This window comes from Mustela nigripes, chromosome 7 (assembly GCF_022355385.1).
Source record: "Mustela nigripes isolate SB6536 chromosome 7, MUSNIG.SB6536, whole genome shotgun sequence".
NCBI lineage: Eukaryota > Metazoa > Chordata > Mammalia > Carnivora > Mustelidae > Mustela > Mustela nigripes.
This window is the reverse complement of record NC_081563.1, coordinates 2,188,777-2,260,865: the sequence shown is the minus strand read 5'-3', so window position 1 is coordinate 2,260,865 and position 72,089 is coordinate 2,188,777.

The following is a 72,089-nucleotide window of genomic DNA, read 5'->3' as shown; positions in this document are numbered from 1 at the left end:
TCTCAGGGTCCCGGGATCGAGCCCTGCATCGGGCTCTCTGCTCAGCAGGGAGCCTGCTTCCTCCTCTCTCTCTCTGCCTGCCTCTCTGCCTACTTGTGATCTCTCTCCCTCTGTCAAATAAATAAATAAATAAAAATCTTTTAAAATATATATAATATACAGAGAAAATATGACTTTGCTCTTACATTTATAAAATATCAGCATTTTCTGTATTTGGGAAGAAAATGAAGATACACAAGGTGTTACTTTCAAAGGATAGCACAGACTAGAGAAGTGATAAATCTTTGCTTTATATGTTGTTATACCTATTTTTTGTACTTTTTCTTTCCAGCTTTATCATGTTGATTTATATAAATTATATCAAATTTGGATAACCCTTGCAAATGCTAATCTAATCAGTCTTAATTCCTTTGATATGCAGAAGAACCTTTTTCATCATAGCAAGTTAACTTCTGTTACTTTAACTGTCTGAAGCCTTCTGTGGAGTTGACAATATACCCTGAATTAATTAACTACTGTTCCAAGGATTCAGCCAACTTTTTGTGCAGGTCATTACATTTAACATTTTAATATTTTACAGTAAATTATCCACCTCTTCAATATGCCAAACACACTTAATGAAATTGGAAATTTGAAGTTTATAAAACTTCACACAGTTTTTCCTGTTAATATTCAACAACCTAGAGCTTTTATTATGGATGGTACAGACTAGAGAAAATTTAAACCGAAATGTTCAAGAACAATATTCATCACAAACATGTCTTTAATTTAAAGTGAGGAGGAGATATGTACCGGGAATTTCTCTTTAAGCAACAGTTTTGCTCAACGTCTTCACTACAATCAAGTGATGATCTTGTGGGGCTCAATATGAATACGGAGAACCATGTTTACCCTTTAAATCATGCTTTGTTAGTTATGGCAGGACTAAATATAATGGAGAATGACACGGGTTTGGAGAGACCTTGAGGGATATATTTTAAATTGATAATTAATAATCATCACAGATTTATATTTTGCCAACCACTACATTACACATGCTTTATCATAGTTAACTCTCTCAGTAATCTTGTTATTATTGCTTGCTGTAGAAATGCAAAATTAAGCATGCCAAGGGCAAATCATCTGCCCAGAGTAAAGACCAATCTTCAGCAATATCAGAATTTTAAACACGTTTTTATCTAACACCACGACACCAGTTTGAACCTCTATTATAGACTGTCATGGAGAAATAAAAGGAGAATGTGGGACTTCAGATCAAGTGTTGGACTCATGCTCAAGCCAGGCATTTGGCTGGAATTCCTGGTACATGTTAACGCATCAAAGGAATCTACGTGCCTCAAATCTATTAGAGTTGCAAATAACCTCACCAAGTTATTTATTTTGCCATTTTTTAAATGGAATTCACTCACTGAAATTGAATTTGCTTTATAATCTTAAAAATCAAGGAGGAACTTTTCCAACCCACCATCTGCACTGGAGCCACTGCCAAGATACAAACTTCCCTAAAAACCCTTAGGGGAAGACCATTATTCTTGAGGTTGAAACATCTGATACAATTAAAAAAATATATAAAGGCCAAGATCCAGGATAAGGGAGGAGTTTCTCCTGATCAACCAAGAGTGATCTTTGCTGGAAGATGGCAGTACTTGGTCTGACTGTAGCGTTCAAAAGAAGTCCACCCTCACCTTGCTTTGAGACTGTGTGATGAAGCTAAGAAAAGGAAGCATCTTACATCACTCCCAAGAAGATAAACATCTGAGAAAGAAGGTTCAGCAGGCTGTCCTGAAATACTATATGGGGGGTGAGAATGGCAAAACTGGTCACCTTTGTTGGGAGGGGTCTTCAGCTGGAGTTTTTATGGCCAGCCACTAGACAGACATTCTTGTGGCAGACGTCTGACCTATTGCTTCAATAAACCAGAACATAAGTCACAGTGTATGACGCAATAAAAACATGAATGAAAAAGGGGGGGGGGACAAGATAAAAATCACAAAGGTCTGCCTTGTGTATTATGGAAGAGAGTCACTGTATGAGCATCAGGCTAGAACCTTCAAGAGAAGCAGTGAGAAAAGGACCTAAGAGCCCAAGCCAGTAGCAAGGAGTCTTTAGCTGAAGGTACATATATGGAGTCCCTGGCAAGTATGTCCCCATGAGGTAACTAGGACACTAAGGGACTCCTTAAAAGTAGGTTTCTGCTATAAAAGGCTCTTAGTCTCCCAAAGCAAACTGAGGGTTGCAGGCGGAAGGAAGGGTGTGGGGAGGGTGTCTGGGTGATGAACTTGGGGAGGGCATGTGCTATGGTGAGTTCTGTGAAGTGTGTAAGCCTGATGATACACAGACCTGTGCCCCTGGGGCTAATAAGACATTATATGTTAATATAAGTGGATTTCTGATGGATACTAGATCTCCAGTCTTACTAAGAATAGGAAGGAAGAGTAGTGGGTGCAAATGGAAACCAAGCCAGACATTGGAACTCATTAAACCACATCATTAAACTATAATGATGCCTTCTCGTGGTAGAGATGCAGGGCAGTACTCAATGTCTAAAGTTTGTCCTCTAATAACCTTGCCCTCAGAGAGTGACTGGAGCTCCACACTGACATTTTACATGGATCCTCACTTAAAATTATACCTCCTTTATCTTTAAACCACAGCCATATGATAGGTGTTATTTAACAAACCTCAGAATGCTGACACTGTTCAGTCAGTCCAATGTATGGATAATGGTTTTTGTTCTGTAAAATCAACTATTAGAGGGATGAATAAAGAAAAAATATTTCAAATAGATGCAGAAAAATTGAGAATTATTCCTGAGACTGAATCACTAAACTGTGTGTGAAATCAATAAAAGACCTCTAGTTGAAAATTTGAGAGTGTAAGCTCCACTCATCAGATCCTTTTATGAGCTACATCCCCAGTGACCTTTGAGGATTCCACAAACAGAGCTTTACAATCACTCTGCTCTTTTGAGTTCTAACTCAATATATTTTCTGTAACTCCACAACTGCCAGAGAGAGGTCTTGTCTAAATTGCAGTGAAAGAAGATTGAAATTTTCTTAGATAAGCAGCAAAGAGAAAAGCAGTAACTCTAGACTATAGAAAATTCATTATTACTCGTTCAGTATTTTCATTGAAATTACAAAGTGTTCCAGCACAAATGTCAAGGCTTTAGGGGAAACGTACCTTAATATAAGTCATATACAACAGTAAAAGACTAAAATTCAATATAGAAAGAACTCATGAAGGAGGTATGAGTGAATAGATAGATAGATAGATAGATGCATATATATATATATATATATATATATATATAATGAGATTCTAGTGTTTTTCAAATTAAAGGGTTGCATTTTGTGCAAATAAAATTGTTATATATACACAGTGTCATTAAATCTGATGATGGATTTATGTTATTTGTGTTTGAGAATTTACAAGGAAGCTACAGATAACACCAGAACGAGTTCAGACTGAGAAATAAAAATAGGTTGCGACATGGTACTTTATTTTAATCAAATTAGATTGATAAAGATTAAAACAATCATGCTGCTTGGTGAAACAAAAAAAATCCATTTTGATGAATCAGACTATGATGACTGGTACATTAAAATCATCAGCAGTACGTAAGGAATGAAAATTGTCCCAAGTTTAGATGGTGGTGATTAAGTCATTCAGTGAAACTTCTCTAGGAAGCAAGAATCTTCGGCTTCATGGTCTTTGTGAACAAGCAGAAGCGAGCAGTTAAGGTTCAAATCAACATTAGTACATTATTGTGGAGTAAAATCATATTATAAACCCACCCTCCCCCTTTCCCAGTAAGGAATCACAGGCTAACCCTACAATATTTTCATGACACAAGCTTTGATTATGGGTAAATAAACTCTAATTCAGCTACCAAATAAATCCTCTGTTGCTAAAGAGATAGAACACCCCAAGATTCGGACATTCTGGCACACACACACACAAAAAAATACCATGGACTCTAAATCCAGAAGATAAAAAATGGCTAAATGCAAGAGAAGTTGAAGTGATATGGTAAATCCAGACTGTCATTGAGATAATTCCTGGGGGGAAAAAATTCCAGCTGTCTCTCCTTTGGGACACATGACAGGGCTGGGCGTCCAGAACTACTGAATTTAAGTATGGACATGTTGCTTGTTTGGGCCAGTCAGCTATGAGCAGAAGCATTAGGAGCTGTTGTACATTTTGCTACATTTATCTTTACATTTGGCACAGCTGTTGACATTCTCAAGGTGGAGATTGTTCCTTTAGGCTGGTCCCTGAGTGCCCTTGCTAAGTTACAGCCCCCCTGCTCAACTACATGGACATGACACAGAAGTAGAAAGAAAACCTTTGTGTTTCTAAATCACACAGAGTTGAGGGCAGCTTGATCTCAAAACATAACCTAACCTATCTGATAAAGACACAGGGCAAAACTCTCTTCCAAGAATCAAGATGAAATAGAGTCATTTCCAGATAAATAAAAACTGATTGTATTTACTCTTCAACAGACCTCCCCTAAAAGATTTCTAAAGGATGTACATTAGGGAAAGTCTGAGATATGAAAAGAATTGTGGCCAAAGAAATGCTTGGAATAAAACATTAGCTATAATATATATGATATATGAGATTTTTAAATAGATTATTAACCTACCAATAACAAAATTAACATTAGTACAAAAGTCAGGAGAAAATTCTATTGTTTGCTAGCCTGTAAGTTAACATATTAATAAATTTTAGATTTCTTTTAATGTTTAGATTTCTTTTAATGTTACACGTGGCATATTTCAAGAAAGAAAAAAGTGTGACACTGAAACCACTAACACCCCAAAATGTAATAAGAAAAGTAAAAATAAAAAATACATATTAAATTTAAAATACAAAAATATTGATAAAAGAAAATGACAATAAAAAGTTTAAAATTAGAGCACAGAAAAATATCCAAATATATCAATAATTCCAATATATACAAATGCACTAAATTTCTCATTAAAGTTTAAGGATTTTAAAAGTAAATTTTAAAACATAATTGTAAAATATTTTTATTTAATATAAAATTTAAATTTAATAATAATATGAAGTTTAAATAAATTTTTAATTACAGGATATAGACATAAAATAAAAGGACAAAAAATTCTCTTCAGAGAGAACAAAAACACATGGTGGGAAGCGCATCATTTTCCGTTTGGCATTTCCTGAGGGCTAACAACAAACTGAGAAGTTTAGAGAAAACTGACCTGAGAGATGAATAGATTCACAGGGCTAAAGAGACAAAAACTGGATACAGAGTACGAAGGGAAAATGTTCCAGGAAAAAATTAAATAAGGAGACTTGAATGTGAAATCATATACTTGGTTTTTTCCCCCCTCAAGGCATTGGCTCAACCATTCTCAATGACTTAAGAACCAAAGCAACTCATGTATGCATGACATCCAATAGGCAAAGATACAGAGCAGAACACTTAGCTATTTTTTAAAGATTTATTTATTTACTTATTTGACAGAGAGATACAGAGAATGCACAAGTAGGCAGAACAGCAGGCAGAGGGAGAGGGAGAAGCAGGCTCTTCATGAACAGGGAGCCGGATGTGGGGCTCAATCCCAGGACCCCGAGATCATGACCTGAGCCAAAGGCAGCCACTAAACCGGCTGAGCCAGCCAGGCACCCCAACATTTAGCTATTTTATAGTTCTAGAGAGTCAAACATTGGAATTGTCTACCAAAGACCACGCACCATGATACACATTATCATCTTCCAGTTGAGACCAGATCTAATAAAATCTGAAATCTGGTCTATGGTAATTTTGGTTCCTGATCAGATATAGAATCTGCTTCTCCATTGATTTCCTGTCAGAGACAAAGTGAACCTACTTGGAAAATAGATAATATCATATCAGAGTCTAGTATTCAATCCCCAATTGCCAGCATGCCAAGATATAAGACAAAAAGGTCAATAAAAGACAGGCATGCAGAAGAACCAGATTCTGGAATTTGCAGATATGGCTTTAAAATAACTGATTAATGTGCTCAATAAAATAAATTATAAGAAGTAGAAATTATAGCATTAAAAATAAAATAGTTGAATTTAATTGGATTGAAATTATTTGGAAAGCTGGAAATATTGATGAGCGATAAAAATACACACACTCTCTGATACAATAATTCCACTCCCAGGTGTATACACCCAAGGTAAATATAGATATATATGCATATGAATCACAAGTCACCCAACAACATTGATAAAAGAATTACCTATAATAGCAACAAAACTGAAAATAAATCAAATATTTCATTAATGGTAGCATGGATATATCCTTTGTAGTGCAGTTAGATGGAATTCTATACAACATGAAAATGAATGACCCGTTGCCACCCACAGCAACACAGACCACATTGACACATGAAGAAGGAAGTGACAATCACTTGTTGAGCAAAGTTACCAGTATCTAGTAAATTTGAAAATGAGCATAGCCTTTGACTAAGATTATCCATTTCAACCACATTCCCTAGAGAAAAATCTCCTCACATGAACAAAGACATACACGAAAATCATTTAAAAAAGGATTATATGGTCTCAACAAATGTACCCATTATTAATTATACTATGTCCATATAATCATCACTCTGCTGCAGTTAAGTACTCCATAGCTACGTGTATAAACTTGAGGAATCTAAAAATTTGTTGAGCAAAAAAGAGTGCAGCACCAAAAAAGCTAGTGTGGTACCATTTATATAAAAAGTTAAACACAGAACAAGCTTATATATCATTTGCAAAGACAGACATTTGATGCTGAAATACACAAATGTGTGTTAAAACCTCCACTAAATTTCCATTTACTGTTTCAGGAAGGCCAGAAATAGCACAGAGGAGTCTTTTATTTGTATCTGTGTCATTCTAGTTCTCTGAAGCGTGATCTGAAGCAACATGCCTGTGTTAAACTTGCGTCCATTATATCACTCTGTGCTTCTGTACATCTACAACACTTTACATTAAAATTTACAGGATAGCAGATGTATAGTGGTATTTAGTCATCAATTATTTACTATGCCAGTGGGTGATCACTAGTATTTATTAAATGTTTATGATCGTGTCAGGGACTCTAAGTACTTTATCTAAGTAGATAATCTTATTTAATTCTCTCTTGATAAATCTGAGTTTGGAATTTAATGTTTCTCTTTGTATAAATGAGTAAAAATATTCTGAAAAAACTCACCCCACCAACCTAGCATGTGGATGAATAATTCACTCTTCAGAATGGCAAAGAAAGAAGCGGCATGGGTAGCCAAGAGATCCTCACTCAAAATCTGGTCACAGAGGACTCCAATAATCCAGATAAAGTGGGATGGCTCCAGGCAGAGGGTGGTCCCTGGTGGTCCTCAAGTGGGCTGCCCTGGACTGTCGCCAGGTCAGCTCAGGTTATGGGCAGCCTGCTGTTGTCACGGTGCTGTTTTCAGTGCAAGATCACCCGAGAGCAGAGGGACATTTCCTGTTGCTTCCTGGAGGAGAATCAGAAAGAGAAAATTACTTCAAATGGTGATGTTTTTGCCTTAGTCCATGAGGCGTCCTCCTTCCAGAGCCAAATTAGAAATCAAGGTGTCTGTGATCTCACACTGAAGCCTCTGAGTTCAGAGGAGGACCCCCTCCAACAAGGACAAAGGACTGAAATCCCACCTCAGCACTTACCAGGAAAAAGCAGCAATCAGTGAACTAAGGATGGTTAGCATAACACCTTTCTGATTTGATTTCTGCATGGTTCCCTCGCTTTCAAAAAGCTGTTTTTGTCTTTATAAGTTATTAACAGAAATACTTTGGTAATTTCCAGGGACTCATGAATTGGCACTATTATTTCCAAAATGGGATTTCAATCTAAAATAATTTGAATTAATTTTCCAAGAACACACCTCATCTGGGAAGCCTGTCCTACTCTCACATCCAGGTGAGCGATGGATAAAACTGTAACATCTGTTACCAGCTTTGTCTTTAAGTTGATGGAGACTGATCCCCCTGTTTAGATTGAGATCGCTCTCCATGTTGGCTCAAGGTCCTTACTCATGGGGTTAAAGTCATGGACTTTCCATGTCATTCCTGCAAGTAGTTTCCATCCTGTGGACAAGCTCATTTAAGTTGCTGACCAGGAAGGTAAGCATTTGTTTAAGACTGGGTTGTGTTTTTTCCCTGCCTTGAAAATTGTCACTTGCTCCCCTGGACTAACCTGCACAGAGTTTCAGTTCAGAACAAAATACGTGCATGCCCATCTGCCCCACCTGGCAGAGAACCCCAGCAGGAGTTCTTGGTCCATCCAATTGCCGAGACTGAAGGTTGGAAGGATCCGGGCTAAACCACCAGCAAGAAGGCAAGGTAGAGCTGGGATAAACAACCTCAAGACCAAAGGCCTTCACTCTGGATCTTTTCCAAACACAAGAGTAGGTCCACTGTGGTGGAACATGGTCAGTGAGGGGGAGCGGGATAAGACAACATCAGGGAAAGACTGAGGTTCTGGAGGATCTTATAGGCCATGAGAAGGACTTTAGGTTTTACTTTATTTTTATTTTTTCTTAGTGCCCAGGAAGCCTCTGGAAAAGCTTCAGTGGAAAGGTGAACCCATCATGGAAGTCCAAGGAAGTAGTTTCTCTGTCACAAAAGAAATGAAGGATAGGGCATGTATTTGGGATCAGACACCATGCAAGATGTGAACAACGACCACATCGTTGCTTCCAGGCTTCGTTCTCGGAAGGTTCTGAGCCCGGGACTATGCTGCCATATTTCTTTATCAAATCTCCTCACCTCTCTCGCTGGTGCAGGGATGGGTGGCATTGGCTCTAATTCAAGATAATTAGGTTACATAATTGTAACACATAATTAGAACATTTTCTAATAATCCTTCTACTTAAAAATATTCTGTGACTGAATGTTTGCTGAATAAATTGAGTTCATTAAAATACATGGCACCCAGAATTTTGGATGAAAAACTAGAAGGATGATTGATGGGACAATCTACTGACAGGAAAGACTTAGAGATGAAGTATGAGGTGGGAGCATCGGATGCTCTGACTTGAACATATTATTTGAGGCATCCCATTAGGGATCCCAATAGGGATCCCATTAGACATCCCTAGTAGATTCCAAGTGGAGAGGGCAAGCAATTACACATGAGAATCTAGAACTCAGGGAAGAGGTTTAGGTTAAAAATTTTGAAGTTTACAGCTTATAGATAATATATAGAACTCTCTGTGTTTTCTAAAGCAAAATAACTTCATAAGTGACATGTAAATACCAATCAGGAAAAAGTATTGCAGCTTAGTTTACAATGGTTGAAAGAGGGAAAAAATGAATATCATCTAAAAATAGAACAACTGAAAATAATGGCATGTCTATGTATTAGAATCAAATGTAACCATTTAAGATAATATTCATAAGCATCTGTAATATTTTAAAGGAAGTCGTAATGTTACAAAATTAAGTAAAAATCTCATGTTGTAAACAGTTGGAATTCAGTTATAAAATTTTAAAAGTCTGTAGAAAGCAGAGACTGGAAAGGGCTATCACAAAATAACAGAAATTATCTCATCATGATGGGAACATGGGTGAATAAAACTCAAGTTCTCCATATATTTTGAATTTTCAAGATATACAACACTGATTATTTATTAATTTTGTGTTATAAAATTGTTTTGAAAGAAGAAAAGGACAGCTTCTGGTTGCCTCTTATAAATAGCTAGAGATGAGTTCCTAATAGCCTGTCTTTGGCACTTGCCATGGGAAAGCAATAAGACAAATTGAGCACCTCATGAGAAAAATTTAATAAATAGAAGACTCTGCTGATGGATGGCATCGATTGTGTTTTATTGCAATGAGGTTTCCAGAGCCCCATTGACCAATGTGTAATCAGCTCCATCTTGACTTCAATGTTAATAAATATTTGACTTCCCCTCTCTGGACAGTGCTCCAGTGGTCTTACTGCATCGTTGACCTTGCTGGCAAACACGGAGACCCTTGACCTTTGCCATTGATTGCTTCTTGGGCTTATCAGCCAGATTCACACTAATGCCAGCCCCATTTCTTTTTGTTTAAAAAAAATGCACTCAATTTAAATCAATAACGCAAACGTGATCAGTTTGAAGAAATCTCATGGAAAGATTCATTGATTAAAGGAATTGTAGAGAATTGTTGCTGCTCTGATGTTTTAAACTCACATGTGTAGCAGGAGGAGTGCAGCAGACAACATGTGATCACATACAAAGGAATTAAATCACCATCTCTCCTTGGAAACCACCACTGTATCTGAGCGTATTGTGAATTTGGAGTTACAGTGTCTTGCTCATGTTTATTATGAGAACGTAATGACTTATATGGAAAAACACGGCACCCAGTCTACCTATAGGTATTCAGCAGATGATAGTTACATATTTTTTCAGATCCTCTTCCCCTCCTCTAGAAAGTTAAAAAAAATTTAAATAAATAACCAGCCCTTTTTATCCTTCCCTTTGAACTCCTTCCCCTCCCTGTCTGAATTTCTCATCTTAGCATGTTGATTCTAACAATTGCTCACATTGAGAACTCACTTTGTAGCCAACATATGAGCAAATATTTTTGGCTCTACCTTTCAAATCCATCCATAACCCAACTGTTCTTCCTTGGTTATTGGACCCTCCCCATATTCTGGTGCAAAACACCATCATCTCTCCTTGGAACACTGAAATGTCTAATTGTACCACTTCCTCCTGCCCTCGCTTCCCTTCTGTCCCCCACTTGGGAAAGCAGCTAGAGGAATCCTCACAAAGCACAAGTCCGATCACTTCCCTCCTGTTTCTGAAACGCTCCAGTGCTTTACCACCTCACACCACACAAATGCCAAAGCCCTTCCATTGCCTATAATACAGCCTTTGGACCTAAATGTATGCTTCATTTTGGGGCAGCCCATGAATTGTGGCCACTACCTCTTTCAACTCTGAAGCATTACAAGAAAACAGGAAGTCTACTCCAGAACAGGGAAGAAAAGAAGGTAACAAGAAAAACAACAAAGATGGGAAGAGAGCTTGAAATGACACACCCATTGCTGTTCTTGATGCACTCCCTCTTCTTCCCAGGCTGACACAAGCCTTGTACCACAGCCTCAAGATGGCCTGAAAAGTCTGGAGTGAGAGCAAGCTTCTACAGGCCCACATCTCAGGAGCCAAGCCAGTGAAGGAAGAACCACTGAGATCTGCCACTGGCTGACAAAAATTTGAAAGGCTTTCTTTCTAATATCCTCTGGTATAGATCAAACTGAAAGACCTGAAGAGTTGATGCTCTGCTCTATTCCTGGGGAAGTCTCCTCAGTGTTACAGAGTGTGTGTGGGGGTGGGGGTCGGTGTGTGTGTGTGCTGCATTCTAGCAACAGTCATTGATGTTATTTAATGTGGATGCGTGATCTAGACAAGGAGGGTTGAGGGAGAGTTGGCTGCCATACATGGAGCCTCACTGCCTTTCTCAACAATGACAGGTTGCACGGGTATTTCTAGATGCTTCCACAGCACTCTTTTGTGGTTGAAGAGCAACATGAATCCGAAAGTTTACTATTAAGGAAAAAAAAAACAAGAACACAGAAAATAAGTTAACCGTAGCTGCTGAATTTTGAAGAAAAAAACTCACATGGACCACCATCATCCCAGAAAGAACTAAGAAACAGATCATTTTCCCAATAAGCATATTGACTATGTACTCCAGTCAAGTACTAAATACTAGAAGTGAAGTCACAGAGGAAAATATCACTGAAAACTGAGTCATAAGGATTCACAAAAGCCTTTTATAAAGAACTAAATAAAAGATAATGCAAATGGTAGCACACTTAATAAGTTAAATAAAATAGGAAAATAATAAATTAGTTACAAAAGACCAGGAAAAAATTCCTAAGCAAACTCGCCATACCCCATCACCTACTTCAGTTATTTTTTTCAAGGAATGGATATATGACCTAATTGAGCCAAATTAAAATCATCCCCTGGGCTTTTTTTTTTTTTTTTTTTTATTGGAACAGAGAAGAGAAGCAACAGGTTAACAGCCTTCCTCCTGTGGCAGGTGTGTACATGGATGGCCACATTCCTGATGCGTGGAAGACGCCATCTTGGGAGGATGGAGTCCACATGCTGAGAGAGACAGAGATGAGACATATTGGGGAAGAATCCTAGTATCACCCGCGGTGTCTGGGAGAACTTCTAGCAAGACAGTTGTTTCTGTGTGGGCATCTGGGCCAGTGAAGTCCCCATATACCTAAGCTTATTCGTGTAATGTTTCTGTCACTCATAACCAAAGAATGGTAACTGAGGCAAAGTACTACAGATTTTTGAAAAGAAGATTTATAGCCTTTAAATTATCAGAGTAAAACATATATATAATCTAGTATATACTTACAAAGGAAATTTTTGAAAGCATAATTAGCCATATATTTGGCTAAAAGAGAACAACATAATACTCTCTAGTTCCATCCACATTGTTGCAAATGGCAAGATTTCATTTCTTTTGATGGCTGCATAGAATTCCATTGTATATATATATACCACATCTTCTTTATCCAGTCATCTGTTGATGGACATCTAGGTTCTATCCATAGTTTGGCTATTGTGGACATTGCTGCTATAAACATTCGGGTGCATGTGTCCCTTCCAATCACTGCATTTGTATCTTTGGGATAAATACCCAGTAGTGCAATTACTGGGTTGTAGAGTAGCTCTATTTTCAACATTTTGAGGAACCTCCAAGCTTTTTTCCAGAGTGGTTGCACCAGCTTGCATTCCCACCAACAGTGCAGGAGGGTTCCCCTTTCTCCACATCCTTGCCAGCATCTGTCATTTCCTGATTTGTTAATTTTAGCCATTCTGACTGGTGTGAGTTGGTATCTCATTGTGGTTTTGATTTGTATTTCCCTGATGCTGAGTGATGTGGAGCACTTTTTCATGTGTCTGTTGGCCATCTGGATGTCTTCTTTGCAGAAATACCTGTTCATGTCCTCTGCCCATTTCTTTTTTTTTTCCTAATATATTTTTTATTTTTTTTATTTCTTTTCAGTGTATCAGAATTCATTGTTTATGCACCCCACCCAGTGCTCCATGCAATCTGTGCCCTCCATAATACCCACCACCAGGCTGACCCAACCTCCCACCCCCCACCCCTTCAAAACCCTCAGATTATGTTTCAGAGTCCATAGTCTCTCATGGTTCATCTCCCCTTCCAATTTACCCCAACTCCCTTCTCCTCTCCATCTCCCCATGTCCTCCATGCTATTTGTTATGCTCCACAAATAAGCGAAACCATATGATAATTGACTCTCTCTGCTTGACTTATTTCACTCAGCATAATCTCCTCCAGTCCCATCCATGTTGCTGCAAAAGTTGGGTATTCATCCTTTCTGATGGAGGCATCATACTCCATAGTGTATATGGACCCCATCTTCCTTATCCATTCGTCCGTTGAAGGGCATCTTGGTTCTTTCCACAGTTTGGCGACCGTGGCCATTGCTGCTATGAACATTGGGTACAGATGGCCCTTCTTTTCACTACATCTGTATCTTTGGGGTAAATACCTAGTAGTGCAATTGCAGGGTCATAGAGAAGCTCTATTTTTTTTTTAAAGATTTTATTTATTTATTTGACAGACAGAGATCACAAGTAGGCAGAGAAGCAGGCAGAGAGACAGAGAGAGAGGAGGAAAGGCTCCCTGCTGAGCAGAGAGCCCTATGCGGGGCTCAATCCCAGGACCCTGGGATCATGACCTGAACCGAAAGCAGAGGCTTTAACCTACTGAGCCACCCAGGCGCCCCAGAGAAGCTCTATTTTTAATTTCTTAAGGAATCCCCACACTGTTTTCTAAAGTGGCTGCACCAACTAGCATTCCCACCAACAGTGTAAGTATATTTCCCCTTTCTCTACATCCTCTCCAACACACCTTGCCATTTGCAATGACGTGGATGGAGCTAGAGGGTATTATGCTGAGTGAAATAAGTCAATCAGAGAAAGACAATTATCATGTGTTCTCCCTAATATGAGGAATTTGAGAGGAAAATGGGGGATTGGGGGAGTAGGGAAGGAGAAAATGAAACAAAATGGGATCGGGAGGGAGACAAACCATTAAAAGACTCAATCTCACAAAGCAAACTGAGGGTTGTTGTGAGGAGGAGGATTGGGAGAGAGTGGTTGGGTTATGGACATTGGGGAAGGTATGGTGAGTGCTGTGAAGTGTGTAAACCTGGCAATTCACAGACCTGTACCCCTGTGACTAATAATACATTATATGTTAATATGTTAATAAAAGATTTAAAAATTAATGAAGAAAAAAGGAGAGCAACAACATCTTAAAGGAAGTCTAATGTTAAAATGTTGAAATTATTTCAAACAGAACACTCCATAGGAAAATCTAGTTGGGTAAAAAAAGTCCAACTATGTCAAGAAAATTGGGAAAATGCAAATGGACACATCGTATGAAGGTAAATCGTCTAACAATCAGAGACAGCGATATCATTGAAAACAAAATAAGATTTTACGCAAAAGAATAAACGATTAAAACAAAATCATTTCAGTCAATGAACAGTATCATCAAAAAAACTCCTATGAGGGGCGCCTGGCTGGCTCAGTGGGTTAAGCCTCTGCCTTCGGCTCAGGTCATGATCTCAGGGTCCTGGGATCGAGTCCCGCATCGGGGCTCTCTGCTCAGCAGGGAGCCTGCTTCCTTCTCTCTCTCTCTGCCTGCCTCTCAGTGTACTTGTAATTTCTCTCTGTCAAATAAATAAAATCTTAAAAAAAAAAAAAAAACTCCTATCAACCTTTATATTCTGTTGAATTTTACTTAGAAATACTTAAAGCAAATTTTGTTTTGAGAGGAAGTTCAGGGAAATGCTGGTGGAAACCCAAAAGTAAGGTCAGATATTATGACACCACTCTCAGTCTGGAAAAATCAAATAGACAAAGCAAAGAGGAATTTAATAACATAATTATAAAGTTTGTGTCCATGTGTGTACATATTTTTATCTAAAGCTTAAAAATAAACAATATACTTTACTTTCTAATGGAATACAGAAATAATACTTTAAAGAGGAATGTTTGACATTCATTTGGTTTTTCTAGAATGGATCACCAGAGTTTAGTTAGTACTTCACAGCCAGAAAGTCCAAAGGGCAGGGAGGAAACTGCCTCTCACACTGTAAAATATGCCTCTCATGGAAAAGGTCTCTATTCGTTCTCATGAAACAAACTTCCCTGTAAACTTTCCTTCCCTTGGTGACAGCTGTTTATAATTAAAAGTCTCACAAAAAGATCCACAAGAATTCTAAAGTACATTTTGAGCATGAGCACTATTTAGGGTTCCATCAGAGGGCCAAGTTGTGGCCATGACATGAGCTCTGACTGTTAAATGTGCATTTGCTCACACACTCACCATTCATTGAATAAACATTTACTCTCCACTGACTGCGTATCAGACATCCTACAGGGCCGTCATACAAGAGTGATTGATGGTGGGTTGATGTAAATTAAATTATCATGTCAATGTTAAAAGTGCTATGAGGAAATGGAAAAGAATGCCAACAGTGAGTATCTGATCTTCAAAGACCAAAACCAGGCACAATAATGAAATTGAGAAGCAGAACATCCAAGACAGGAATTTCTATTTTCAAAATATCATAGTTACCTAATGCTTACCTAATACCTGAGTGGCTTTCCTCGTGTTTACAACAGAAAAAAGAATGTCTACTTTTTAGGATTAGGGTGAGGAATAAATGTAATAATAGAAAACAATCACTTGGCACATTCCAGTCACTCTGTGAGTGTTCATAGGTAGACAGTGGGCAACAAAATCCACAGGCTTTGAAGATAGACAGGGTTCCAACCTTACTTAGCATGACTTTATTTCTTTGTCTCTGTTCTATAAAGTGGGAGTAAAATATTAATGTGAAACACATGAAATTGTGGATATTGGTGCGACTCACAACAAGTTAGAGTTCCCAGTTCACTGGCTGCCTCTCCCAAGATGCTGAGAGGAGTTGGCTGTATAACATGGAACATGCTTCCCACCTGATGGGTGCCCTTCATCCCCGAGTGTTTGAATCATATGTCAGAGAAGTGGAAGCTCCTGGTTGCATGCATATAGTCATCAAAGTCGTGCTCTTCTCCTTCATCAGAAGCCCCTGCGTAGCTGGTGAGAAGAGGGAGTGGTATTTGAGCGGAACCCCAGGTGCAGCTCTGGTGCCCACCGCGGGTCCAGCTCCCGGCTTCTCTGGATGCTCAGAAAAAAAGGGGGAAGATCTCTTTCACTTCTGCCCTGGGAGGCAGGTTCAGCTCGAAGGAAACACACACCTAGGATAAGCTCTGAATGACTAACAGTGTGTAATTGGAATCCGTCTTCAGCTTTGTTCTGTGAAAGGAATGCTTCGTTGTGTAAAGTCGTGCTAAGCTAGTACCCACACAGAGGTGGGCCTCGTTCATCCATAGTTATATCATCCAGAGTCCCTGCTCACTATGTGGTTCAGGGTGAAGGGGCATGACCTCCTTGACATGTAATACTATCTACCGTGTGGGGGTGGCATATTGATGGTAGAATCATAACTGCGGGAAGACCCGCCAAAGCTTCCTGCATGTGCGGATATTAACACAGAGCTACATTTATGGGAAATTAAAGGAAGTTCACCATTATCAACTTGGTATGTCAACTACCCGTGCCTCATGACTGGTGCTTTGGGCCTGAGAGGGGCAGAGGACAAGGACACAATGAAAAAGACGCAATCGTGACTCGAATGAATGAGTTCAGATCCATTCTTATGAGCACTGGGGTCACGAGTCACTCACAGGCATCTCTAATATGCACCACACCCAGGGCCAAGTCACCATATACGATTTTCTGATTGATTGATGTACAGTGTAGAGCAAGGCAGTAATTAATTCAGTTTTGTGGCTAGCAAATGTAACAAGCACATGGTCCATTTTCCTCAAAATAACTCTCTGAGTGCTTAATCCCGCCTGGAAATGTGTGTATCGAGACTCCTCACTTCCCAGCACACACACATGCACACACTTCAGAGACACACAACGTACCTTCATCTTACAAACAAATTTTTGGTGGCCCCTCCAAATGCTGTAGACAGCTGGGAGAAGCCCTTCCCATGCACCTGGCATGATGTTTCATCTTCCTACAAATAATATGGAAACACTTGGCCAGTTTTTGAAGTCTTATTTCATACATAACCCGTGATTTACCAATTTCAAGCATAGGATTAAAGTTCAATGTTAAAATACTGGAATTACTTCAAATGAAACACTCTATAGGAAAATCTAATTGGGTAAAAAAGTCCAACTATGTCAAAAAATGGGAAAATGCCAGTGGCACATGTATGAAGGTAAATTGTCTAAAAAGCAGAGATAGCAATATCATTGGAAACAAAATAAGGTTTTACACAAAAGAATAAATGATTCAAACATTTAATTTAAAACATTTAAAATGTGGACTGAGGACTGCAATCCCTGTGTGGTCTCCATAACAGATAGACAAGACAGAGTGGAAATGCAAAAGCCTCAAAACACGATTCTAAACAAAGCAAATGACTATTAACACAATCCCTCAAACATACAGCTTTTAAGTATTTTCAGCCTGGAAAAATTGAAAGTTCTAACTGCTCTCTGTTAAGAAACTGACTTGTCTTTCTCCTGTCTTATAGATTACAAGTCATTCAAAGGAAATTTGGAAATTATTTTAATGGTATAAGAAAATATCCACTGTATAAAGGTAAGTGAAAAAAATGGATTAAGAGATTTCTAAGTTTTGACTCTTTGTGTGTTAAACAAATGAACAGTCAGAAGAAAACTCAATAAAGTATTAACAGTGTATGTTTCAAGTGCTTTTTGTTTCCTTCTTTGTGATTTTCTATATTTTCCATGAATAGCAAGAAGAAATTATAAGACAAAAAATTATAAATATTATAATTAAGAAAAATAAGACAAAAAATATGATTCTATTTGTATTAACCACTTTTTAATCCAAAAGTGACTTTAAGACATATTCCAGGGGTGTCTGGGTGGCTCAGTTGGTTAAACACCCACTTCTGATTTCAGTTCAGGTCATGATCTCAGGGTGGTAAGATCGAGCCCCACATCAGGCTCTGTGCTCAGTGGGGAGCCTGCTTGAGATTCTCTCCCTCCCTCTCCCTTTGTCCGTCCTCCTCCTCCCGGCACTCAATTCCTCTCTCTCTCCAAAATAAATAAATAAAATCTTGTCGTGTAAGTACATATGCTTTTCAAAATAGTTTCAGTGATTTCCAAGGAAAGATATAATAACATAATACTATCACTTTTAAGTGGTAAGAAATCAATAGGTTAATAACAGCACATCCCTAGAAAATGGAAGTGGAACAGTTTTAATTTTTTACTCTACACCATAATAATTACTTTACATTTTTCACCTAGTGATTAAGGCCCAAGGGCAGGGCATTTCTTAGCAGCTAATAAGCTTTAGGGTTAACTGCCATGGATGAGCTTTTCCTTTATTGCTTAATTGTATCAATTTAGTTTTCCTTTTTTTTTTCATAGCAGAAGTGTTTTTTAGTAAACCAATTTAACACATTTCTGAATAGGTGCTTGTAAAATGAATGACTATATACCTCATTCTATTTCATCAGTGTCTTTCATGACATCAGAGCTGTGTATATATCCAAATAATTGGGTTGTAAAGAAAACAGCAAGTATTTCAAGACATATTTAAAAGACATTAATAATGCCCTGATAAAACATTCATTAATAAGAGGAAAATGCCACCAAATGAAAAGACTAAACGGAAAAATATCAATCCTAATGTGTCCCGAGGTCAAAGGAAGAGAAACGCGTCCGGGAGGCGTCTGTGTCGTTGAAGAGAGGCCCTGCTCTTGCGCAGCAATGTCCCGTAGGCAGAAAGAGAGGGACATTCACATCTTCCTTTGCATCAGTCCGCTTCCCGAGACGAATGAGAGAAAAGTCTACTCTGGACTCTAGCTTTCCTGCTGCCTTTCCTACTCACTCTCAGTGGGGCCACACTAAAGACTTCAACCCCCGTTTCTCCCAGGCGACCACCTTGGTCACTGTGAACTTTACCCAGGACGCAGATAGGGATCGTCTCACAGGTCGAAGGCTGCGCACCTCGGAGCACTGGACTATCAAGGACCATGAACCTCAGCAGCGGCGCCCCGGGACCGGGAGGCCCTCCGGTCGTGTCATCAGAGCACGAAGGAAGAAGGCCCTCATGCAGGCTGGCTAGTCCAACCCCAGATGATCGTTTCCAGGACCTTTAAGGCACTATATACACACACACAGATATTTCCACTCCTTTCTTAACTACAACACACAAGCAGTGAAGTATAAACACCTGAAGAATACAATTTGATGATCCTTTATGATTGCATATACTTCTCGGTCAACCATTGAAACTTAGAGATTCTATTAGGCAATCCAGAAGCTTCTTTTCAGCCCAAATCCCTTCCCCAAGGTAACTATTAGTCAAATTTTATCACCGCTGATTAATTATCCTTGTTCTTTAGTTTTATATGAATGAAATCATATCCCATATGTTCCTTCATGGCTAGGTTTGCTCTTTCAAACTTATTACTGTGAAACTCATGTATGTTGTTGCCGACAGGAGAAGTTTGTTATTTCCATCTCACAAAAGTACCGTAATTTGCATCCACATTTGGATGGTGATAGGTACCTCGGTTCTTTTCAGTTATAAAACTGCTGCAAACATTCCCAAAAATTGCTCATTTGCACATTTTTAGGCATTGTAGTTAGAGATATGCTCAACTGAATGGCCGGACTATGGAGGAAGCATGCGTTCAGCTTAAGAAAGACCAGAATAGAGGACATGGGGAGATGGAGAGGAGAAGGGGGTTGGGGAAATTGGAAGGGGAGGGGAACCATGAGAGACTGTGGACTCTGAAAAACAATCTGAGGGGTTTGGAGGGGCGGGGGTGGGAGGTTGGGGTACCAGGTGGTGGGTATTGGAGAGGGCACGGATTGCATGGAGCCCTGGGTGTGGTGCAAAACCAATGAATACTGTTAGCTGAAAAGAGATGAAAGAAAGAAAGGAAGGAAGGAAGGAAGGAAGGAAGGAAGGTAGGAAAAGACCGGAAAATGTTTCCTGAAATGGTTGTACCAATACAGTCTACCACGAGCCATGTGCGAATGTGCTAATTGCTCCAGACCCTCACTGCTATGGGTAGACTTCCTGTTCCTTTGTGTTTTTTGTTTCCTTCTCTTGTTGTTGTTGTTTTTTTCTTTATTTTTACTTTATTTAACTGGTGGATGGTAGATGTATTATTATCTCACGGTTTTATTTTGCTCTTCCCTGATGATTAACAATGTAAGTGATATTGTCTTATGTATTTTGTTTATATAGGTATACTTTTGCCTGTTTCAGTTTTTTGACTCATTATTACAAGTTTGGCTATAATTTCCTGATTGATATTAATGTTCTTGTAATTTGCATAAAGCTCTGTGAGGAATTGCATTTCACATAACTATTCTCTCTGCTGTTTTTTCCTTCTTCTTATGTTACCTTTTCATTAAAAAAAAAAGGTTTTTAATTTTAATGAAATCTATTATTTCAGTAATTGTCTTATTAGTGCTTTTTGTGTTCTGGTTAAAAATTGTGCCTATTCCAATGTCATGAAAATATTTTTTGTCTTTTATTAGCTTGATTATTTTACCTTTCAAATGTAAATATATTCATTCCATTTTTCCCCCTATGGCTTGTCGAACCTGCGGTACGATGCATGTTTTCAGCTTATGAACAGTTTATGAACTATTGCTTCTTCCCTATTTCTCTCCTTCTTTCCTTCGTGAACTCCATTGTGTATAAATCACGACTTTCACCATACCCCATGGGTCTATTACCCCCTTCTGTTGCATTTTAAATCTTTTTTTCCCCCTTGTATGTTTCAATCTGGACATTTTTTTCTGGCTAATATTTAAGTTTGTTTTCTTTATTTTGTCATGCAGTTCTCAGTTCTAGAATTTTCATTGGCTCTTTACAATAGATTCAAGCTCCCTGGTAACATTTTTCATTTGTTTTCTTTTTAGTATATCAATCATATTATTTTGAAGTCTCTTCCTAAAGAACCCTTGGATCTGTTTTTGTTTTGTTTATTTTCTTGGTTTGTTTGTTCGTTTTTTCCTCTTTGCTTTCAGTCATTTGGTGTTGCCTTTGTATAAGCCTAGTAATTAATTTTCTGAGTTTCAGATACTATATGTGAAAATCTGTATAGGCACTGAATGGTGTCATTTTTTCTAAAAGAAGGAGGAGGAGGAGGAAGAGTTGGGAAGGGGAAGGGGAGGAGGAGAAAACATTGCTCCCTTTATGGGCAAATAACACAGAATACACTGATTCAGTAGATGTAGAATTTTAGATTTGCTGTGACTGGGCTTTTTCTAGGGAACTCTAACTCTTATGCTGTTGCTTTCTCCCTGGAATGTAGGCCTTCCTGGGTTTTGGCCGATTGACTAGAACATTTGTTGAGGCCCCTTATTATAACAACCTTTGAAATGCAAGCTTTACTTCTTAGCACCAAGAAACCATAAATATCTTTGTTTATCGTTTTATGCCCCAAGATGTTGAGGTTATTTTTATTGTTATTTTTTAAGTGAGTTTCACCGTGCACGTAGTGAGATTTGAAGTCATCGATCCTTTGTAGATGATAATGAGCTCCATTTAGCTCTTTCTCGACCCTCTACCTCAACTTTCCACTCCGAGACAGACCCAGAATAAAACTCTCTCCCAGCTGAGCAAGACTTCTGCCAACTCCTGGATGATGGTCTTTGTTTGTTTCTATTCCACATAAGGCAAATTGTCTATAACCCTAACAGGGGGAAAATAAATAAATAAATAAATAAATAAAACGGGCAATTTCTATAGGATTTCTCTCTAACATTCAATCCCTTGTGCCCAGTCTTCCTACTCTGTACTCCAGTATTTCAAAATAACTACTCTATATGTTTTATCTAACCAAGGCAGGAAGATCAGGTAAATAAATAAAAGCCACTGTGTAATAGGCAGAAAAGTCTGTTTCTCCCATTATTTGATTTTACACTGAGGGAAAAGTAAGTAACTTTTAATAAATTACATCATAATCTTTAAGCAAATATGTATGCTTATGAAACTTCTATAATAAATTCATTTATGTAAAGATTTGATGTATTTCTCAATAAGTATTACATGTTTAATGAATTTATGTATGAAATAATATATTTATTTTAAAAATCTTTTTTGAAACAAACTTGAAATAAAATAAAATAAAAATATTTTTTTTGGTGTGCCAATCATGGGACAGGTTTTGAATTCTTAAAATTTCTAAAATAAATAGGAAATCAACTCAGCCTAAAGGAGTTTAAAATTTTTGAAGGAAGCATATTAGCATTATAAAGGGGTGAGAAAGTTGCTGTGGTAACCACAAGGAATGAACCTGGCCACCAAAGATGTCTTCCTGGAGGAAGTGACATATGAGATAAATCCTGAAGTTTAATTAGTAGCTAGCCAGATAAGCAGATGTATGAATTTGGGGGCTAGGCTTATGCCTGTGGGTGTGCAAACTGGAGAATTCCAAGAAATGGGAGTAGCCTTTGCACAACTCTGAATATGAAAGAAAAAATGGACTACTGAGAGACATGCAAATGGTATAGAACCTCAAAATGGTTAAAAAAAAAAAAGACATTAAAAAATGATCCTGCAAAAGTAATCAGATTGTGGAGAATCTTTTATGCCATAGTAGGGACTTGGGACTACAGTCTGAATGCTACAGCTATCAGTGAAGGATTTCAGACAGTGGCATAATTAGATGGAGACATTATTCTGGAAGTATTGGTGACTTGTGAAAAATTGTGAAAAGCCAGGTCAGAGCCTGCGGCTGTAATCTGGGCATCGGGTAATTGGGTCTCGAACCAAGGTTGTGAATGTATGATTAGAAAGAAGTGAAAAGCCAGTACATCAATTTTTTTTTCCAGTTTTTTATCATTATGTGCTTGAAAAAGTCAAATTAATTATATGTTCATAGAATTAAATCAATGCACATCTCCCAGACAACAGAAACCAAGTTAATTAAAGCACTGGGAGCATATGGAATGCCTTATAGCCTATTTAAACTTACTGTCACTTCAACAATGACATTCTTGATTAGCGCCCAGAATAATGGTTATTCTGGTCTAAGGAATATTAAACTTTTTATTACTCCAGGAGGCCAGTATGATTAGATCGACATAAGGATAGAAACAATCACCTAAATATTATAAGAAACAAGGGTTAAAACATGATATTAAAACTAACTTAAATCAACACCAGTCTAAGCAAATCCCTAAATGTTAGAAAAGTAAAGCCCATGTTTTTTTGTTGTTGTTGTTTTTGTTTTTTGGGTTTTGGGGGGGACTTTTTTTTATACTTGAAAATATTATTTTATTTTTTTTAATTTTTAAATTTTTTAAAATTTTTTATTTCTTTTCAGCTAACAGTATTCATTGGTTTTGCACCACACCCAGTGCTCCATGCAATCCGTGCCCTCTCCAATACCCACCACCTGGTACCCCAACCTCCCACCCCCCGCCCCTTCAAACCCCTCAGATTGTTTTTCAGAGTCCATAGTCTCTCGTGGTTCACCTCCCCTTCCAATTTCCCCCATCTCCCTTCTCCTCTCCATCTCCCCTTGTCCTCCATGTAAAGCCCATGTTTTAAAGAGCCATGTAGTCATGCATCTTCTTGTGGGTCACTGGTTCTTTGTGGCAAAAGTCCATCTTACCCAGCGAGCTTTGCTGATCAAGCCATACTACTCACTCGCCGCCCCTACACGGACATGCTGACGTGTTTAGTGCCCTTAAAAGTCACTTACACCATGTAGTGACATGTAGATTCCAGTACCCTAGCTATGGAATTCTGAATTCCATAGTTCTGAGAAAGGACAAGAAATATGCATTTTTAAGGAACATCTCAGTATTTTGACATTCATAGTTTCCTGATCACTGTTCTAGGAAATAAAGTGGTGGGTTTATGTGATTTAATGGTGCTGTATACATTCATTATTAACCAAAAGGAAACTAAATAAATCTAGGTATTTAGACACTAATAACACATAAAAGTTATTTTAATAAATGAAACCAGAAAATTTTCAAGGGCGATTCATGTGTGTATTTAATTAACTCCTAGGTGGACAGTTATTTCCTAAACCTGAACTAATTCATGGGGGAAAAGAAAAATTGACCATATAAAATTTTTAAATATTTGTGAATTACAAACATTAGAAAAATGGGCAAAAGATATGAACAAGCAAGATATAGGAGAAAAATTAGTTGAAAGTATTTTAAATGTTCAATTTCCTTGTTGAAGAAAACAAGGGTAATGTTGAAAGTGGGATAGAATTTTCTTCCTTTCAATTTTGCTAATTTTTGTTTTAATGATAACACTTAATGCAAGGAAGGATGCCAGAGCTATGACCATGAATCATATGAAGCTTCTTGAGCAAGTAATCAAATATGTGCACGTAGGCTTCTGTGGGAAGACATTTAAGGCATCATTATGTGTAACATTTGATTGGTTATCTCACACTGTTTAATAGGGAGGTCTAACCCATTGCACATGTAGAAACTACAAGTAAGGTTCATCAGGACAGTCCTTTACTGCACACAAAAATGACACTAAGCCCAAAGAAGAACAATAAAAGTCCTGACAACAAGAACAGCTACAAACCAAAACAAGCAAAACTCTTGTCCCGTCATTGTAGGAGTGTGGTTTTGAACACTTCTTGAAAACTCAGATCACTGAGGAACTGGCCCTACTTCAAATGCACAGAATCCTAATTTCTGGACATTGGACCTACACATCACAATCCTTTTAAGAGGACTGCCGTTCTGTTTGTTCATTTGAAGATATTAAAGATAGAGAACCACTGTGGGAAACTACTTCATTCTTTACTTAGAGACTCTACTTACTTCTTAAGAAATGTACACTGCACAGTCAAGTTGAAATTCAGGCTCTAAGACCTTATTGCAGTGAGTCTACCTGTCTCAATCCTACAGTCCCCGGCAGGGGCTCTCTCTTGCAAGTGACCTTTGAGCGCAAAGAAAACAGCACCCTCGGAATCTTCTTCTTTGTCTGCTAAGCCACATCAAAACTGTTATGGAATGAGGCCTGGCATTTATTTTTAAAAAGAATGTCTTCATCCGAGCTGGGTGGGGATCGTTCAGACACGTTTGAGGTATCCATCCCTTATTAGCATCAAGAAAGAATTCTGATACTGAGCTTTCGGTGGTATTCTGAGCATGGTGGGACTTGCTGAGCAATTGTCCACCAACAATTTGCTTAGGGGCACACTTAGAGGTTCGTGCTATCATTTTAGCTCGTCTGCATTAGGTGGTGAGGTATTAGATTTGATATTCTTCAATCACTTACATCTGAATGGGACAATGGAAGCTTGTTGTCAGAAGCAAGAACTTCTGGCAATACAGTGGCGAACAAATGTGTTTAAGGTCTGATTTTGAGACGGACATACAAGTGCTTAGTTTTATTTGGATGAATGTATTATAATAAAAATTATTCCCTTAGGTTTTCCTTAGAAAATCAATCTATATAAATCCCTAGGTTTTCCTACACATCAATGTATACAAATCTATAACCAAAGAGCCCAGTTCTGTGGTTCCCTACAAAGTTTTGAATCTTGTTGAATCTTGTTATGTTCATTATCTGAAACATTCTAGAAGTACTCTGTTACAAGCTAATTTGGGGCAGCCAGAGGAATGTTTAGGGTTGTTTTCCTTGAACAGTTTCTACATATGCTGGAAACAGAAAGACCAAGACAATGTAATGACTACCTTTCAGAAAAGTTGTCATTTTTTGCTTCACATTCATCACCTCATGTGTGTAGTTTTGCAGCTAACGTCATGATTTCAACTGTGAGGAAGGAATCTTCATTATCAGGTATGAGCCCAGAGTGTCTGGACTTAGTGTCGTCTTCCAAGTTTCAAAGCAAAGATTTAGTCATATGTATTGAGTAAAAGGAGTCTCAAGAGACACACATGGTAATATAATTAAGGAAGTAGACGACTACCCTTAATGGGAATGTCCAGCATGTATTAGGATGTGTTAGGAATGCTGAGTCCTTTGTACGACTCAGCTGCTGTTGGAATAAACAGCTGGACTGGTTTTGGTGTGCACGTAACTTTGTTCTAAGGACAACTTTATTTGGAAGGTGGGTATCTGATGCGTTAGACACCTTGGTATTCTATCACAAAGATGGTATGAATGGATCCCAGAAAGGAGGTGGCACACAGTATACCTCACAATACTGGGGAATATGGACCACTGAGTGGGAAAGCAATAATAATAAGTAAAATGTCAGAGCAAGATTGACTGCCGGGTGTAAGTACAAAAACCACAATCCCACACCAAATTAAAGTACAGGGTTTTTTTTCTGAAAGTATCTTTGGAAGAAAAAGAGCAATATTTTGTCATAGCTTTGGAAACTTTCAAAATTTGCAAGAAAACAAACTTACCATCCAAATAGTAAAGAGCAGGCCTCACATTGCCTACATGGGAGAAAACAGGAAAAAGGCATATAACTTGAGAATTCAGAACCCATCAAGACATGAATATAGTGGCACTGACCTCCTGTGATGAGCGATTAGACCTACTGCTCCCTGAACTTGGACACCCGAGTTTCCCTCACACTGCAGGATCTTGAGCCTAAAGCCTTAAACATTACTGCAGTATTAGTTTCCAAGCCCCCTGGCTTGGGAGAAGATGGCCAGCAAGATTGATGCTCCCTGAAACAACATTCCTGAAGCAAAAATCTAGATTATTATGTAAGGATTAAGACTAGTCTAAAATCAGGGCACCTGGGTGGCTCAGTGGGTTAAGCCGCTGCCTTCAGCTCAGGTCATGATCTCAGGGTCCTGGGATCGAGCCCCGCATTGGGCTGTGTACTCAGCAGGGAGCCTGCTCTCCTTCCTCTCTCTGCCTGCCTCTCTGCCTACTTGTGATCTTGCTCTCTGTCAAATAAATAAATAAAAATCTTTAAAAAAAAAAAAAAAAGACTGGTTTAAAATTAAAATTGTTTTTCAATTAAAATTAAAAGTATTTTTAATTTTTAATTTTTCAATTAAAATTATTTTTCAGTTGTATATATAAGGTATGAAGTCACAGAATAAGGGTTCCATGTTCTGAGTTTAAACATGATCTGGTTTCAGAACAGCTGACTGGTCAGTGCGTACAATCCTTCCTCACGCCTGTAATGTAAACTCCACAGACCACTTTTTAAAGGAGAGAGTGAGGAGGCCACAGACGAAGGTGGGGGCAGGCCTCTATTTGAAACATGCAATATAAACTATTACCGGGTTTGGAGCAGAAGGGTGACCTGTCCTGATGTCAACTGTAACGGAAGTTTCTGACTGCTCTACAGAGTGGAGAGTGGAGTGGTAGTGGGGTCAGAGGATCAGGCACAGGAGTAGTGACTTCCATCCGGGTGGCGGCCAAGAAGGCGGCGAGGAGATGGTCAGGTCTGGGTATGTAATACATTAAAAGGAGAGCCAACCAGATGAGCTGATGTATTGAGGTCTGGTGTGAAGAAAGAACACAGTTAAGTTCCACAAAAAGTTGCATGGTTTAAGCAGTCGGAAGCAATGAATTTTGGTTTTTATTTGTTTGTTGTTATTTTTACTGCTATTGAGAAACAAGACACTGGGGTAAAAAAAAATAATAATAATGAAATGTTTTGAACATACTGGTCTGGAGATGCCTGTGATCAAGAAAGCATAGCTGTGTGGGAGCCGGATGTAAATCTTAGCTCAGGGGAGAGGGGTAACCTGGAGATCAAATGTAAAGACAATCAGCAAGCAGAGGGCATTTAAGGAAATGAGAAGTAAATCCCTAAGAAAATGAGTGTCAGGGAGAAGAGGATGAAGCGTTGAACCATGTGTCGCTGTTGAGGATAAGCAAGAACTAGAAGCTGAGCAGGAACAGTAAAGTCAGTCACCAAAGTTGCTAGTGAGGGGACTGGAAGCCCAGGGGTCTGGTGTGTCCGGGAATCAGAGTGAAAATCACAAGGGCAAGAGAGTGTCAGTTGTGCCCAATCTTGCTGATCAATCCATTGGAATCAGGGGAATCGACCACTGAATTTAGCAATGGAGAAGTGACTCACGGAGACGGTTCTCCCAATAGAGCGCCGGAAAGGAGAGCAGGGAAATGGGGCCGTCACCGGGGGCGATGGGAGGAGGATTTCGCTCTGCCTAGTATGGCTTCTGCTTTGTTCAAACTGGAAGATCACAGCCACGTTGATCATAATGGGAGTCACGCAAGAAAGAGAGTGAGCAGGGGACAGACTCTGTTGCAGAAGCGCCATTCTTGAGTGGGCTAGGAAGACAGACTCCGCCACATGAAGGGGGAGGCTGGGCCAGGGGAGGCGAGGGCTGGCTCCGCAGTTGGAAGGAAGCAGGATGCTGGGGGGCAGCTGGGCGTGGCTGGGAAACAGCAAAGGTGGAAAGCACGCACACTTTCTCCTTGGTGCTTCCATGTTCTCAGTAAATTAGGGAGCACATCATCTGCTGAGAGGAAGATGGACGAAGAGGTGTAAGAGGTTTCAGGAGAAGACAGAAAGGTTGAAACAGCCTCTGGATCAGAAGAGTGACAAACTGAACGGACTCAGGAACCTCGTAGTATTTCTAAGTGACATTAAAGGCTGATTGACGTTTGTGGTCATTAATTTCAGGTAAAAACAATCATCATAGCTCTGTGTTTTCTTCAAGAAAACATGAAAGCAATTCTTTTTTTTTGAAAGCAATTCTTAAAGACAGAAAAGCCAGGGCTCCTTTGCTGCCGTCCTGAAGGTGAGGCTACCACTGCGCTGCCGGGTAATGACTGAGACGGCTGCTAGCAGTAAGGAGCAGTTCCTCATCCCCTACCCAATGGTGAGACAGTTTTCTCAGGCACATTGCAGCTCGGGAGAAACATACACAGGCACATTTGTGAGAAATTACGGTGATATGTGGACATTTTTTAATCAAACTGAGGATGTGGTGCTAGACCTACAATCAGCTTTATTCCTTGAGAAGGTTTTGGGTTAACTCTGTCCTGGAGGCTCCTCTGTGTACTTACACATCAAAGTCCTAGAATGAGAATCAGCTCAGTTTCTGAGGAGTAAATCTTCCCAAACATTTGCTTACATCTCTGGTCCCTAGTCCACAAAAAACACGTAGGTACCACAGATAGAGTCAATGTAGACTTCATTAGGTGTTTTATCCACAGTAATAAGCTTAAAGCCAAATCTGTTTCCTTTGTAAAAATTCACTTTCCTTTTCTCTCACATGATGGCAAAAACTGATTTATAGAGCCATTTCCATGACTAAATAATGTATGTTGGGACACCTGGGTGGCTCAGGGTGAAGCCTCTGCCTTCGGCTCAGGTCATGATCTCAGGGTCCTGGGATGGAGCCCCCCATTGAGCTCTCTGGTCAGCAGGGGGCCTGCTTCCCCCTCTCTCTCTGCCTGCCTCTCTGCCTGCTTGTGATCTATCTGTCAAATAAATAAATAAAAAATCTTAAAAAAAAAAATGTATGTAAGTCACTTACTGCATAGTGCCTGAAACATACAAGACATTCAGTCAGTGTTTGTGGTTATTGTTTTTGATGGGTTGGCTTAAAGGGGATTAAAGAAGGCAAGTGCTAGGGGCACCTGGGTGGCTCAGTGGGTTAAAGCCTCTGCCTTCGGCTCAGGTCATGGTCCCGGAGTCCTGGGATCAAGTCCCACATGGGGCTCTCTGCTCAGCGGGGAGCCTGCTTCCTCCTCTCTCTCTGCCTGCCTCTCTGTCTGCTTGTGATCTCTCTCTGTCAAATAAATAAATAAAATCTTTTTAAAAAATTTTTTAATAAAATATAAAAAGAAGGCAAGTGTTATAGACTGAATGTTTGTGCACCCTCAAACACACACATTGAGCCCCTAACATCCAGTGTGATGGCACTTGGAACTGGGGTCTTTGGGAGGAGATTAGGTCCTGAGGGGGGAGCCTTCCTGATGGGTTTAGGGCTCTTATTATGAGAGATGAGAGAGAGCTTACTTGCTCTCTCTCTCTCTGATTTCTGTTGTGTGAGAAAGCAGGAAAAGGGCTTTAGCAGGATCCAACCGCAATGGCATCCCCATCTCAGACTTCTAGCCTCCAGAAACTGTGAGAAATTGATATTTGCAATTTAAGCTGTCAGCCCATGATATTCTTGTTATAGCAACTAAGCATATAGTAATTCTCGGAATTGAGGCCACATTTTTAGAACACCTCATGGTCTCAGACCAGGGTATGACCAGAAAAGAGCAAGAGCCAACCACAGGAAAGATGCTAGATGGCCACCATTACAGCTCTCAATCCCTGCTCTTTCTGTTTGCAGTTTCTGCAGGACTGAGGGTGAGATTCTCCCCTTTACAAAGGGGTGATAGGGAACTTCAGACTAGGCATGAGGTTGGTGGCAAGAGCAGATGTTCAAGCGTCTATATATGGCACTCTTGAGACATTGGGCTTCCCCCCAAGAATACAGAGCCCGAGACAAGGAAACAGGTACATGAAATACTATGCAAAGGCATTTTCATGCACATTCACAAGTTCGTGGTCTCAGATTCATGAGCCAGACATGAATTTTTTTATTTATTCTACTAAATAAAAGGAAAGAATTGTGCCTGTTAAGCCGATGTGAGCCAGGAACCACCTGAGACCATCAACACATACTCCATCTTCTGTCATGTAAATGCCAATTCCCCTTAGTCTGCAAAATCATTTTGTCTCCAGAAATTTATGATCTGTTTTTATCCTTTTCTTCAGTGAAATGAAGTAGACCACAATCTTTTTACTGAGGAAAGTACATTTGAAGACATATGCAATTTTGGAATTAATAGCATGAACTCTGGCTTTGTCCCACAATCAGTGACCACTTTTTTCAGAATTATGCTATCTTTGGCATCATTCTTCGGTATCAAGGCAAACATAGAATTGTACACACACAATAGGATCATTCGGAGTGGTTCAGGCGAATTCATACCCCTACCATTTCCTTAATGCATTTCGAAATATTTTCAAACTTCATATGAAAGCTTTTTCACATATAAAATTTACCCTCTGAGAAAAGAATTCTTCATTAATCACACTTAAATTCCTTCTAGTTATCCCTACTATAAAGCTTGTTGTTTGGGGTTCCCAAACTGAAGGAAATTTAATTCTTATTTATTCATTACTCCAGCAAGCATATTACCAAATACACTCAATATATTCTGGACTGTGTTAAGTGACAAGAAAGACACAAAGAAAAAATATATAAAAACATTACCTATGCCATCACAGTCCTTAAAATCAAAGATACCATGAGACATAAAAAATAGTGTAATACAGTTAAAAGTCAGAAAATGTGGTCTTTACTAGCTGTGTGATATTAGCAAATTAAAATACTCTGCCTCAATTATCACAAACTTAAAAAGTAAACTCTAATGTAGAGAACTTTTTCTTCTCAAGTAGTTAAAAGGGACAAGTTAAACTAACAATTTTTTAAAGATTTTATTTATTCATTTGACAGAGAGAAAGAGAGCAAGTGCAAGCAGGGGAAGCAACAGAGGCAGAGGGAGAAGCAGGCTCTCCACCAAGCAAGGAGCCCGATGTGGGACTCGATCCCAGGACTCTGAGATCATGACTTGAGCCAAAGGCAGACGCTTAACTGACTGAGCCACCCAGGCACCCCTAAACTAACAAATTTTGATTGACCTCTCATTGCACCACATGAGATCCACCTCTGTGCTGTGCATTCACCCCACATCTCCATAACCACGTCAACACAAGAGCAATTTCATTCAGTCTCCAGACAACAGCCTCTGCTCTGCTAATCATGATTTAGTCCAACAATCATTACATCTATCTTTTGCTTAATTTCTTACAATATGTCTCTTTCTCTATGTGAGGATCTTAGGCGTCACCTCTCCATCCTAACAACAAGTAAAATGTTTGAACAGACCAGAAATCGACAACTCCTCTCAGACCCATAAGAGAAGGTGTGGACACACAGCAAATTGCTGCCCTTAATACTGGAGAGATGGAATGAATACGGAGAGTTGTGGCTTCCCAGAGCTGACCACCAGCAGGAACCACCACAGGAACAGTACCAGGGTAGAAAAGTGAAATGGCAAAATTGCTAGAATGTCAGTGTGGACAACTCTGAGAGTTAAAAATTCCAAGAGCACACAATCATGGTGAGCCAAATAATTTTTTTTTTTAAAGATTTATTTATTTATTTGACAGAGAGAGATTACAAGTAGGCAGAGAGGCAGGCAGAGAGAGAGAGGAGGAAGCAGGCTCCCTGCTGAGCAGAGAGCCCGATGCGGGACTCGATCCCAGGACCCTGAGATCATGACCTGAGCCGAAGGCAGCGGCTTAACCCACTGAGCCACCCAGGCGCCCAAGCCAAATAATTTTATAAAATTTATCCCTAGGGGTTCACCCAGGTGTTCACAGGAAATACTGAAGGAAAACCTATTGTGCTTCTGGCAGGAGAAGGGGAAAGAACCATTCTAAAATATGCCACAGCACTCTTCTCTTCTTTAAAAAGCCTGCCCTCAGGGGAAACCAGCTAACCAGAACCTAAAGTGACAAAGTCTGATCAAAGCCTGAGGGGTACCTGGGTGGTTCAATGGGTTAAGCCTCTGCCTTTGGCTCAGGTCATGATCTCAGGGTCCTGGGATCGAACTCCACATTGGGCTCTCTGCTCAGCGGGGAGCTTGCTTCCTCCCCCTCTCTCTGCCTGCCTCTCTGTCTACTTGTGATCTCTGTCAAATAAATAAATAAAATCTTAAAAAAAAAAAAAAAGGCCTAACTGACCTGATTTGAAATACCCCATACCAGCCCCTTCTAGCCACCTTGTTCCACCTGCATGGAAGAAAACACTGAGAAGCACTTGTAAATCTCATAGTCCAGAGGCACAGTCTCTCTGGGAAACTGAGACCTGATCACAGGACGGTAGAACCCATTCTCATATTTTACCTCCACATTACTAAAGGCCTGTTTAGAGCAGAATCTTTACCAGAACATTATATTTGGCTACAAACAAAACAAACAAACAAACACCACCATGTATACTAACAAAAAATTCAACTTGAAGAGACAGGACATCAGAAGCAGATATGGAAAGGATGTTGGAATCATCAGACAGGAATTCAGAGCAACCGGATGAATATATGCCCAGAGTTGTGATCGAGGAAGCAGACAGTGGGAGCAAGCAGATAGGCAATGTGAGCAGAGAGATGGACGTTCTAGGAAAGAACAAAAAGAAATGCTAGAGACCAAACACACAGTAACAGAAATGTCAGTAGACTGGACAGCACTCAGGAAAGCATCTCTGAGCTTGAGCATATCTCATTAGAAACTTCCATTATTGACAAGCAAAGAGCACAATGGCCAACTAAAACAGAAAATGTTTCCAAGGTTTGTGAGACAACTGCACAAGGCAGACATGTGTGTAATGGAAATGGAGAGAGAAAGCAACAGAAGAAATAATTAGAACAGAAGTGACTTCAAATCTTCCTCCAAATTAGTGTCAGACACAAACCACAAATCCAAAAAGCAAACAAAACAAAACTACACCTAAGTACATCATTTTCAAAGTACAGGAAAAAAAAGTAAAATCCTGAAAGAAGCTGGAATGAGAAAAAAAAAAAAAACTTTACCTGTAGAGGAACAAAGATAAGAATTATATTCAACCACTCCTCAGAAACCATACAAGCGAAAAGACAGTGGACTGAACTATTTCAAGTATTGAGAGAAAAAAAAATCACCAACCTAGGATTCTTTTCCATACAAAATTATCCTTCAAAAGTGAAAGAAAAATAAAAGCTTTCTCAGACAAACCTAAGGGAATTTGTCGCCAGTAGCTCTGCCTTGCAAAAAAATGTTAAGAGAAGTTCTCTAGAGAGAAGAAAAAAATTAGGTCTGAAATTCAGATCTACATAAAGGCAGGGCATCAAAAAGGAATAAGTGAATGTAAAGTTAATAAAACTTTAATTTTTTATTCTTACTTGATCTAGCAAGTAACGAGTTGTTCAAAACAATAAAAGCTACAATGTATTTGATTACAAATGCTTTCATATCTTATGTGTGTGATAAGTACATATATGTGCTCATGCATACTTACGTGTATGTGAAATGAATGGCAGAAATGACATAGCGCAGGAGAGAAGGACCAAGATTATTTTATCATTATGGGATATTCACATTACCCAAGAAGTGGCTCAAGCTATTTAAAAGTGACTTTGGATTAGATATGAATATATACTACAAATTCTAGAGCAACCAGTCAAAAAAAAAGTTAAAAATAAGTTAAAAAAGAAAGAAATAGGATCATATAAAATCATATCTTTACCATGAAAGATAGTAAAAAAGTAGAAGACAAAAATAGGAACAAAGAACAAAGAAAACAAATAGAAAACAGTAATAAACACAGTAGATATTAATTAATTGTCTTGAATGCCAATGGTCTGGATTGTCAGTGTGGATAAGAGACAAGATATAGCTGTCTGTTGTCTGCAAGAAGACTACTTTAAATAAAAAGACACATATATATCAAAAAAAAAAAAAAAGTAATTGAATAGAGAAAGCTATGCCATGCTAGCACTAGCCAAAGGAAAGCAGTACTAGCTGTATGAATTTCAGACCAAGCTGACTTCAAAGTAGGGAGAGTTATCAGGGATAAGGAAGGGCATTCCTGGTGGTGGGTATTAAGGAGGGCACGTCTTGCATGGAGCACTCACTGCAGTGCATAAATAATGAATCTTGGAACACTGAAAAAATAAAATTAAATTTTTTAAAAAGGAGGATATGTAATGTAATGTCAGTTTTTTTTTTTTTTTTTTTTTTTTGGTACTTGTGTGGTACGGCTTCTTTTTTTTTATTTATTTTTTATTTTCAGCATAACAGTATTCATTATTTTTGCAACACACCCAGTGCTCCATGCAGTCCGTGCCCTCAATAATACCCACCACCTGGTACCCCAACCCCCACCCCTGCCCCTTCAAACCCCTCAGATTGTTTTTCAGAGTCCATAGTCTCTCATGGTTCACCTCCCCTTCCAATTTCCCCCAACTCCCTTCTCCTCTCTAACTCCCCATATCCTCCATGCTATTTGTTATGCTCCACAAATACGTGAAACCATATGATCATTGACTCTCTCTGCTTGACTGATTTCACTCAGCATAATCTCTTCCAGTCCTGTCCATGTTGCTACAAAAGTTGGGTATTCGTCCTTTCTGATGGAGGCATCATACTCCATAGTGTATATGGACCACATCTTCCTTATCCATTCGTCCGTTGAAGGGCATCTTGGTTCTTTCCACAGTTTGGTGACCATGGCCATTGCTGCTATAAACATTGGGGTACAGATGGCCCTTCTTTTCACAACATCTGTATCTTTGGGGTAAATACCCAGGAGTGCAATGGCAGGGTCATAGGGAAGTTCTATTTTTAATTTCTCGAGGAATCTCCACACTGTTCTCCAAAGAGGCTGCACCAACTTGCATTCCCACCAACAGTGGAAGAGGGTTCCCCTTTCTCCACATCCTCTCCAACACATGTTGGTTCCTGTCTTGCTAATTTTGGCCATTCTGACTGGTGTAATGTCAGTTATTTAAGAAGGCATAACAACGCTTAAATGCACCTGACAACAGAGCATCAAACTACTCAAGGAAAACTGATGAAATTGCAAGGAGGAAAGCACGTAGCCACCACTGTGTGCTTTTCACTTGGTCACCTCTCCGTGAAATGGACAGACCCAGCCCACAAAAAGTTGGGAAGGAGGCAGGCAGCAACACCACCCATCAGCTGGTGACAACAGACATCTCTAGACTCCTGCATCCAACAGCAGTAGGGTAAACACATATCCCAAACTACACAGAACATTCAACAAGACAGACCACATTCCGGGCCATAAAGCACACCTTAGTAAATTTAATAGAGTACAAATCATATCCCATCTGCTCTCAGACCACAATGAAATCAAACTAGAAGTCAGTGACAGGAAGATAGCTAGAAAAGCCCAAAATATGTAGATGTGAAGCAACAGAGTTCTAAATAACACATGGGTCAAGAAGGAAATCTCAAGAAGATACAAATACTTGGAACCAAACGAAACAAAAAAGACAATATCAAGATTTGTAGGATGCAGCAAAAGCAGTGGGTTGAGGGAAATTTATAGCATTGGATGTATGTGTTTGAAAAGAAGAAAAATCTAAAATCTAAATCTAAAATCAATAATCTCAGTCTCTGCATTATGAAATTAGGAAAAGAAAATCAAACTAAATCCAAAGTAAGAAAAATTAGGGGAAATCACGGTACCTTCCACTAAATTTTGCTGTGAACCTAAAACTGCTCTAGAACGTGATGTCCATTAAACCACAAGAACAGACCAACTGGGACACCAAGGAATGGGTAGAAAGCTTACCTCAAAATTTTGCCTTATTTATCCAAACAAGTCAGGTAAAAGCAGATATTCATGTAAGAATTCCATTTCATTTCTATGGAAGCTCAGACCCAAGATGCAGCCCACAAGACAGAGGCCCTGGGTTTTCAGTCTGCTCTTACCCGGCCTCCCTGTTTGCAAGCACAGGTAGAAGGGCCAGCTCTGCAGGGAGAAGAGCTTCCGGGCATCTCTGAGGCTTGTTTGGGGAAAAGCTGTCATTTTAAATCTCACATGCACGTTTAAGTAAAACATGTCAGGGGGCTCAGAGCCACACCATGGCTTCTGTTAAAGGAGAGAAAACATGTGACTTAGAAACCCACTTAGCTCTCGGGTCTGAGAACGGAGAGCCGGACAGGAAGGTGTGACGGGCAAGTGCAGGTGGTCAAGGCGAGTCTACGGTTCCAGAGCCAACCCCTGAGATGGAGCTTGTCCTACATAGCCGGCCAGGCAGCTGTGGAATAGGAATGCCCACCGTGGCCACAGGGAGGCCTCCATGAAGGGACATGGGCAGGCCGCAGGGCCCTCCGCACCCTGAGAACTGCCCTTACCTCTGGACAAGTTCAGACTGGGAGCGAGGGTTTTGTTTTGGTCAGCCCAAGGCCGTTAGAGAGGGTCTGAGTGGAAGCCCCCCTCGGGGAAGCTCAGCGCGAATAGCACAGCAGAGGGAGGAGGACACACATGGGACCAATGAAGGCTTGTGCAGACGGTGGCTCACACCGCCCACAGCCCACGGCCCTGTGCCGCATGCCCATGCTTTGGAGTCAGATGGCTTGACTCGTCTTCAGAGCAGCCCTTCTCACCCCCTGAGTGCACAGGGCTCCTGGGGACCGGGTCTCAGAGCAGAGTCTATGTTGCCCGCCCCTCCCCCGGCCCCCGCATACCACGCCGTCCTCCTTTGAACCGGGGAAGCCGAGAGAACCTTACGTGAAAATGTGTATGTTTGTGCACGCATCACTCATTCTTCTGAATTTCCATGGCAACACTGTGCTTTCTTTCCGTGCAACTACCGTCCCTCTCACATGGCTCTTGGTATGGCTTTCAACGGAGAGACCCCATTTTCCTCAGCCAAGTAGTGGACAAGCAACTTAGGGACATGTAAGAAAGTTTTCTAAAATTTTTCTAAAAATTTGAAACTGCATATGTGCATGGGGTGCCTGGGTGGCTCAGTCAGTTAAGCATCTGACTCCTGACTGGAGCTCAGGTCACAGTCTCTGGGTCATGGCATCAAGCTGCATGGCCGTGCTACTCTGTGCTCAGTGTGGACTCTGCTTCTTCCTCTCCTTCTGCCCCTCCCCCCGTGCTCTCTCTCTCTCTCAAATAAATCTTTAAAGAAAAAGATTCTCTCTCTCTCTACCACTCCCTCCGCCCCTCTCCCCAGCCTGCTCTCTCCCACTCTAATATCTATATCTACATCTATATATATATATTATGATATGTAAAATATATAAAATATATATGAATTCAATATATAAATATGTATTTAAGAGAGAAGAGACACGATCTTAGTATACCAGACCGATGGGTCTCCACATAGCAACAGCAATGGCCAGAGTGTAGGGAAGTGGGGATTTTCACTACTTTGTGTTAAAATATAACACACACCCCTTTTTTCATACAATTTTACAATTCTAAATGTAAGGTATGCAATATAATTTTTAAATGTATAGACAAAATATTTGGTAAGTATTGCTTATAAGTGAGAATAAATAAATTTCCATTAATAAAGAATTAGTGAAGAAAGCTGAGATGTGTTCATGTCATACGCCCTACATTCTAATAAAACTGGTGATGTCATTATTTTATTTCAAATGCAGAGTTCCTCCGTTTGTTGTTGGATGAAAAGAGCTAAGGAAGAGAAATCATGGTACAACCTCACTTATAAGATGTTAGTGAGAATATTCTTTGGGAATCTAGATTTGGTCATCAAAATGTGACTAAGTTTTTCTCCAGGTGATCTTGTGATTTTAGATTTTTTTTTCTTTCTCAATATTTTCCTGATCATTTTACATTTTTCAAAGAGCACATATTACTTCTCCAAAACAAAAAGCAATCATAATAAATAAATAGCGTTTTCTCATTGGAAATATACATTCTTAGTAGAAATTTTAGAAAATAAATCAAGCTGAAGGGAGAAAAATTAGAAATCCATAAATCCTACCACCCCGAGAGAGCCACCTCTTTCTGTCACTTATCCACCTACATGCTTTTAAATAAAAAGGTGAAAATTGTGCACCTATTTATAATGACTTCAATGTTTCATCTTCCAGATGATCATAAGTGAATTTTAATGCTACTGAGTATTCTCATGAAATGTATTTTTTAATGGCTACATACTGTAAAATATACATAATTCATGTAACAAACTACCTATTGCTGGACAATTAGGGGAGAGCTGTGTTTTAAAGCAGCCATTAGGAGTTAATGAGCTAGGATTGTGTTCTTTCCAAAACAATATAAGCTCATAAAAAGGCACAGCCTTTGTGCACTCTGTATTCTGTAAAATGTCTAACACGGTGAATAATCAGACAAAATAAGGTGATTCTGGTCCAGCCAAGATTCAACATTCAACAAGATACGGTGGAGATTTGGTGCCATTATAGCTAGGGAAAATGAAACACTTTTCCCTATTCTAGACATTTTGAAGCACATTTAGATCAGCTAAGATTGATGTCTCTCACGTTGTTATATTTAGGAAGGGAAAAGATATTGTAGTTATGTGCACAGTACAGAAGAGGGTTCTGAGCCAAGGAGATAGGAGCTGGATTTCCCTTAAGTCCCATAATAGCAGAAGTATCTTGGACAGGGTAGCTCACTTCCTATCTTATCTCCAGTGGGGGTGAGGACATCCATGGGATCAACCTAAGTGATGCTTAAAGTCGAGGAACAAGGCGGACTCTCAGCATATGGCTCTTGCTGCCCCTGCCATGCTACAGCTGATACTAAGATGACTTAATTAACATGCCAAGGAACAGACCTGGGTATTTTACTATTATTATATACATCTTCTCCAAAAAGGTAGTTAAATATTTCACTTCAAAAGTAAAGTGAACCTTCTTGTTCATTTCCTGAAAAACCACTTTGAAGAGCTTCTAGGACGTTTCTTCTGTGCTATGTTTAATGGAAAGATGATCGTTTGAATACTCACCATATTGTGGAGAGTTAAGTTCAGATGCCGCTCCTTGCAGCTGTGGGATAAACAAACCCACAGACAAGTCATCTTCCCTCCATGCATCCAAGGTACCACAGCAGAGAAGGAGCAGGAGAAGGGCAAGAAAACTGGCATTTTGGGTAGGGAACATACCTGGCATCACTGGTCCCTAGAAATGAGCAGATCCTGCCCAAGAGATGGCCCAGCACTCAGGATGAGCTCCTCCCGAAGCCCGAGGTTCTCCTCCGTGGACTAGTAATCACAGCTTCCCCCCAGGGGGCCCTTTGGAGCGGGACTCAGAGCAAGTGGCCCTTCGTGGGGCTGTGCAGCTTTGCAGCCCGTGTCCTTTCGCCCACAGACTCCGGGGAAAACAGGTTTCACAGGCTATTAAAGATCAGACTTAGATTTTATGTGGTAGCAGATTTTTCTCAAAATAACCTTCCAATTCATTTGCTTCCAATCAATCACATAATGAGTAACAAAACCCTCCCTCCTCCCCTATGCAAATTGCCACATTTTAGGTTCAATGTATTTCCTTCCTCCAAATTTTTCATTACTAATTAAACAGGTGAGCGTTATTTCCCTCTCACATGAACACAGTATGTGTGTCCTGGACCCAAAGCCAATATGCAGCTCCACGCCCTGCAGGGACCCAGCTTTCTTTGGTCTTTCTTCTCTGACATACTGAAAATTAGCTTGCTCTCATGGTTGCAGGTGCTCTGAGAACAAGGCGAAAATGGGGCAGAGTTGATACATTATTCGAGGGATTTATTTCCTAGATGGGGAGAAGCCATACAAGACAGGTAACTGTATATTGATACCAGGCACATCATTAATTTTCATTTTTTGAATGATTGCCCTGGCTATTTTTTCAGAAAATATTGCAATTTCCCCCTTCAATTTGTAAAAATGCATCCCCATTGCAAAAACTAGTTTTTTTTTTTCTTTTCCTAAGATGAGATCTATTTAAATTATCAGATTTGGGGGCTTTCAATTCTCAAAAGTTACTATATTAAATATTAAAGAACCTTGCATTTTGCAATAATATTTTCAGCTGGTAACTAGAAGAAAATCCCATTTTTTTTTCTTCCAAGAAGATCGTTTTGGAAGTTGATTTTAAAATATCATAATGTCTTAGGGTCAAATTTCTCTCTAGAGGAGCATATTTTACATTCTTACAAAAGTCACATGACCTCGGAAGTTCAAAAATAGAAATCTGCTTTACAGAAACTCTGCAGAAAAATATTCCATGCAATGTACATGTCCTGTATCTTAAAAACATAAGTTATAAATAAATCCTCTGGATTTTCCCTGGATTCAATGAGAGATCAAGATTACATTGACATAAAACTACAGCACAGACCTCAGTCTGCTGTTAACCCACCTACATATTCCATTCTTAAAGCTTCACATGAATATCTCACATTCATTTTGTAAATTAGTATTTGTGTGGCCATTGCTTTTCTTATATGTATATAATCAGTCCCTTCATTGCAACAAACAAAAATTTCATATTTTATTTTTGTAACATGCACAAAATTACACCATAAGTTAAATTCTTCTTAGTTAATGTAGCAAATTACCCATTTGTGTCTTAAACATTCACATATATTAACAATGCTGCATTTTAATTATATAGAACATTTCTTTAATCTGTTTGTGCTATGCAGTATTTAAGAGTAAATAGGAAAAAGACGTGAATTGCTATTTTTATTTATAAATGCTTATTCTTTCCCTATCTAAGCAATGCAAACTTTTTCATCAAAGTATAGTTGGGAAGCATAGAGAGTCAGTAGAAAGAAGTTACCTTTATCACAGCAAACAAGTATGACCACTCAACATTTCAATGCATATTCTTCCAGCTTTACACATGGCCTGCCCATTTATTTATTTTTTTATTAACATATAATGTATTATTTGTTTCAGGGGTGCAGGTCTGTGAATCATCAGTCTTACACAATTCACAGCACTCACCATAGCACACACCCTCCCCAATGCCCATCACCCAGCCACCCCATCCATCCGACCCCCCTCCCCTCCAGCAACCCTCAGTCTGTTTCCTAAGATTAAGAGTCTCTTATGGTTTGTCTCCCTCTCTCTGGTTTCATCTTACCTCATTTTCCCCTCCCTTCCCCTATGATCCTCTGTCATGGTTCTCAAATCCCTCATATCAGTGAGATCATATGATAATTGTCTTTCTCTGATTGACATTTTTCACTTAGCATAATACCCTCTAGTTCCATCTATGTCCTTGCAAATGGCAAGGTTTCATTTTTTGATGACTGCATAATATTCATATATATATATATATTTGATGTAAGAGAGAGATATATATCTCTCTTTCACATCTTCTTTATCTATTCCTCTGTTGATGGACATCTGGGCTTTTTCCATAGATTGGCTATGGTGGACATTGCTGTTATAAACATTGGGGTGCATGTGCCCCTTTGGATCACTACATTTGTATCTTTGGGGTAAATACCAAGTAGTATAATTACTAGGTCATAGGGTAGCTCTATTTTCAGCTCTTTGAAGAATCTCCATACTGTTTCCAGAGTGGTTGCACCAGCTTGCATTTCCACCAAGTGTAGGAGGATTCCCCTTTCTCTGCATCCTCGCCAACACCTGTTGTTTCCTGACTTGTTCATTTTAGCCACTCTGGCTGGTGTGAGGTGGTATCTCATTGTGGTTTTGATTTGTATTTCCCTGATGCCAGGTGATGTTGAGCATTTTTTCATGTGTCTGTTTGGCCTGCCCATTTAGTACAATATTTTATCAATGGGCATTTTGTCTTAAATGTAATTTTAATGGCCTTCAATTTTCAAGGAGATGCACCATAGTTTATACTACATTTCCAGTATTTGGATAATTGGTCAATGTCCAGTTTTTCATAATTGTAAGTAATTTTGCATTGTTTAGCATTTATAATTTTACTCAATACAAGTGGCTGGAGGATGTGATATGTAACCACTCACCGCTGGAAATAGACACATAGTTACCCTCAGTTACCCATAGTTACCTGAGCTTGCTGTCCTGGGGAGACAAATACTCAAATGAATCATTTGGATACAAAGTGCCAAAAACCTGGGATCAGAGCCAAAGGGACTCCACCAGGGAGTGCTATCTAAACTTGTTTCTAAATTTGAGATCATTTCCTTGGAATAAAGTTCCTTGTGGAAACATAATGACTGAATCATTTTTAACCATTTAGCCATTTTAGCCACTTAAAGCCATTTTTAAAGTTTTTTGACAAATTGGGCAGCATTTCCAATCAACATGGAATAAAAATTTTGGTAATATGGACCTAACTTTTTGTTAATTCCTGCCAGCCATGTTTAGGTTGCACTGCAGTTGGGTATAATGGAGACTCTCAGTTTGAGATAGGTGTGTTTTATTATAGTAAAGAAGCGTATTTTTTTTCTAACACAATAAACAAGGAGTTTTCAAACTTTTGGAAGTGCTTTTCAATATGTATAGAAATGCGCTTTCGACTTTTCTTAATTGACTTTTTGATGTCCTTAGTTACTTTCTCTGTGAGTGTCCTCTTGGATTGTATTTGATAATGTCTTTTATTCATAAGTGCAATTTGTCCATTATTTCCTTTTTGTGCCATGTTTTTTTCTTACTTGCTCTCAGAACTGTTTTCTTTCTGGAATAAGGAGCCTGGGATACTTGGAATACACCATTTTAATGCTACATACATGTTAATTGTTATCCTGTAACATCAAAAACACCATTTGAATAACTATTTCATCCAAGTGTGAAATAAATTACCAATAAATGTGGACAAATTCATAGGTACTTTTCCTCTGGGGGGCAGGAGGCAGAGTGTGTGAAGACTGATCATCATAGATGTCTGATAATACTGCTATTTCTTTTTGGGGCTCACTTATTTCTTGACCTCTAATACAAAGCAGGTTGGATTTTTATACTTGTCTTGCCTAGAATTTCTCTATGTATGTTCTAATTTGTTACATATTTGTTAGAAGGCTCTTTTTCTACTGCTTAAAATCATGGCATGATGTTTAGCATATTTTTCCATGAATTTTGACAAAGGAATATAATAATGTGACCATCATAATCAAGATACACATGAGTTCCAGGGCACCAAAAAAATTACCCCATGCTCTTCTACACTGAACCTCTCCTGATATGCTTTCCATTTCTAGTTTTTCCTTTTCCAGAATGTGGCATGAATGAAATCATATAGACTGCAGAGTTTTGCATAGCTCTGACTCCTCTTACTCGGTAGATCTAGTGTAAGGCTTACCGCGTTTCCTTGCTATGACTCTGGAGTGTGCATTGTATTATGTATTTACTATCGGTTTCCTGATGAAGAAAATTAGGTCATTTCCAAATATTGAAGTTAACGAATGAAGCTGTTATAAACATTTGCATATCAGTCTGTCTGTGAACATAGGTTTTTATTTCCCCCAAATATCGAGAAGTGGGAGTGATGAGTCATTTGTTAACTATAGATTTATCTTTATAGGATTAGCTGTCAAAACTCTTACCTAAAAAGGCTATAAAACACCAGCTTCTGGTTAGAAGGTCATGATAAGGGTTCAATTTACTCTTATGCCTTGAACAATTAAAAATTCAGACACAACGAATGAATTGATTGTCTTCAAGATCAGAGCCATCAGGCAGTGAGCACGGTGGTCACAGAGAGAAGGGACAGCACATGGTGAGCCTTAGGCTTGCCCCCGCTCTCGGCCAGGATGAGAGGGTACACCCTGCCGCACTGTGGGAAAGCTGCTGCAGGAGGAGCCGCGCTCTACAGCCGCACTGTACCCAAGGCAGTGGGTGTCAGAGCAGAATACAGCAGAGGATATTGCTTCCTAGTGAAAAGGAGTCATATCATCAGAAGATATAAAAATTATAAATGTTTATGTGATGAGTAACCAAATGTTAGGATACAGGAAGTCCGCCTTCACGAGCAGGGCCCTTCCCACCCCTATTACGACCCACCATCTGTCTGCCACAATGGAGGTGCTCCTACAACGAGGCTGTTTGCCACGCTCCTCACCTCCTTCCCCTCCATCTCCACCGAGAATCTTGAAAGGTCGTGTTTCTACTAACAATCTGTTCAAGGCAATCTAGGCTTTTTCTAACATTCTCCTCAAAATTCTCCCAAACCCTGTAGACCGGCCAGTCGCAGAGATGCTTCCCCATTTTTAGGCATCTGTTACAGCAGCATCCCACCTACAGGTATCAAAAATTGGATTTTTTTTTTTTTACTGCTTTTGTAACAAATTACCACAGATGTGTTAGCTTAATGAAACAAAGGTTTATTTTTTTACAATTCTGTAGCTTAGCAGCCCCACATAAATCCCACTGGGCTAAAATCAAAGTGTCGACAGGGCTGTGTTACGTTCTAGAAGCTCTCGGGGACAACCCATCCATCCACATGCTCCTTCCAACCTCTTCCCACCATTTCCCTGGGCCTACACATTTTCCCTCTATCTGTAAAGCCAACAATATGTGTTTCTCTTGTCATTCTTCCAGGTCACATCGCCTTCTGACCCCAACCTCAGCTAGTAAAGAGCTCATGTAATTAGACTAGACTCATTTAGATAATCCAGGACAGTGTCCCCATCTCAAGGTCATAATCCTAATCACACACCCCCAAGTTCATTTTTCCATAAAGGCTCACATACTCACAGTTTTCAGGGACTGCGCTGTGGGTATCTGTGAGCTTCCATTATTCTACTATACTTTCTGCAGTATTTCTAATATTGTTTAATAATAGAACACACTTAGAATTACTTAACAATTCTCTCCTGATTAGTGAACACCTCCCTTCCATACCTTGATTGGATATTCTGTTTTGTTGGCAGATAGAACATTTTCAGACTTCTCGTTGTCCTTGAGAACCTAGTATCATTATTCAGAAAACGGCGTAATTCCTCCTATTTCCACACATGTACCGATCTGAATGGGTATGAGCAATATATTAATCCCAAACAGAAGAAGTTCCGCATTTTTCTCTAGTTGGATTTAACGACAAATTCTCCCCAGATGCTAGAGCTTGTTCAGTCCCCAACAGCACCACTCTGGCTAAGTTCTAGGAGAAGCTGTGTTTTCCCTTATAAAACAATGTGAAAGAACTCTTTCTCAATGTTTTGGAATTTTAGCTGAGATCTCAGAGCTGAGAACAATGGGTCATAGGTGTCTTTTCTTTTCAGGAGAGGAACCTTTAAAATCCTAGAGGATATGTTGTAAGGTAGCCAGACTGAACAGGAAACCTAGTTCTCTGGGGTTTGCCTTGTATCATGACTTCTGGTATTATGCTGAAAAGATTTACTAGAAAGGAACTTCCTGGGATAGAGGATGCTATGTTATAGGGGGAAGGGAAGGAAGGGGTTGCTCCTTTGATCCAAATGAGGAAAACTGAAGAAACACCTCACCCGTTGTCATCATCAATTTTAAACGTTTGTCATGTTCCTGATGTTCTAAGTGTTTTACATGAACTGCTTCAATCTTCACAACTTTATGAAGGGGATTTTATTATTTTCCCCATTTTAAAGCTGGGTAAGTTGAGACTCATAGATGTTCAGCGATGTCTTCTAGTAACATAAAATCTTGGCAGGGTTGTAAAAATGTATAACTGCAGCTTGTGCTATAGAAGGGAATTCTTGGGCCATCCTGACCTCTGTCCCCTGAAGTTTGGAAGTACAACAGGCGACTTTCAAGAGCATCCCACAGCATCAGAGTGAGGAAAGGAGCAGCAAAAACAATCCATAGTTCTCAGAGGACAAGGATGCATCAACTTTCTAAGACTTGAGGTTATCTCATGGGGAAAAGTTCAGTGTCAGTAGCATTAAAGGAGACATTTCCAGAAGTAGGCCTTCCAAGGTAAGGGGATTCCAGAGAGGGATATAGTGCCAGGGGCAGAAGCTGATGGGAGTTTGCAAGAGGCCAGCCAGAACAGACATCACTTAAACCGGAGGAAGATTGAGTGGGGAGGTCTTACCAAAGATCTGTGAGGATCCTACAAACATGCACCAGGAGACAGTCAGTACTTGGATGTCTTCCCAGAAGACAGCATCCAAGAGCCAAGAAAGAAGCACAAAGAACACAAACAACACCCATTTTCCCCAAAGTTCTTATAGCTTTTTGGAATTCACTCAACTTTCATGAGCCCCCAAACCCTTGCTTGTGAAAACAGAGCCTGCCTTGTGTGGTAGCTGCAGGGACCACACAATGATGAGGAGCCCTTCGTGTGGCCTTCGTGTGGCCCCTGACGCCTGAATCAACTTGATGACCACTGGTATTCCAGTACTACATACACAGGGTGACCTGATTCCCAGGCACATTTGAAGGCATTTCAGTAGGCTGCACTGTATTTTTTTCTTGAAGAGATGACCTACTATACTGGACGATGATGCTGATATTTTTATTTATGCCTCTGAATTGAAAATGTGCATGTGGAAAGGACACCTGGGTGGCTGAGCCAGTTAAGCATCTCACTCTTGGTTTCAGCTCAGGTCACAATCTCCAGGTCATGAGATCAAGCCTGTGTGGGGCTCCACGCTGGGCATGGAGCCTGCTTGGGATTCTCTCTCCTTCTTCCTCTGCCCCTCACCCCTTCTAAAAAAAGGGGGGGAAAGTCCATATGTAAAATTCAGAAGTCACAATTAAAGGACTAAAAAACTACTAGTTATGCCTTCACTTTCTTTTAGTTATAAAAACTTTGACCAATTACTTCAATTTAGAAAGTTTCCCTAGAACATCCCTCGTGGGAGACGACAGGGAAGGTGCTATGAAGAGTCGCATTAGCTGGTGACAAGAAACCGTTTCTCACTTTCAGAGACTCACCATCACACAAGACAAAAAGAAACAAATACAGTACAAAAATTAAAAAACAGAATAACTTTGAAATGTGTAAGTAGCCTGCCACTTCGTTACTACCTCAAAGTGCAGAGAGGGCGTGGTCACCATGTGGTCACCGTGTAAACCCGCACCCAGAAGCACAGAGGAGGAGGAGAGGAAAGGAAGGTGACTGTGGGTTGAAGAATGCCAAGGGGTCTCTCTCTTTTCCCTCGGGCAGGTGGGAGTCATAGAACAGAAGACACCAAACACCATGCTGAAAAAGTCTAGAGGCAATGGGAATTTCTGGAAGATTTTTAAAGACAAAAATACCGATTTACAGAGAAGGGTGTGTGCTGTTCAGGAGAGACCGGAGAGGTGACAGCATTGGGGCAGAGAGAGATAGAGCAAGGAAGCATTGTGGAACCCTGGCAAGAGGGAATGAAATCAGGAACAGAGACGGTACAATTACAAAAAAGGCAGAACATATGAGGGACTTGTTCAGATGTAATGGCCAACATTTATAATACTATTTGGAGAAATTCAATAACAGAAAATACAGTGAATATCTAAAACAACTTTCAAAAAAAGCAATCTCATCATGTAATTGAGAAGCCAAAGGATTGGTATAATGGGAGTCATTAACAAGAAAATAATGAAGAGCCGAATCGGTCTCTGCATTAACTAACTGAACAATACGGAAACCTTGAGAGTCTAACAAAAATGGAACATAAATGAAGCAAGGGGCCCATGAAGCACAGACGTGAGCATCACATCCAGCCCGACTTTTATATTTCTGGAAAAATAAGACAATATTGTCATGACTGGCTACCTCAAAAACTGACCAATAAAGATTACCCTAAAGGGAATAATCTTACCCACTTCTGGAGAGGAACATTTTACTTTGATATAAGTTAGAAAGTCCAGGGTAGCAGAAGAGAGGTAAGATGAAAATTGGGCCATCTTTGAAGCTATTTATTGTTCCTGATCCCAAGATGCTGCAAATGGGGGAAGTAATTTATTTGTCAATTATACTTCAATGAGCCTAGGGAAAAGTGGAGTTAGCCAGGTCATCAGTCACAAAGCACTAGTCCAGCAATGTGTTCACTTATGTAAAGAAATTTTACTTGTGATAGAAGGCATTAACGTGCTCACTAGTTTTAGCATAAATGAGCACCAGATATAAAATAAAATTACTTTTTATTTATAAAGAACTATAATCTAAAAAGATGGAAAACACACGTCCTTACATAGAGATAAACACAAAGTCAAACACAGTTTGCTCTTGGCTTAATGTTCCCCCATGGACAAAAGATAAAAATACTGTATTAATTATGGTAGCCAGCAGTCAATTCAGATTGCAAAGCACAATTTATGAAAAATAGTCAACCGCCATTCAAAATAGAGTTAAGGATCTCCAGTTTGAGGAGAAGGGAGGTAAAACATAGGAGCACGTTTTCCAATGCAACTGCGCGTTCTGAAATTTCAGCATCGAAGTGCTCTACCAAGGGATTGGGTTTGTTCTTTCTCTCACCCTTTCTTTAAAAACAATCACAGCTATTGTTTACCTCTTATAAGATACCAACAGAAAATATTTCATTTTGCAAATTTCCTGAATAAATGTGAGTAGGTTACATTAATCGTGCATACACAGGAGCAACACAGTTCTATTTCAGAACTGAACTGGATGGATTCAGACCGTATAAACTGGGTTCTTTTCAGAGTTTTAGGACCCTACAATTCAGGGGGTGCAATTTAAAATACTAATACACTTCTTAGCATTTTGCTTTTAAAATATCAGCCCCAAATAATCTCATTTGAACAATTAATTTCAGTTGAGGAAGGCTGCCTCATTTATTGATGGTAATAAAACCACAGATTTGTTAAAATATATAGATTGAGTGCTCCAAGTTTCCTTTACAGTTCTCTGCACACATTCATATAGTGTGATGCGGCAAATATTCAAGTGCTCTTTACAGGAACAGATGGTTAGACACAATTAATAAGGAGCCTTGAGTTATTTGCATATTCATTAGATAATATCAGTTATTCCTCAGCAAGAACAAAGAATTACACAAATGGTGCTCATGTTTCTTCCCATTAACACATTATTAAAAGCAAAATGTCTGTGTTAAAAATGAGACAGATAGTGATCCTTGACTGTATAGTAACCCAGCATTATCCATTTGGGTTTTTAACATGATAATAAAAGCATGTTGCCCGTCCTGTAATTTATTCCTGCTTTTCTAACAGAGAGTGCACAAAGACACACCAAGCTTCACACGGTGCTCTCCCTCTCTGCTTTTTCTTCCTATATAGATGGTTGCCAGAAGAGAGGTCAGGTCCAGGAAAATTAAATAAGTTTTTATTTTAGCTTAAAAAAAAAAAATTGGCCAGAGAACTAAAACAATTTAAAAAAAAAAAAAAAAAAAAAAAAAAAAAAAAAAAAAAACCCTGACTGACTTTGGAACCCATTTAAAAGCCCTTCCTGATGTTCTTGTTAATAAATGTGGAAAATTAACAGAAAAGAAATCAAGCTATAACTTAGAACAAAATAAATATAAATCAACTAGTTAATTTTCTGTCTGATTTCTAATTTAAATGAACTCGAATAAAATTATTTTGTCTTTCTGCTCTGATTTCTAATTTAAATAAACTCAAATAAAATTATTTTGTCTTTATGCTCTGGATTTTTCTTCCATCACTTCCTTTGTCATTAATATACAAGAAAGCCTGAAAAATTGTCAGAAATTAGAAAGAAGTGACCTTTGCATTAATCAAAAAATATCAAAGCCATTTCTGCAGAAAGCCCTAGTTTTTGGAGGATAAATAAAGGCACCTGAGAGACAAACATACAAAGCAGTGGACACGGTTGATGGGAAGTTACTGCCTTCTAGAATGGTGTTGTCCAATGGGATAAACCCCAGCTGTGCGTGGCTGTGTGAATTTATATTTTTATTTCATATAGTAAAAATTAAAGTGCAGTTTTCCAGTCAAACTAGCCACATGTGAAGTGCTCTGTAGCCATTGTACTGGACAGCACCAGTATGCGTCATGTAGCTTACTGCCGAAAGTCATCCGGACAGCACATTTCTAGAAGTTTCCTCCTCAAGATGGACAAGAAAGGGCCACACAGAGCTGGACGTGGCCTGCACACAGTGAAGAAACGATAAACCACTAGAATAATAAATGAGTGTGCTATTTGCATTAGAAGAAGCTAAAAGTAGAAATAATTTAATGATTTAATGACCAAAGAAAAATGTGTGTTGGGGCACAGTGCAGAATCATGAACAAGAGAATTTCAAAATCTAGACTGAATAGACATGGCATTCTGTCTACTAATGCATACAATGTTGTTTATATTTATTGCATAATAAAGAACAGCTTTGCAGAGAGTTTCAAAGAAACTGTCTTATCCCAGACTGTCCTACTTAAGATTTGAGATGAAAAAGAACAACAAAAAAAATAATATATAATCTAGCATTCATTCAACAAACATTTATTGAGCTCCTTAGTTTATTTCAAGAATCACTAGCATTAAAATTCAAAGATGTGGGGCGCCTGGGTGGCTCAGTGGGTTAAAGCCTCTGCCTTCAGCTCAGGTTATGATCCCAGGGTCCTGGGATCGAGCCCCACATCGGGCTCTCTGCTCAGCGGGGAGCCTGCTTCCTCCTCTCTCTGCCTGCCTTCTGCCTGCTTGTGATCTCTGTCTGTCAAATAAATTTTTTAAAAAATCTTTAAAATTTCAAGATGCAGAACATAGAATGCCTGGGTGATTCAGTTACTTAAGTGTCTGCCTTTGGCTTACCTCATGATCGCGGTTCTGGGATGGAGACCCTCAGGGTGCTCCCTGCTCAGCAGGGAGTCTGTTTCTCCCTTCCCCCCATGTTCTCTCTCTCTCTCTCTCTCAAATAAATAAATAAAATCTAAAAAAAAAAAAACAGATGCAAGACATTTGTCTAGGAAGAGCTGCAGACAGGCTTACATATAAGCAGATACATTTTATGGTGGTGAGTTTGTACAAAGTATCCATATGTATAACTGAGCAATAATGTGACTGAGAAGATCTAGTGGATAAGGAAAAGAAACCAAATGGAAATAAAGACATTAAGAAGAAAATCCAAGAGACAAATTCAAGTTGGAGAAAGTGTGCTGAGAGGTAAAGACGAAGGAAGGGAGAAGCTGCCGATGGTCTTTGTTGTAGAATGACAGAAGAGAGGGAGCCCCAACGCAGATGGCATGTGATGAAAGACACAGAGAGAGGTCCACGGAGTGCCACTGCTCGGAATCCACGCCCACATGTGACCACCATGGGCTCTACGATTTCCTTGCACCACGTCTTCGAGAAAGTTCCCAGGCTTGTGCAGGAATTGGCAGTTACAGGCGGTCGTCCATGGCCTACAGGGTGAGGGCTCCTTGGGACTGGGTCTGGGCAGGAATTGGGAGCGGGGCCGTGCAACAGGATGAGCTCCTGGAGGGGCGCAGACTCACCGGGCTGCCGCAGGACTAACGGGAGCCCCCAGCAGGATGGGCTTCTGGGTGCTGGATCCCATGATCAGCCCAGCCCGCGGGGAGCCGGACAGGGACAGGCTTCCTGCCCCCGCGGAATCCACTCTCCAGCTGTGTTTGTAGCAGAAAGCTGGACAGGGCTGCGCATTAAAGATAATCTGCCTGAAAATTATTTTGTGATCTTCTCGATTTCAAGTTGATCTGAGACCACCAGTAAGCCTTCTAAACTGTGAAGATTTTACTCATGATGCATCTTGAAATGGGTCCTCAAAGAGCTGCAGAAACGAGAAGCCCATGTCCAGCGTGAGCGCCACCGCGGCCGGATTTCCTTTCGGCAAAATCACCAACCTGGGCGGAAGGTCTGGCGCAGGCAGTGTTTTCCAGCGTCCCCCGCACTCGGGGACGGCTTTCCCAGGCACAGTAGCAGGGACGCAGACTGTTGCAGCCCCGAAGCCACGCCGGCCCTCGCGTAAAGCGGCTCCTCCCGCGCGGGTCTGTGCGCGGAGCTGGGCGCCGCCGGTCCGCCAGACCAGGACGGGAGCAGCGCTTCCTCCGGACTGCCTCTCGCTCCGGTCCGGTGCCCCGCCGTCCCCCCGGCTGGTGCTGCGGTCCCGGCGGAGACGACCGCAGCCGGACTTGCGGCCGAGTCTCCCGACGAGCACGGCTCCCGCAGCCCACCGCGCCGCCTCCCGGAGGCCGACGAGTCTGAGGACGGAAAAACTGTACCAGCCTGAGAAGGAGGTTCAGTGTCGGGCTGTTTTTGTTTCTCAAATACACAAACGCCACAGACACAACCACACACCACATACGCACAGCACACGTGCACACACACATGACACACACCGTTCACACACACACCACACGCACACGTGCACCACATACATAACCGCACACCACATACGCACAGCACACATGTACACACACATCACGCACACCATTTGCACACACATACCACATAACACACACAACACACGCACACGTACACCGCATACACAATCACACACCACATACACACAGCACACGTACACACACACGATGCACACCATTCGCACACATACCACATAACACACACACCACATGCATACAGCACACACACAAACACCCAGCACACACTCACACACATACATGAGCTTCTGCTCACACCCACGCACATCACACACTTACACACACCATCCACACCCACACACATACACAATCCACACACACAGAGCACACTTTTTTGGTATTTAATTCTGACAAATACCTGATGCAAAACTCCCTAGCTCTATTTTTAAATAAAAGTGACAGCACCCTGCAGGGTCTATATTGTGATCACTGGTTATTACGAGTGAAGAAGCTGGCGCTCGGAGAGGTCGTACCACACGAGAAGGTCGGACACCGGTAACCAGGAGAGGCAGGACTGGAACCCTTCGTGCTAATAACAGCCCTGCTCCCGTTGCGCTGAATAGTGTCCTTTAGGTTGTAATTGTGTCTACACTGTGGGACGTTTCCTCAGTGGAGGGGATGCGATTTTTTATAAATGGTGCCCACAGAATATGGCGAATAATTATAAAGGAGAAGGACATCTCTGGCACTTAATATATTACCAAGATCAAAGCTTGAGTCTTGATAGATGCTTCTGAAGAACAACATAGTACAGGGGCTTCTGGGTGACTCAGTCGTTAAGTATCTGCCTTCGGCTCAGGTCATGGTTCCAGAGTCCTGAGATCCTGCATTGGGCTCCCAATGCTTCTCCCTCTGTGCTCTTTCTGTCATTCTCTCTCAAGCAAATAAATAAAATTCTTAAAAAAAAAAAAAAAAAGGAAAAAGAAAAACATGGTACAGGTGCAATAACCATGATGTATATCAATGAGCATATTGTATCTTATTTCTCAATGGATTCAAAACATTTAATATGGGATATAAATTGGCATGTAGAACTGAAAATAAGTGTTTTAAAATACTCAATTTTTCTAGCTTATGGGTTTTTTAATTTTAACATGTAATGTATTATTTGTTTCAGGGGTACAGGTCTGTGTTCGTCAGTCTTACAGAATTCACAGCACTCACCATAGCACATACCCTCCCCAACGTCCATCACCCAACTACCCCATCCCTCCCCTGCCCCCTGCAACCCTCAGGTTGTTTCCTGAGATTAAGAGTCTCTTACAGTTTGTCTCCCTCTCTGGTTTCATCTTGCTAACTTAGGGTTTTATAACAATTTAACCTATACACAGTAATTATCTGCTGAATATGTATTTCATGATAGACTTTAAAAGCCCAAAGTTAGTAAGAATCTTCCCTAGATTCTCTAGAAAGAGAGACATACACTGAAAGCAAAGCTATAACCTAAGATGATATGCAGTGAGTGACAATAGTATGACAGTATTTTAAGAGTTTGCAGAGCAATGACCTAAGAAAATTCAACATTTTGTTTGTTAGTTTAAAAATATTGTAAAATTTGTCGGGTGCCTGGGTGGCTCAGTTGGTTAAGGGACTGCCTTTGGCTCAGGTCATGATCCCGGAGTCCCGGGATCGAGTCCCGCATCGGGCTCCCAGCTCCATGGGGAGTCTGCTTGTCCCTCTGACCTTCTCCCCTCTCATGCTCTCTCTCTCTCTCACTCTCTCTCTCAAATAAATAAATAAAAATCTTTAATAAAAAAATTATAAAGTTTGTAATGCCACAAACAGTTCTTAGAGGTTTTCTTTACCCTCCTGTGTGAGCAAAGCTTCACACGGACGTGACTTCCAAAACTACGAAGAGATCATTGGAAGTCTTGATCAGAAAACTGGCAGTAGCCACTTCAAACTTAAAATTGGATAAAAGATCTTATGTTCATGGAAACAGTCTCAAATTTCCCACTGAAACTCCTGAGAGCTCCTTAAATATTGATCTTTTTTTTTTTTTTCCCTCTACTTTAACATAAAGAATTCTTTCCAGCTGTTCTCAATATGTACCCTCAGGGGGAAAAGATTGTCATCAAATAGCCAATCAATATTGGTCAGCAAAATGACTATTCTCAAAGACCAGAAATACTATCCTGGGTTTTATTTTTCTTTGATTTTCCTTTTCCAATTATACAGGGGAAAAAAATTCTATGGATAAAAATTTTATACAACTTCTTTCAGAATATGTATGTTTATTCAAAAAATTAGTTAAAATCTATTTTAGTAAATCAGATCATGAAATACATAATCTAATGCAGTCAATCCTCACCTTACATTTTCCATAAAAACTGTAATTTTCTGCCTCCTAATACAAAATAAAATCGTATGCTAGGTGGAGGACCAGTTAACTTTGTCTACTTCTCCTCTCCCTTTTATACTGAAGATATAAGAAAAGTTTTATCATGATGTCTCATGAAATCTCTAGAGTTACTTACGAATTTTAAAAAATGTAAGGTCATTTAAGAATACCTAAAATCTGAATACCATTATTCCAGACACACATACACACACACACTTATCAAAGAATATCATGCTCTTATATCATTCTTTCCTTTTATTAAGTTGAAATTACAGCTGCATTGTGTATTTCAATTAAAATTAGAAATTAAACAAAGTGTAACTGCATATGAATGTATTCTTAGTTTTCAGACTTATTTAAACATAAATCAATCATTAATTCTAGAAAATTTAAATATTGGTTTATTTTGTAATTATCTAACATACTTATTTGATAACATGTACTAACATCTTTTCTTAAGTTGGAAAATGGGTATCAGACTTTTGTTCACAGAAGATAACACTGATGTTGCTGATTGATATGGAAATGAAGACAGACTTTACTAACAGATTATGCGGAAGACAGGGACAGCTGATCGCAGTAGCTAATATGAACAGTACAGGGGGACATTGTGAAGAAAATGACAATGATATTTTGAAACTAACACTTTTATCAGTTACCAGTTGTTGTGTGTGACAACCCAACCCAAATTTCAGGGACTTAAATCAATACCCATGTCTTGCTGTTCACCAGCTGACTGGCCGTCAGATGGTCCTGGGACTCGAGCCGGGATGGGTCTGTCCCATCTGCGCGTGTTGACGTACCCATGTCCGGCTGGCTGGGCTGGCTGGGCTCAGCGAGCCACACTCTCTTGCGTGGCCATTTCTCTGCTGTGGGTTGAATGGGCCATGCATCTCACCACCCAGCAGGTGAGGCTAACCTTCAGTCCCATGGCAGTGGGGTTCCTAGAGCACTGGGGAGAGCATGTCCCCCGGGAAGCAAATTCCAAGTCTCTCTTTTGTCACATTGCCATTGTTCTGTTGGCTAAGACAAACCACTTGCCAAGCTCGGGGTCAGCATACAGGAGGTGGTGACCCCAGGACTTGGGTACCAGAGCAATGCAGCACTTGACACTGTCACAGCAATAGCCCACCAGGCCCATAGTTCGGTGTTTGTAACTCCCTTACACAACTTCACATTAAGTAAGGTGCCTTTAACTATATAACAATAGCAAAAGTTGTTTTATTAATCTTGGGAAAAATGCTTTTTCGTATTATACCATTCGGGTTTTGAAAAAGGAAGGAAGTTTTATGAATGAGTGATGCATGTTTTCACTAAGCCACAGCCAGATTTCATTCTTTTCTTTCAGTAAAATCAGTAGGATATTGAATGCCTTTGTCACCTGACTTGCATCATTCACAATAAATTCTGATGATAACACAACATGTTGGAATCTTTAAAGGTTCTGAGGAAAGAGGACATCACATCACAATCACGAGTACCTCACAACTCCTCTTATTCATGACAGCTATGAAAGCAAGGAACCTTAGGTCTTGCATCTATGAAAGTTAAAAAATATTGAATACACTTTATTTGAACCCTGACTAATTGGAACAGAAAGTAATTTTATTCCATGGACGTATAAAATGAACTGATGAAAGTCCCATCTATCTCATTAAGAAATGGTTTTCCAATAACACTTTGTATTTTGTTACACGCTTACCAAATTCTATATGGAGAAGCATGTGTGTGTTATGTAGTAATTGATCATTTTCAAACATAAATATAACAGGATTAAATTGAAATGATAAGTCAAGGAAAAAAAAGAAAGGATTTTAAAATGTCCCAATGTTAAAGCAGAATTTGTTGGTGTATATATGTACACACTCACATATACACATAGAAGAATACTTGCACAAAAAAAAGAATACTTGCACAAGTATGAATATACATGCTTAACACTTAACTGTACCCTTAGACACATGCCAGATCATGTACTTTTAAATGGATAATGGTGAACATAAGCTTGCTACATTTAGAATCCACCAGATGTATTTTAAAGAGTTCTGTATCAATTTTATTACAATATTGTTAGCTCCATGGCGACAGAAATTACATGTATTATAGCTATTTAAAATTACAATGAAAAATTTTAGATGTTGACTTAAAATGTCTGGTGGGGGACATGAATGTTTTTAGTATGACTTGGAAGACTTCGAGGACCACCTGACAAGAGCTTTTCTGACTGGTAATTCACGGGGATGCCCTCGGAGACTATTGCCCCAGAACACTGCCAGACATGAGTGTTCCACTGGGCTCCTGCTGTCGCCTGTGTAGACAACAAACCAATGCTGGCATGGTGTGTCTGCCCAATGCGACTGCCCTTCCAAAGGACCCTCCAAGACAGACCCCCAGGCATGAAGGGGGTTGCTGAATTCTAGCTTCCTGACCCTTTTAACTGCCTTTCAATTCTTTGCACACTACAGAGGAAGAAAGGGCATGATTTATTGAGATCACACAAATCCCGTAAGTTTGGAAGAGCGTCTTTAGAAAAAATAGTATTTCCAGGAACAAATATATGTGTTACCAAACAAAGTCTATAATCTAATAACACAGAACAAAGGGAAGTGACCTTTGCTATGTGGAGTCACATTTTACAACCTCTGGTTCTCATTTGAATATCATACTAATTCAACGAATAATTGCTGCTGACTAGTTCAGTTAATAATTCCTATTATTGTTGGCCAAGTACCATGCCCAAGTGACATAGAAAGTAAAATATAGTTCCTGACCCCAAAATCATCACAGCACAATAAACCAAGACATAATCTGATCAACGGAATGAACTTCTGGAGTGTTAGAAAGAAAACAAATAGGGCTGCGTAGGGTGTGAAGCGGAGGATGGAGAGTTCCTGCCTGGGTGACGGCTTGGCGAGCTGGGTCCCTAGTGCTCCTCCTCTGCACCCAGTCCTTACCCAACACCCACTTCTTAATCTCCTGCTGTGTTCTCTCTGATCAAGGAGGACAAGTCTGCTGAGCCTGGTGGGCAGAAACGGAGGGAACCAGAGTTCATCTGCCAAATGCCTCTTGCATCTGCTTGAGTTTGTACGTGCAGAGGAAGCCAATCCACGTCATACGCAGTTACGTGCAAGGGAGGTAAGAATCAACAAAATCTTCTAATCCAGAAGTTGAAAAAAGTGGAGTGGTGCAATGTGGGTTTGGTTTGGGTTCAGGTTTTGTTTTCTGATGTTCTCTTGACCCACTTCTGAGGCTCGGCAAGGAACAGGCCAGTCGGCCGGTTAGGCAGTGGATTGGGTACACAGCTCCAGCCACTACCCTTCCTGGGTAGACACACTCCCAGCCTTCTTTTTTTAATGTGAAATTTGTCATAAAAATGGAGTCAATATCCTAATGTGTAAAATGCAATATTAAAAGTGAAACTGGGACATCTGTGTAGCTCAGCTGGTTAAGCGTCTGCCTTGAGCTCGGGTGATGATCTCGGGGTCCTGGCATCGAGGCCTGTGCTGGGCTCCCTGCTCAGCGGGGGGTCTGCTTCTCCCTCTCCCCCTGCTCCTCCTCCCGATCATTCTCTCTCTCCCCTCTCTCTCCAACAAATAAATAAATCAAATCTTAAAAAATGTGAAACCACCCACAAAATACACATAATAATTTATTAAGTGTTTTAATAAATACACAAAACTTACTTAAACAAAAATAATCTTTAAGTCAGCATTCAGAGGGAAACAAGAACCCAAGAAACCAGAGAAAGTAAAGGATAAAAAATTCCCGTCGTTTTCAGTAAAAGACACAGGCTACAAAAATACAATGAAATTATAGCAACTAGTAGTATTAAGAGTTTGCAAAGAGAGCCTCAGATTGAGAGAAACATTAGATTTAAATCGTGAGGGCTGTCCTGCATCGATGACGTGCCAATGTGGTCGTGTCCCCTGACGAAGGATGGCGTCCAGACTGGGGAGCCTGCCGGCACCCACCCAGACGGGGCAGAGGGTCCGCGTGGGGAGCTCACGCCGGCAGGTACAGCCGCGACCCGGCACCCAAGTTGGGTGATGGCTGCGGACACACAGAGGAAGCGTCTGAGACCGGGGCCCGGGCTTCTCCTGTGCTTGTCCAATGCTGACAGCTTACTAGAAAGGAGGGACACAGGAGGACCGGGAGAAGGAGAGAAAAACACACCCAGATGCCGCCTTGAGGTTTTCACTCTAAAGACATGAAGGAGCAGGGCACCCTCCTCTTTTTTCCATTTCGTACCCCTTCCCCATGACAAATACTTCCCGCCTTGGCAATAAACTGTGCTGGCAGTTGCCCGGAGTGGTGGCGGCCAAGGCAAGAGCCGCCTGCCCTCTCTTTCAGCAAAATCTCAAAGCCATCGCCTCAGGCTCACCGACTCTGTGAAGAGCTCCATAAAATGCATTCTATTTTGTATCTTGAATAATGAATTCCTAATGGGATTTATGGCATTCAAAAAGGTTTTAGCAAATTTTGTCGAATTAACATCTAGTCTAGCAATAGAAAAACTATCAGAAGGAAATTGGGTTAAAGAACTTATATAAATAACAAAGAGAAATACATAAAAACCATATCATTAATCATGTGAATGAAAATTCCCAGTTCTTATAGGACGTGACAAATATTTCCAGTGATTCAGTAGAGGAGTAGAGCAAACTAATGTAAAACTGTGGAAACAGACATAAAATCACTTGAAAAGGCTTAACGTGCTATGTAAATGCTAAATTTTTTATTATGAAACATTGTGACGGCACAAGGAGCACGAGGGTTATCTATTCACACCTGGGTCAGAGACTGCTGGTCCTCGGCTCTGTCTCTGTTCCCCCTCCTCGCTGACTAACAGGAGACTGATCTTATTGGGGCGACTACGTGTCTATCACAAACAAACACACAAAGTCAGTTCTAAATGGTCCTGAAACCGTTCTTGCTAATCACTTGGGAGTGAGCCCCTGGCTGGGGCTTCTGAGAGGTCCCATTAAAAACTCTCCAACGGGTGATGCGACAGGGGAGCTCTTCCTGTGCTGTCCACTCTGCTTCTTCATGTCTGGAAGCAGGTCCAATGCTCCCCGTGGCTGTAGCCACAGATGGCTGAGGAGGAAACTCCAAGCAAAGCACAGAAAACTCTCCCAGGGCATTCTTGGACCCCTGGACCAACCTCCGGGATCCCCGCAGAGACCGTCAGAGGAAGGCAGTCCATTACATTAGCTTCTTGAAACCGTTCCTTTTGGATTTGCTGTCGGTCCCCCCCCACCCCGCACTCCGAATCCAGCCTGAGGCTGAAACAACAGCCCCTCTCACTGGGAAAGAGAGAAACACTGAGGGTGGCATGTTGTAACACGTGGGACAAAGATACGAATGCGTGGAGCCAAGTACCGGGAAAGGAGAGCAGAAAAGGTGTCAGATCTGGTGTAACAGGTTCGTGGAAATCAATGGCACATGGTGCTCTATGGTGGGTGAACGTGGGCCACACAGATGCAGCCCAAACCTTCCAACAACCGAAACAAAGGGGAGCACAGACCCAAGAAAGACATTCATGGACTCCGTGAGGTAGGAATACACGGCATGTTCTCGGGAAGCACCACTTTGCGGGGTTCTGCAGTGAGAGGGAAGCTCTCCCGGAGATCTTCATGAGAGCGAGCCGGCCGCTAGGCTCCGCGATCCAAGGAACGAGACCGACACAAAGTGAAAAGCAAACATCGAAAATCACACCGACCAGTCGGGGTGTCTCTTACAAAGAGGCGACGACGACCAGAACACCGACCCCCACGGCTCCGTACCCGGCCGCTCCCCGACGACTCTGCTCACGCTGCTCCGGACGAGGCTGCTTCCCCAAGACCCAACGATGCTGCTGCAGAGGATCCCAGGACCCCACGACCCCGACGCTCCCAATGACTTCGCTTCTGCCTCACAGACTAACCTTTCTAGAGGTGGCTGAGCCCGGCCCACACACAGGGGCGGATGAGACTGCAACACACAGGGAGAAGGCACAGTCTGGCTCGGTCGCATACGGGCTGCCAATTGAATTCCAATTCAGCACAGTAAATATATGCGCGCCCCACTGACTGGACGTCTCCATCCAGCCGGCCGCCCCTATATCCGGGGTTTGCAAGTCAGTTCCTCCGGGACGGGCAGGGTCAATCCAAGCTTACAACAAAGCGGCTCCCTCTGGCCAAGCAGGCCCCCACACCGACGACTTTGAGACGCCCTTTATACCATGCGCTGCTGCAAGCCCAGGACGGGAGTCCTCGGACACGTATCCAGCCTACCCTCCAAGGACAGGACAACGTCCTAATGTCACCAGTGCAGGGGGCTGGTGGCAGCAAGTGAGCGGGCTGGACACCGGGCTGCCGCCTCTCGCCCTCTGGGACAGAAGCACGCTGGAAGCCAGGATTCGACTGGTGCAGCATGGTCCTTCCATCCCCGCACCGAGAACGGTGCTCCGTGCCCTTCACGTAGGAGAGGCTCAGTAAACAGTTTTAAACTAATGAACGCTCTCTAGAAGCCTCCTCTCTCCATAGGTGTGCAACCCAGAGGGAGCGACTGCCAGCAGGTCAGGCTCCCAACAGGTGTGGACGGTCAGAGAGAAGAGGTTGCATCGCTTAAAACCCTCTACGTCCAAAACATTCAGTCGGTGCAACGTTGTCGATATTGCGGTGGGTGTGTCAGAAGCCACAACGGCACAGTCCTTGACCTGGAGCCTCGGCTCTGTCCGGCCGAGCTCTCACGGCCCGTACTTGTACGAGGACACGGTTAAAACAGAAATAACCAAGCTCCTGGGCACTTTTCCATCATTCCTTACTGATGGGTCATTTTTACCCTTTTGGCAGTTTTAGGCAAACTAAGTGTGTAACTCTAGGGAGCAAACGGAGGGTGGCTGCAGGGGAGAGATGGGGGTGGATGAGGGGGGGGGGGGGGGGGGGGGGGGCATTAAGGGGACACACGATGTGCCGAGCTCTGGGAGTCTAGGGCTCTAGGGCTGAAACTAATGATGTCCTGTATGCTGGCTAATTGCATCTAAATTTTAAAAGAAGAAGAAGAAACATACACAAGAGAAAGAAAGAGGACATTTAAATTTAAAAAAAAAAAAAAAAAAAAAAAACCACATACACACAAGAGAAAGAGGAAAGGAAACACTTGGGCTGCCGTAGAGACAGATCTGCCTGCCTGAGACTGGGCCGGAGCCCGCAGCGGGCTCAACACTGGCTCAGCCCAGCGTCAGGGAGCAGACGTGAGGGAAAACACTCAGACCCCCTTCAGAACCAGCCCGAGCCCGGGGCCACGGGGCCCCTGCGGCTGATGGAGCGGACATTAGCGATGTGCCCAGGCCGCCTGGCTCCCACACTAGGCAGGGCTCCCAGCAGGAGGAAAGTACACTGGATCCATGCCCTGGGAGAGAGCAGGGGCTTTGGTCCTCGGGCAGGTAGAGGCTCCCCCTTCCAAGCCTCATGGACCAACTTGGATGAATCCCGTCACTCTTCTCTGGGTCCTAAAAATGAATGCTCAAAGTTTTAAATTCTATACATGAGAGGTGATTCGACTTTGTCTTCATTTCTAAGGAGGTCGACTCGTTTCATTCTTAGTCATTTGTTCTGAACTCTCAGCTTTGAAAACCATTAAACAGTCATGTATCCAACCAAGTCTATACACGCAAAGAACGGCCTGGGAGTGACTGGTTGAACCTGCATTCAGAAATTGCCGCACACAAGCCAGGAGCAGAGGCGGGCGTTCGCCGGAGCGCCCGGACCCGGAGCCCTGCGGCCTCAGACACACACGCACGCGCCTTCTAACCGCCTCGGCTTCTGAGCTACGAGGTCTGCTGGGGGGACTCGGCCATCCTTGCTGTCTTCACACGTCCTGACCCCCCCCCCCGCCCCCAGACATTTCTCCCAGCGTTCGCAACAAGGGGATTGCCACCAGGAGGAATGACGGACAGCTGCGGGCACTCCCAGAACTTCGATGGCCCCACCCTCCTGCCTGTTTTCAGAAATATTGTCATTTCCAGGAAAACTATACAATTTCCAAATGTCCCCTGATAGACTCTGTCTCTGGCTTTGCAATTCCCAAGAGCTCAATTACCTTTTACAGTAAGACAGCGCAAATCGGGTTGATTTTAAAGAACATGTTTTAAATAAAACAGCCTTTTACAGATCAATATATTTTGCTTTTTGAAAAGAAAATAAAATTTCAATCCAATTACCTGTTTCAGAACACCTTTAAAGAAATTTTATATATATATATATATATATATGGTGGCAAAACTCCGTTGACAGCATCTTTCTTTAGCAGAAAATCATTTCCAGTCCCCTTAATTGCACAGGCAAACGGGAATGCCGCAGAGTGAAGCGGGGAAATCACCTGCAATTATTGTGAAATGTTCAGGAATTGGCCAATATTCACGAAGCCAGAAACAGATCTAAAAACATGCAAATTGGAGCCCATGTCTAAGCTCTGAATATCAGAAATTGAGTTATTAAATGCCACTGTTTGGCTCCATACAATACAGAGGCATTGGGCAAAACCAACACTGTCCCATCAGGACGCAGAGCCCTTGCACAGCGCCAGCTCCCTGCTTGTGGGCTCTCGGGGAACAGGTAACTAGTGACCGTTTGCCTGAGTATAGCTTGCCGTGGAGGCAGCCCATTGGGGCTCCCTCGTGTGATGTCCCCTGGTGCACAGAACTGCTTTCAGACAAGTTTGAGGCTCAAGACCCTGTACTTCTCTCCCCATCTGTTGACACCTCCGACTACAGCCAGGTGCGTAAAGCTCCAGTCATGTAGTGATTAGAGCTAGTCTATTTCCAATTGAAGTATAATAAAAAGAGACACTCCAAACCCTGAAGTCTTGCTATCTGGTTCCATGTTAAGCCCACTGATGCTTAGAAACTGTGGAGGGAGATCCCAAAGAGGGCCGATGTCTTGGGACCAAAGTTTGGTAAATTGAAATTCACGTTGAATGTGATACTCGTGCGTAGAGAGAACTGACAAGGGTGAACTCTCCGCTCCTGGGCATGACGACATCAGCCAGATGCAGCAGTGATTCGCAGCCAGGCAGCCACCTCCGGCCTCCGAACACTGTCAAACCCTCCACCCAATGCCGCTCCTTCTGTTCAGACGGTAAGACGGTCCAGGAGCTGCCCAAACATGGCAGGTTTACAAAATGCATTTTAGAATATGATTTAAAGGATGTGCTTGAAATACAGGATGTTCTATGGATTTTCAGATGTTTTCTGATTCTTATAAGCACCTGAAAATCTCAATCCACAGCTAAATAAGAGAGTTGCAGGAATTTCTGTTTAAATATTTATGACCTCTTTCTCTTAAGATGAATCAGGCACAAGCCTGGGGATCAAGCAATGCCTAGGAAGCTGATCACAGCTTCACGCATGGGGCGGACCTGGAAACAAAGAGCTTTGTGTTCACACAGGTTCTCCTTCCCGCCCCACCCCTGCCCCGGGCTCTGCAGGGGCGAAGCAGAGACAGTCCAGGTGGATGCTGAAGCAATTTCTGATGAGAAGACCCTGCTCTTTGGGGGGGAAGGGGGCTGCCTATGACCCGGCCCCTCCCGCCTCCAGAGGGACGCATCTTCTTTACTCCCAAGACTTCCCCGGGGTGGGTGGAGAAGTCTCTAGCTTCATTGCCCGGGACTGTCTCTGGGCAGAGATGTCTCTCCTCCTCTCTTGAGACAGACGTCATTTTTCTCTTTATAATGCTGCCTGTTGTGCGAACACCCGAACACAACGCTCAGTACTGAGAAGACAGGCAGAAACACCAGATTCGTGGAGCATCTTCTCTCAGCCATATGCATCTCTATCCCCTTTCAAGCCATACTCACAGCCCTGTGTCTGCCAGAAGTATCCAGTTCTAAAGCTCCAAGCCCCTAAGCAAATTACCTTTGTGTTTTTGGAAGCTTCTCCTTATGTGGCATTTAGAGATGCAGCTCAAACTTAACCATATGGGAGTGTCCGAGAGCAGTGATTTCAGAAAGGACCTTTTCTGTGTTCCACATTTTGTCTCCTAAAGTCATTTGCATATATTATTATATTCTCAAAGAAAATCCATTTTTAGCTTTTAATATGTTTTCAATAAATTTCGAATTAGGAAAACTCGAGTTTAAAATATAGTGGTTATGCCTATCAAAAGTGTTGACAGCTCTCAGGGCGTTGGCGACAACGGGTCCCATCTTCTTGAAACTCTGTCCCGAGACAAGTGTTACTGGGTTCGTTTCTGTGCACAGTATTTCAATGAAGAATGACTGAGCTAACCGAGAGAAGGAGTGGAGGGAAAGAGTAAGAAAAAGATCTCTGCAACACAAAATGTCAGAGAGGGAAGCAGCCGGGAAGAGATGCCTTGGCGGGATAAGGCCCCAGTCGCAAGGAAGCAGAACCGAGGGAAGAGGACCTCACATTAACATATGCCATGAGAAACAGCCACACTCCTAGTGCCTACCTCAGACGGAGTATGATTTCATTGGGACCTGAAGCCCCTCGTCGCCTCAGTTCCCAAACAAAAATCCAATTATATTCAATTTAGTGTGATTATGAGGGCAACAAGACAGACTCAGCTTTTACAAAGTGTCTCCATTAGATATCAAAATTGTGACTTCTCCAGAAAGTATAATTAAATAAAAAATACTTTTTATGATCACCATTATAATTTGATACTTCCTATGTGTCCATAGCGTGACAAGCATGTATTTCTGCACTCCACATACTAAGGTAGAACCCGTGAGCCGCCCACCGTATTTAGGCAGATGGAAGCCCCAGTGACACGGTGACAGGGTCCGGCTCCCAGCAGCGAAGGTGCGCTCTGCCACGTAAGGGGTGAGACTTCCCGTCCGCGGAGCAAGAAATGCCACCCTCTGTGTGAGTGTCACTGGTTAGGAAGCGATGCCTCTCTAAGTCCCAGAGGGAAAAAATGAACATAACGTGACTTTCATACAGTTTAAACCAATATGCCTGTTAAAGGCATAAATATGTGTGTGTGTGTGTGTGTCTGTGTGTGTGTGTGAGCAAATCCGACCTTTATTTCAATAATCCGTTTATTAAAGAGTACCAGCGGTTCTGAGGAACATACAGATAGGTACTGTTTGGAGGGACAAAAATCTTAGAAAACAATATTGCCAAACAACAAAGAAGAGTTGGGACCCCAGAGTGATTCACTGTGTGGTGAGTTCTGTGGACGTGGGGAGAGAAACAAGCCCTAAACCTGAGGCGGGCTCGCATGCATTACCTGCGGAGGAGAGGTTAGGGTTGGGTGTTCGATCTGATGGAATTGCTTTCAGAAAATCTGTCTTTAATGATGAATTTCTGAAGGTCACGTCCCACATGCCGACGTCCCCTTGGCAGTTCTCGTGTGGAGAGAGTATCTAGTAAGTTTGCGTGTGGTGTGGGAAAGCTTTCGGCTTTCTGGAAGGTGGAGGAGGCTCCACCTCCGGTTCTGATGAGCTCTGTCATTCCAGCCAACCCTCCTTCTCATAATAAATAACCACACTGCACAAAATACGCTCAACACGGCCTTGAAATATAAAACAGCTGGGGAGACAGTTAAGAGCCAATCCGCGGGGAAGGCCGACTCAGGTAAGCAGACCAGTGCAAGAACACACGCTTGTCTCCTGACACTATTTGCACGTCCGATGCATTCGTGGCATTCGTGTTGACGTCCTTGTCGGGCAGGGACTGCAGGAGTCGGGGTACAGGCCCTGCTCAGGGCGGAGGCCTGCAGGAGAGACGCTCCTCCACGACAGTGCGACCCTGAAGGAAATTCCCGAGTGAAGTGAAAACCCAAAGTAGATCCTTTGTCCCCAGCAGACCCCCTGGAAAGGTGCCTTGGCAGAAAAGGAAAGAGAAAAAATAAAAAAAAGGAACGTGGGACCCTGACCACTATAGTAGGGATTTGCAGAGGAATTTTGCATTTTGTGTGGTCTAGAGAATTTCAAGCTGAGACCTTGCTGGGTCTTCGGTACTGAGATGATGGTGCAACCAAGGCACTTGGCGGAAATTGATGCAGATCTTCTCTGGAAAAGAGTATTTATCCTAGGCCTCCATGAACACTCACAGTTTTTTCAGGGGCATCTGGGTGGCTCAATGGTTAGTTAAGCCTCTGCCTTTGGCTCAGCTCATGATCTCAGGGTCCTGGGATAGAGCCCCGCATCGGGCTCTCTGTTCATCAAGGAGTCTGCTTCCCCCTACCTCTCTCCCTGCCTGTCTGCCTACTTGTGATCTCTGTCAAATAAATAAAATCTTTAAAAAAATACTCTTTTCAAAGACCATAAGCTATAAAATAGTCAAAAATAAACAAGTAAACATGCAGAAATGTATCATTAGAAACTTCAGGTTTTGGAAGCATCAATAAGCACACATTTGGAAATAATGATGTTTGGGGCACCTGCGTGGAGCAGTTGGTTGAGCATCCAGCTCTTGGTTTGGGCTCAGATCATGACCCCTGTGTTGAGAGATCGAATCCCTCCTTGGGCTCCGCACTCAGCTCAGAGTTTGCCTCTCCCTCTCTCTCTGCTCCTCCCCCCCAATTCACTCTCTCTTTTTCTCCTTCTCTCTAAAATAAATAAATAACATATACATCTTTAAAAAATAAATAAGCAAAAAACAATTATGTTTACTGGTTTAAAGGAAATGCAAGATAGAAAATACCTTCAGGTACTCAGGGACTTTAGAAAATTTGATGAAAGAACAAATAAAACTTCTTGAAATGAATATAGCAATGGCCAGAATAAATCAATGAATGTCTTTAACAGCTAGTAAGAAATACCTGTGAAGAATATAAATAAGCTTTTGAAAGGGCAAAAGAAATGGTCCAGATTGTTGGACAGAAGGATTTCTTTTAAGCCGATGAGAAAGATACCAGTTAAAGACTTGGAGGAGAGAAAGTTAGCGTGTGTGTTCAGCATCCCGGAAAGAGGGGAAGTGTATGGACAGATATAGTACTTGAAGGGATATGTTGACAGACACAATGCATACATGTGTTAAAAAAGCAAATGTATATTAAGCAAATAAAAACATACATATATATTATATATATATATATATATATATTAGTCTAGCTACTCATTTTTTTCAGAGTATAGACTAGCAACAAGAAAAATCCTAAAATAGCAAAGAAATACAATTGCCTTCAAAAAGGTGGGAAATCGGTTGACAAATGGTTTCTCAGTTCCAACATGAGAAGCCACGGACAGTGAAATGAGGTCTTCAGTAGGAAAAGGGATGCTCACGTGCAGCTCTGCCCGGGAAGACGATCTTTGCAGAATGAGGACACAATGACACATTTTCAGACCAACAGGAACTGGCAGAGCTCCTCCTGGCGGGGGCTTCCTGGAGGAGATGGGCCCCTTCCCCGGAAGGACACCTGCTGGGGGGCTGGGATGGAAGGAGGGACTAGAGCGAGCAGGGAGCACAACACGCTGGAGCGACCCCCCCGATTCCGTGCTGTCCAAAGGTTCCCGAGTTCTCACATGGGAGGCTGTGTGGAAAAGAGTGAATAACCTTGTGCTTTCCTACGTTACGTAAATGTGTTACGATTTTAGAATACTCACCAGAAGAAGAGAAACAGAATATAAACATCCAAACCAGGAAAGGGAGAAAATGAGAATACGAATTCTTTATCCACTGGAAAAAATAGAAGGGAAATTGACAAAACCTAGAACAAGAAGGCTAAAGAGAAACCCAAATCCAATGCCTGTTTAAAGCAGGATAAAGTATGAAGTATCAGCAGATAAAATGCTACACTAAAATGGAAAAAGATTGTTAGAATGAATATATATATATAGCCATATTCCAGGAACAAATATATTACCTAAAATTAAGACTGTAGAAAAATTGAAATTAGGGGCGCCTGGGTGGCTCAGTGGATTAAGCCGCTGCCTTTGGCTCAGGTCATGATCTCAGGGTCCTGGGATCGAGTCCCGAGTCGGGCTCTCTGCTCAGCAGGGAGCCTGCTTCCCTTCCTCTCTCTCTCTCTCTGCCTGCCTCTCTGTCTACTTGTGATTTCTCTCTGTCAAATAAATAAATAAGTAAATCTTTAAAAAAAAATTGAAATAATAAGATTGACAAATAAGTATACAAAGCAAACACCAAATACAGTTTATGTGGCTATTTTGACATTAAAAAAAGACTTTTTTTTCATTTATTTATTTATCTATTTATTTGACAGAGAGAGACAGACAGGGAGGGAACACGAGCAGGGGGAGTGGGAGAGAGAGAAGCAGGCTTCCTGCCAAGCAGGGAGCCTGAGATGTGGCTCTATCCCAAGACTCCAGGATCATGACCTGAGCCGAAGGCAGATGCCCAATGACTGAGCCACCCAGGTGCCTCAAAAATAGACTTTAAAGAGAAAATTCTTACTGAAGATAACAAGGGAACATCAGAATAATGAGGGAAAACTCATTAAGTAGATAAAATAGCTTCAAATGTATAGGGACCTAATAAATGCTAATTATATATTTAAAAATAAGTTGGGATGCTTGGGGGGCTTAGTTAGTTAAGTGTCTGCATTCGGCTCAGGTCATGATCCGAGGGTCCTGGGATCAAGTTCCACATCAGGCTCCCGGCTCAGTAGAGAGTCTGCTTCTCCCTCTACCCTTATCCCTGCTCACGCTCACACTCTCTCTCCAATAAATAAATAAAATCTTAATTAAAAAAAAAAAACTCTTGCAAAACTGGGAAAAGAAGACAATGTCCTATTTGGATAGAGATGATTTCTGAGAAACATTCTTAATAGTCAGACACTGCCAGTGTATATAGTCACCATTGCCAAAGATATCTAAAACACCTGGCACAATCAGGAAAGGAAGTATAGATATGAGGATTGGAAAGAGAGAAACAAAATTTTCATTATTTGTGAAAGTAAGAACGTGCACAAAAAAATGCAAAAGTCTCACCAGTAATTGTGAAAGAACTAATCAGCAAATAGATCTATTTTCCTTGACATTAAATTGATATGCAGACATCTTATTTACCCAGAAGAGGCACAATTAAAAATTTGAAAAAAGTACCTTAGGAAATAAAATCATGGGGACCAGGGACAACTCTCCCTCAAGCTGTCTTTTCCTACAGGATGTATGTGTATCCCTCAGAATTCCTTGGCCCTGCTTGCTGCTTTACTGTTCAGCTTGGCCAAGAAGGGTAAGACTCACGTAACTTCGCTGAACTAACTAATCACAGTGCGCTAAGATACCAGTAAAATGCTAATGTAAAAGGAGGGGAAAAGGTGATTCTTATTTACAGAACTAAGCTAACAAAATCTTAACTTAAGCGCCAAAAATATTTTTTCTATCTTCCTTGTTATTTTAGTGAAACTAATTTTTTTTTTCAAGTGAAACTCTCCACATTCCCACGGGGGGAGAACAGTGTTGAATCTTGGACTTCCTGCAGAATACCTAGTCCTGCCTCGGCATTTTTATTCTAAAGTTTTCAGAAGGTGATACCAAACAAGTGATTTTTAAACAAAAAGAAACCTTGGCGTTGTCTTTTCTTAATCTCTTTCTTTCTTACTTTGTTGTTGTTGTTTTTTTAAAGGGATCCCTGAAGAAAAGACTGGTTTCTTAATAATTTTTATTGCCCCCTCAGAGTGGAGGTCACTCAAAAATCATCTGAGGGGTCTGTGAGCGGTTTACCTTACTTAATGGAGGTTCTCTCGACTGAGTTAATACTAGGGATATACGAACGTTTCTGTGCGTCATGAGGACCACGAAGCAAATGCACAATTAAACTATCTTTGCTGTGTGCCAACCACTCAGTTCTCTCACTTGTTATGCCAAATAGCTCTTTGAATGACAATTAAAACCTAGGCATCTTATTGACACACTCCTGCCTATTTCATATAGTTCTTCAGATCTGATAGAATCAGAACTAGCGTACACCATGATCATTTCATAAAGACAGAGTGTCAGTCACCATGCCACACCTTAGTCCCCATCCAAATGTTTCATCAAAACCCAAGTTTACATGGGGAAAATATCCCAGACATTTATTTTCCAGTAGGTAAATAGAGTTACTTTAAATATATTCTTTGCTTCTTACACATCCCCGTCATGGTTGTTTCCATTCTTGGTTGTCATTTTTATTTGGGGGGCCCCCTACTAATTATTATGTAATAATCGCTTTGTTCATGTTTACATAAAGACTTTACGGAGTCACAGAAAAATACACTTAGGAGGACATTGCTAAGGTGTGTCCTTCCAGGTTCAGGCATTCTTAGATCCCAAGGTAGAGGTACCACAGGCAGGGGGAGGGAGTGCCCTCCAAACCCCTCCACCAGCTGATGGATTGGCAAACCTGATTCCCAGAGGCAGGGTCACCAGGACGGAGCAGGAACAGCGCATAAACACAGCGCAGGTGGGAAGCGAGATGGGGTCTTTAGGGCTGTGTGTGAGTCACATATGTGGAAGGTTCAGGATGTGCACACAAAAAAGTCACAGACAATAAATTATTAAATATTACAATTGGCTGCTGAAGTGACCTAATGCCTCTCAAACGTGAGACGATGCATAGACTTCCCAACTGAAGCCATGGTAGACTAGAAGAAACACACCCTTGCGAGGAGCATGCAAAAAGAAAAGAGAAAAGAAAAGAAAAAGAAAAATGACCACATTGCGTGAGTCTCTTCTTATATTAATTGCCCTTTTCAGTTCCAAATTCTCCGTTTGGCTTTTCTTCATATCTTCTATTTCTTTGCTGAAACTTTTTAATTTCTAAGGGTGATTTTATTTTATTTTTTAAAGAGTTTATTTATTTATTTGACAGAGAAGGAGAGAGCAAAAGAGGGAACACAAGCGGGGAGTGGGAGAGGGAGAAGCAGGCTTCCCGGGGAGCAGGGAGACCCATGCGGGGCTCCATCTCAGGACCCTGGGATCATGACCTGAGCCAAAGGCAGATGCTGAATGACTAAGCCACCCAGGC